The sequence below is a fragment of the Setaria viridis genome, chromosome 7, assembly GCF_005286985.2.
Source record: "Setaria viridis chromosome 7, Setaria_viridis_v4.0, whole genome shotgun sequence".
Taxonomy (NCBI): Eukaryota; Viridiplantae; Streptophyta; class Magnoliopsida; order Poales; family Poaceae; genus Setaria; species Setaria viridis.
In genome coordinates this window covers 13,679,772-13,750,537 of record NC_048269.2, presented here as the reverse complement: position 1 = coordinate 13,750,537, position 70,766 = coordinate 13,679,772, and the positions used below count along the sequence as shown (strand labels likewise).

The 70,766-nt window shown below is 48.4% G+C and overlaps 5 protein-coding genes across 9 annotated transcripts; 1 reads left to right on the top strand and 4 right to left on the bottom strand.

Moving 5' to 3' along the window:
- Positions 1–37,181: 37,181 nt before the first annotated feature.
- On the bottom strand, positions 37,182–39,398 carry LOC117864488 (F-box protein At5g07610). Of its 3 annotated transcripts, none has more exons than XM_034748612.2 (2): positions 39,163–39,398; positions 37,182–39,071 (listed from the first exon to the last, which is right to left on the bottom strand). In XM_034748612.2, exon 2 carries the CDS (start codon positions 39,040–39,042, stop codon positions 37,900–37,902), a length of 1,143 nt encoding a protein of 380 aa, XP_034604503.1. In that variant the 5' UTR covers positions 39,043–39,071; positions 39,163–39,398; the 3' UTR covers positions 37,182–37,899. The 3 variants fall into 3 exon arrangements, with proteins under 3 accessions (XP_034604503.1, XP_034604502.1, XP_034604501.1); XM_034748611.2 differs by having other exon boundaries at positions 37,182–39,063; XM_034748610.2 differs by having other exon boundaries at positions 37,182–39,060.
- Positions 39,399–44,649: 5,251 nt separating this feature from the next.
- Positions 44,650–46,656, bottom strand: LOC117862585 (F-box protein At5g07610). The gene is made up of 2 exons (XM_034746081.2): positions 46,327–46,656; positions 44,650–46,229 (listed from the first exon to the last, which is right to left on the bottom strand). Exon 2 carries the CDS (start codon positions 46,188–46,190, stop codon positions 45,063–45,065), a length of 1,128 nt encoding a protein of 375 aa, XP_034601972.1. The 5' UTR covers positions 46,191–46,229; positions 46,327–46,656; the 3' UTR covers positions 44,650–45,062.
- Positions 46,657–47,421: 765 nt separating this feature from the next.
- On the bottom strand, positions 47,422–51,797 carry LOC117864223 (glycosyl hydrolase 5 family protein). 2 transcript variants are annotated; one of them, XM_072295215.1, is made up of 3 exons: positions 50,308–51,797; positions 48,834–49,929; positions 47,422–48,298 (listed from the first exon to the last, which is right to left on the bottom strand). In XM_072295215.1, exons 1-2 carry the CDS (start codon positions 51,027–51,029, stop codon positions 48,864–48,866), a joined length of 1,788 nt encoding a protein of 595 aa, XP_072151316.1. In that variant the 5' UTR covers positions 51,030–51,797; the 3' UTR covers positions 47,422–48,298; positions 48,834–48,863. The 2 variants fall into 2 exon arrangements, with proteins under 2 accessions (XP_072151316.1, XP_034604142.1); XM_034748251.2 differs by lacking the exon at positions 47,422–48,298 and having other exon boundaries at positions 48,770–49,929.
- Positions 51,798–52,028: 231 nt separating this feature from the next.
- LOC117864225 (uncharacterized) lies at positions 52,029–55,664 on the bottom strand. 2 transcript variants are annotated; one of them, XM_034748252.2, is made up of 3 exons: positions 54,201–55,661; positions 53,313–53,584; positions 52,029–52,245 (listed from the first exon to the last, which is right to left on the bottom strand). In XM_034748252.2, exons 1-2 carry the CDS (start codon positions 55,423–55,425, stop codon positions 53,313–53,315), a joined length of 1,497 nt encoding a protein of 498 aa, XP_034604143.1. In that variant the 5' UTR covers positions 55,426–55,661; the 3' UTR covers positions 52,029–52,245. The 2 variants fall into 2 exon arrangements, with proteins under 2 accessions (XP_034604143.1, XP_034604144.1); XM_034748253.2 differs by lacking the exon at positions 52,029–52,245 and adding an exon at positions 52,577–53,103 and having other exon boundaries at positions 54,201–55,664.
- Positions 55,665–62,420: 6,756 nt separating this feature from the next.
- LOC117863647 (uncharacterized) lies at positions 62,421–64,097 on the top strand. Its single transcript, XM_034747453.2, has 4 exons — positions 62,421–62,615; positions 62,709–63,221; positions 63,408–63,710; positions 64,077–64,097. Exons 1-4 carry the CDS (start codon positions 62,421–62,423, stop codon positions 64,095–64,097), a joined length of 1,032 nt encoding a protein of 343 aa, XP_034603344.2.
- The last annotated feature ends 6,669 nt before the right edge of the window (positions 64,098–70,766 follow it).

Genomic DNA, 70,766 nt, shown 5'->3' with positions numbered 1-70,766 from the left:
GAGAGTATGCTTATAATACTCTGCAATTGTCCAATACTGATGGTAGCCTCGCATGGGTTTTAGTGCAACTTCCTGCTGAGTATGCCTTACCACGAATAGAACACTTTTCTCATAATGACAAGGAGTTGTTTGAAAATATTTCTTATATACCACAAACACAACTCAAGCATGAACATGTTAAATGTGTTTTGAATGATGTACATGTTATTTTTACACATTATCATTTCCTTGCTACCAAGAAGGAAGAGCTGAAACTTCTGTCTTGTTTTAACACATTAGGTTATATTGAATTTGAAATTCTTTGTAATCTAAATTATCTAAAAGAGAAACTTAAATTCGATTCTGGTTTGCCAAGTTTTAATCACTGTTCTCTTCATGCAATTGGCACATATGACAGCAAAGAAGAATATTTGGTACATAAAATTTATATTTGCTCTAATATGAAATATCCTTTTGGACTACAATACCATGATCAAATAGGGGGCTGCACTAACACTAATAATGTCTTGCAAAGTTTTCCTAGTTTTTCCCTTATGCAACAGGGTAAGCCCAAAGAAGGGGAGCATTGCTGGTTGTGGCCTTGCAGTATAACCGTCACTCCATGTTCCAACATCAAAGCAAGCACCTTTGAATGCCATTGGAGCAAGTCGAGGACGACTTGCAGCCAAGAAGGGGAGAATGATGAGGACATTACCTACTCGGATACAATCACATTAGCAACTTTTGATTCAAAGGTGAAAAAATTATTTGTCATGATTGCATTTGATACATTTGATGAATTGATGCTGCACCATGGTGTGTGTGTTCATTGTCATTTTTAGAAATACATACATGAATCAAAAAGAGTGTTAAACACACATGAAAGGCATGAAGGACCAAAGAAGTTGATTAGGGACCAAGTCCAAGTATTCCCAGCGTCCTCCACCATGCCACCACGTCACTTTTGGCCCAAGGAAAGAAAAAGATCAAATCCAACATGTTTTGGAGTTGGATTCAAGCTGCAGAACAGCACCAACTTGTGACGGTCACCACGGTCGCATATGGACTCAGATTTGGGCGTTCAAGTACTTCATGGAATCCTTATGAAGTCTATTTTCATATGGATTTAGATTCATATCCATATCTATTCTGAGGTAGATGCAATGATCAAATTATTACCGAGAAATTTTTCTATCCAAGGTGTTGCGTCGTCTTATTTTGGCCCAATGGGTCGTGTATCAAATTGGATCCATTAGGGACACATCCCAGGGTTGGAGCACGACCCCAACACTCTTGTGGTCATCCTCCCATGTTCTTATACCCCTTGGCTGCCACAAGGAAAACTCGGGTTTTGTATAGATATAAGTTTAGCTATTGCTACTTCCTTGTAGACGTGTGTATCGACTAGACCATCCGTTCTACTCAATTCGGAACCCTAAATTTATGATTTCAAATTGGTTTTTATCTCCATATTTGAATTGAGTTGCTTGTTCTACTTGTTTTTGCTTGTTCCTCGATTACTTGTAGGAATTATCTTAGTAGTTTGGTTGATCGTGCTCCACAAGATCGCGGCGACCATTAGAGGTGGTGTATCGCTTGCTAAGGCGCAGAATCCTTGGATGGTTGTAGTCGGACCGTGAACGTCGTCTCTATCCCCAAATTGAGTTATCCACCTTCTCTCATCGAAAGATCGGGATTCAAACCCCCATGGGTTCATATCATTGGAGCCATGCAGCATCAGTAAGGGTGGGGATAGGCCAGGTGGGGACAGGAGGAGCGGCCTGCAGACTAGCTTACAAGGTGAGGCTATCTCATGAGATCTATTTGGAGGATTTTGGTAGTTCTGTTAAACAATAATATTTAGATTACTGGTTCCAGGGGGTTAGCATCTGCTGTGAGGCTGTGCACCTGATCAATGGCTCCTCAATAAATCTGTGAATATATTGTACTGAATACAGGGCATTTCTTGAATTTTGAGGAATTATGGCACAAGACTGATCATCAATGGGCAAAGGGGCATGCTATGCTGCCAATCAATTTGCCTGGTGAAAAATCAGAACATATAGATTGGTACATGCGATTGAGTTGATGTGTAAATTTTTTTGCCCCTATCTGGAAGTAAAGAAGTCAAGCTTTTTTTTTGCGAATGATAAAGAAGTCAAGCTTGATGCAGGTTTTTTAAGAGCTCAATGTTTGATGTTTCAGGGATAGGCCAAATGATTTTGACATATTGATAATTTGCTGTGTTTTTCATCTGCAGCTCTTTGTAAAAGGAACAGTTAAGTTCTATTGATATCCATCTAAGAATTGGTGGAGAACGTCAAAAGGGAATTTTTGGGCTACCATACAAGGGAAGCAAGCTCTCTAATCAACACTACTGGAATGGTGAGTTCAATTTTTTTTTCGTGTAGTCTGGGCCTGTGGGAAGGTTTATTGTTTTGCTAATAGATCAATAGCATCACGTCCTCTTCTGTTGTCATTGGTAATCACTGCTGCACCAATTAAGAGCTTTCTTTCTCCTCCAGCAGTTGTTGAGATAAACTTCTTTGAAGAACTTCAAAGAAATTGGTCTGATAACATTACCATTAGCTTGCTAACAGTTCTTTTGCCCTGTAATCTACTGCTAGCATAAAGCATCAATGATTCTGAGGCCTTTAGGCATCAGAATGTTCTTTGTCATCCTCGATCAGAATTTCAGTCAGAAAATATATCCATTGTGATAATTTATTGTTCAAAGATGATTACCTACGTTTTGGTTGTTAACTTTGACCTATTAACTCAACGGTTTCAGTTGTTAGCTTGTAACAGTATTTGGATGTGCTTTCTTCCATCTGCCATCCGTTGGTGTTTGGGCTTTTCTTTGGGATGCATGCAAAATGCTACGAGACAGCAGTTATGTCGTCCTTCTATCCACGGACCCTAGATTTTCCCCAAGGTGAAAAAAATAAAAGGGATTCCTGGTCGTGTCATGCTCATGTTATGTTCTAATGGCACAAGTTAATTGTTGATATTTCTAATGGCACAAGTTGATTGTTGATATCAGTTGACAATTTGTTCTGCATCCTTAGATTTTAGAAAAAGTAATGATTTTGTTCTTATTTGATCCATCAGGTAAAAGCAATGAACAATAGTATATATGTTTGTTCTGAATTCTTTAGTTTCATTCTCTTAGCAAATGCAATTGCAAGCTCACTAACTGACGGGCTTCAAGTTCATTCACTTTGTGCCTGCGTGTGATAGGTTGATTAGATTTCACTATGATTTCTTATAGCTACATTTATCAATGAACATGTTGCGTGGAATCCTTTTTTAAATACGTGCGTGTTGCACGTACACTTCAACTAGTAATAGTAATAGAGAAGGAGACGTTTGCCCACGTTTTTTTTCCCCAAATTGCCAGCAGGAAGTCTGCAGTTTGTATTAATATTGAAGGAAATGTCTGCCCATGTTTTGGCCGTAGCAAGATTTTCTGGCTGCCAGTTTCGGATTGGCTCAATAACGTCACAATCCAAGTAGGCCCTGAGTGTCCTGGAGTAGCATGACGATTCCTCTACTGCATCACATCATGTGTAATGGAGTTTCTCATGATTTGTTAGTCAACAAATGCAAGAAAGAAACATACATGTTACAATGTGAATGCCATAATTACAACTAGGCCTTTTGTGCCGGTAATTTCAGGATATATCCATTAATATATAAGATGATTTTTAGAACCGTTGAGATAGGAAGTAGTAAAGTACCAAATACCAAGTAACAAAAATAGTGGGTCCTTACCCAATTTAATTTGTTTTTTTAATTATGTTTCATAGATAAACGGCTAGCAAAAACTTAATAGAAAGGTACCTCAAAGTACCAACAGCTCTTAAGGGCAAGGTCAATATATCCGCTCAGATGGCATTACCGGTGGAGCCCTTTGCAGGTGGCTGTAACTATGGTGAATTTCACAATGGTAAAAGCTACATGACGCAAAATAGGTGGGTCCCATTTGGTAAAAAATCAACTTCAAGAACCAACAGTTGAACTCTCATCGTCTATGTTCACCCGATCCTGTCTGAGCTATCACTTTGTAAAAAGAATTGTTAGTTTATTGCTTGTTGTCGTACCTTAAGCTTGAGGTGCATTTTTGTTGCATGCATCTTATGTCCAGCTCCAATACTGGGTGGAAGGAGAAGTGGTGCTATATTGGCAACAATGATCTGACGAGCCCTACCAACCAAAACACTACCTCAGGCACCCTCTTGGTAGGTTGCCGGATCTAAACACCAACAGCTGGCGCACCAGGTAGGGGATCTCATCGAGAATCCGTTGGTAAACTCGATAGCACAAGTCATCATTAAGCCCGCCGTCGCATTCAAGGAACGCGCGACATTCTTCTTCGGCTCCAAGGTCTGCACCACGGACAGCAACGGAAGTTTCTGCCGCTACATCGCACCAGCCCCAGAGAAGAAGCTCTCAATCATCCAGCTCCAAGGCAAAGCGCTGGAAGACCTCATCGAAAATTTCAACAAATTTTCAATCTCTGACCTAGTCAGAGGCTAGGGGGATGAGTCCGAGTACAACTCGACTTCTCTCTCCAATTGGTCTAACTCGTACGAGCCAGCACTGCAGCCATCGCACGAGTCGGACAACCCCCAAGCTCGACTCTCGCCGGACCCCGCAACACAGCTACTGTCTATCAGGCGGCCAAGTCCAGATTCCAATCCAACTCGGATGGGATCGGGGACCTCGACTACTACTCGCACTCGGATGAGGAGACACCTTTATCAGGCCCACAGCAAGGTCTTGTAATCACATCTACTCCACGAGGTAGATTCGTCTACTAGCCTAACATGAAGTCACCAACTTCTGCCAGAGATGACGATTCGCGCCTCATTGCCTATCTCGATACTCTCTCGTTCCAAGAGGGAGCTCCTCTGTTGCCCATCTACGAAGAAGGTGGCACCATAGAGGTCATCACATCAAGTTCAGGAAGCGATTCTCCAGAACGAGAAGTCTTTGCCGTCCTTGGCGCTGCTGATGAAGATGGAAATCAATAGGATAGGGACCAATGACATGAGCATTATCCAAATGAGGTGTCCAATGACGAGTTGACTGCTGACGTAGTCGGGGAGGAAACTGATGCCCAACGGACAACACGAAGAGCAAGGAATACCTCAAGAGTGGAGCATCGCCGTTACCTGAGGGAAGCCCTGCCAATCCGGAACCTGGATGATGCCTTTAAGGCAGTCTGAGGGCGCCAATCTCACACTCCCCTGGCTACTGTGGCATCCATCGATCTCATCTCACGAGCAATGCCTCAGAACAAGTACACTCGCGTGCCAGCAGAACTAGCCAAACGAGCATATGAGCAACTCGATCGCCAAAATCCTATACAATTGGTGGATCACTCATAGAGAAGCCATCATGCTACTAGCCGGAGGCCAAGTCAGATTGGCAACGACCCCCCACGGAGACCGAGTCAGATCGGTAATGACCCTCCGCACAGATCAGCCGGAGGTGCTAGACCAAGTCAAGTTAGAGGCGAAGGAAGTCGGGTAGGACCATCGGGAGGCCATGGCCACCGAGGCGGTCATCCAGAACCCAAACGCCCTATAGAAGACCTCCGCAATAAGGTCAACTCCAACCGCGACGCCCGCACAATTATCGATAGCTGGCGTCGCAAGCGCGAAGAAGAAGTCGATCACCCAGGAGACGACATTGATGGGTTTCCCGCCTTCTCCAGACGCATCAGGAGGACAGTTCTACCCAACAAGTTCAAACTCCCTAGAATCACCAAGTATGATGGCAATCAAGACCCAGTCCAATGGCTCCGATGCTACTCACTAGCAATACAAACCGTCGGCGGCAACAATGACACCAAAGTAATCTACTTCCCTATCTGCATGGCGGCAACACCTCTAACATGGCTCGAGTCGCTTGCAAGAAACTCCATTGATTCATGGGAAGATCTGAAGAAGGTGTTCACCAGCAACTACGCTGGGGCAATGCAGCGTCCAGGCAACATAATCGACTTGTCTCGGATCAAGCAGCAACAAGGTGAGACTCTGAGAAGCTACATACACCATTTCTTCGACAAAAAAGCCACAATCGTGGATGTCACAAAGAACGACGTCATCGATTGTTTCTAGAATGGCCTCTCTAACCGTCGGATGTTCCAGGACTTTGAAAGAAGGCACAAGTAGCGTCAAATCCTTAAAAGTGATGGCTCAAACATGGGCAGACATAAAAGACAAGGAGATTGAAAGCTCCAAGCCCAACTACATGAAGGGCCAAAACAATAACAATAATAGCAATGGCCAACGCAACCACAAGAACCGTAACGATCACCCCAATAATGACAATCAGAGTAACTACTTGGAGAATAAGAACTGCAAGCGCAAGCCAGACAACACAGTCACGGTGATGCAGCACTCGTCCAAGAACGGTGGCATCAAGAACTCAGACAGGTCCTTGTTCAATGAACTCTTGAAGAAACAGTGCCCATGGCACCCGTACCATAAGCACTCTATGTGGGATTGCTTCAGCCTACGTAAAGCTATGAAGGACGCGTCAGAACCATCTGGCGCCGAAGATAAGGGCAAAGCCAAGGAAGATGAAGAACACGGGGAGAATGGCAACTTCTAGAACCTGTCAGACACGGTCAACATCATCTTTGGCGGCTCATCGGGATTCCCCACCAAGCGGTCCCAAAACCTTACCTTACGGGAGATCATGTCCATTGAACCCATGGCGCCTAATTTCCTCAAATGGTCGAAGGTGCCTATCACCTTCTCCAGAGTGGACCAATGGACTCATTTCTCAGACCTAGGGCGCTATCCTCATATCTTGGATCCGGTGGTCGCAGGCTCCAGACTCACTAAATTACTCATCAACTGCGGCAGCGGCCTCAACATCTTGTTCGCTAAAACGCTGAAGAAGATGGGCCTTGATGTCACTGACATGCTCACCCCCATGAACTCTTTGTTCTACGGCATTTTCCCAGGCAATGCGGCTGTACCCCTCGCTCAAGTGGTCTTGCTAGTTACCTTCAGGACCAAAAACCACTACTAGACGGAGTACATGAGATTCGAGGTGGCTGACTTCAAAACATCATACCACGCCATCCTTGGAAGAGTAGCACTGGCCAAATTCATAGCTATCCCACATTATGTTACTTAGTACTAAAGATGTCGGGACCCAAGGTAGTACTTTCCCTGTGGGGAGACTTGAAAAGATCATACAATTGCGACACGGAAGTTGTGGAACTCGCAGCAACTACTCAAGTGCCAAATTCAGTGATGCAAGTCTTCACAACATCCAAGAAGTTGTCCAACGAAGAACTTGAGATACCAGAGAAGAAGTTGGGGGCAGCGAAGGTCAAGTTGGTGAAATAAGTGGATGTCAAAGCCATTAACCTTGAGACCAGTGATAGCTCCAAGACAGGCCTGATAGGCACAAGATTGGATCCCAAATAGGAAAGTGTGCTCATAAGCTTCCTTCGGGTCAACCGTGACATCTTTGTGTGGAAACCAACAGACATGCCGGGGGTGCCTAGGGAGTTAATTGAGCACTCACTGAATGTAAATACAAAAGCTACACAAAAGAGGCAGCGCCTATGCAGATTTTCCCAAGAAGGGAAGCCATCAAAGCGGAGCTAGCCAAACTACTCGCAGCAGGCTTCATCAAAGAAGTCTTCCATATAGAGTGGCTCGCCAATCCCGTCTTGGTCAAGAAGAAGAACAACAACACAGACCTCAACGAGTGGAGGATGTGTGTCAACTACACAGACCTCAACAAAAACATTGTCCAAAGAATCCCTTCGGGCTCCCAAGGATCGATCAAGTCATTGACTCCACAGCTACTTGCGCCCTACTTGTTTCCTTGATTACTACTCGGGGTATCACCAGATAGCTCACAAAGAAGAGGATCAGATCAAGACCATGTTCATCACTTCATACAGAGCTTTCTGCTACACAACAATGTCGTTTGGGCTGAAGAATGCTGGCGCGATTTATCAACAGGCCATCCAAGAGTGCTTCAAGAAGAAACTACACTGCAATGTCGAGACATACGTGGATGACATGGTCGTAAAGACCAAAAATCCTGACGACCTAATTGCGGATCTAGAAGAAACTTTCGCAAGTCTGTGACAGTTCCGATAGAAGCCCAACCCGACCAAGTGTGTCTTTCGCGTGCCATCCGGGAAACTACTTGGGTTCATCATTAGTCACTGAGGCATTAAAGCTAACCCTGAGAAGATCTCAGCCATCACCGATATGAATGCTCCATCAAGCATCAAGGACGTCCAGAAACTGATTGGATGTATGGCAGCGCTCAACAGATTCATCTCAAGACTCGGAAAATGGGGTCTACCTTTGTTCAAACTACTAAAGCGGCAAGATAAGTTCCAGTGGTCCGAGGAGATTGACAAGGCTCTACTTCAACTCAAAGACTTCATGTCCAAGCCACCAGTCCTCACTGCCCCAAATCCAAACAAAGATCTGCTGCTCTACATTGCCACGACTACTGACGTCATCATCATGGCAATTGTGGTCGAAAGACCAAAACCCAGCCATGTATACAAAGTATAGAGGCCCATCTAATTTGTCAGTGAGTTGCTATTAGACTCCAAGACTAGGTAACCACCAGTCCAGAAGCTGCTCTACACAATACTACTCACCTCGCAGAAGCTACAACACTACTTCCAAGAACACAAGATCTTGGTCATCACTAACGTCCCCTTAGGAAAAATTCTCCACAATTGAGACACCAAAGGCAGGATCTCAAAGTGGGCAGTTGAACTTGGAGCACTGCCCCTGGAATTCAAGCCCCAGACTGTTATTAAGTCTCAGGCCCTAGTCGATTTCATGGCAGAATGGCGGGAGAATCAACTACCAATGCCAATGGAGCACCCAGAGCATTGAGTCATATACTTTGAAGGGTTACTCAAGCTCGAAGCCACCAGTGCAAGAGTACTCTTGATATCCCCCAAAGGCGAACAACTCAAATACGTTCTACAAATCTTCTGGGAAGTATCCAACAAAGAAGTTGAATACGAAGCATTTCTGGGAGTCAAGCAATTGTTGGTCTACGACGACTCACTGGTGGTAATCAGTTAAGTCAACAATGAGTGAGACCGCCATGGAGAGAACATGGATGCGTACTGCCTGGAAGTGCAAGCTGGAGAACAAATTCTCTAGTTTGGAGTTCCACCAAGTCATCCGCGACAATAGTGTAGCTGTGGATGTCTTATCCAAGCTGGGATCTACTCGAGCTCAAGTACCAGCTAGGGTCATCATCCATGAACTACACAAGCCATCCATCGCGGAGCCGGCACCATCTCTAACCACCAACCTGGTCCATCTGAACTTAGTTGGGAGGTCATGATGATCGACGTAGACTACAAGGAAAAGAGCACAAGCTACCTCCAGAAAAGAAGGAAGCAGAGCAAGTTTCACGATGTAGTAAGAATTATATTCTAGTCGGAGACAAGCTATACAGAAGAGGTGCATCATCAGGGGTGCTCATGAAGTGCGTCTCACGGCAAGATGGCAGGATATCATAGAGGAGATACACAAAGGCATCTGCGGCAATCATGCATCCTCACAAACAATCGTGTTCAAAGCTTTCAGATCAGAGTTCTATTGGCCTACAACTATCACTGACGCCGAGGAAATAGTCCACCGATGTCAAGGGTGCCAATTCTTTGCCAAGCAGCAACACATCCCTGCCTACAAGTTGGTCACCATACCACCATCTTGGCCCTTCGCATGCTGGGGGCTTGACATTGTTGATGGTCCTTATGACAGAAATTCGATCATCACACTACTCAAAGAATAAAGAAAAAATAACATTCCATACTCGTGTATTGTTTATCAATAACCTAGTTCCACATGTATTGACAAATAAGTAATTTTATCGATACAAGTCTGTACAAGAGAGAAAATGTGCGCAAACGTGGATGAAACACACAAAAGAACACTTAACATCGACACGATGGTTAAGAGGGCCCACATGCAAGAGCAAATCAGCCCAATCGAGCATCGGTCCACGAGAAAAAGGACCAAGGCCCACCAGGCAGCCCACCACACAAAGGCAGTGGGGAACCAGCCAATGGACAGGCAGTTCCCACCCTCATCCTCCAAGTGGCGGTGCCTGGTTGACCAAGGATGGCGGTGGGAAAAGATTCCCTATGGATGCCTCCCGGGAACCGCCCTTAACCACCTATAAAAGGAGGAAGAGACCCCCCCCCCTCTCACACATACCACACTTGAAGCCTCTCTTCCTCCCTCTCTTGCTACACTTATAATCCTTACGCTAGTGGAGCTAGGGTAGAGCTAAATTCTTGTAGTGCTAAGCTAGTCTTCGGGTCGGTTGGGGACATAACCTCTGGCTCTCGGTATGGCTTTGTACTCAACTTGTCGGTATCCTATCTTAAAAGAGTATGGTTGTTATGCTATTTTGGTAGTATATTATGCCATGTCCTATGATTTATTAAGTTATACTCATATGCTTAGGCTGAACCTATGTTACCGCGTGTACGAGCGTGGTGCTCGGGCGCGTTGAGATCCATCAAATATGACTGTGCCCCACGGTCTGAGGGGTAGGCAGCAGGTAGTTACAGCCCTTTCTGTCCCTTGTAGTCCCCCACGTTCAGGTATGGTGTAGTAGTTCTGAAAGATACCTTGCCTTGGCAGACTAGGGATGGGTATTCTCCTCGTAATGTTGTATGCCTAGACTTAGCTCTGATCATGTGCTTGTATGACCTTTTCTAGTATAGATAGATGCCATTAGGACCTTTTGTATGCCTTGCTCCCGCTAACCTTAGGATTATTCTTTAATTCTTTATGGCTTGTGTGTGTGTCACATTACCCTCTAGCTTCGGAGGAAGGTCCAGCCTTTGTAGATGGCCAGGCCTTGACCTCAAATCGCTCAGCGGCATCAGTGCTAGTGCCACTGGAGGACTCGACTACATCTTCCTCTTCCTCGTCATCACCTCTCATGACTTCCCTCGTAAACACGCGAGGAGCAGCTTCACAAGTGTCTTGGAATCTAGGAGGAGGAGGAAGAAAAATACAAATTAACATCTTCCTGTAAACAAGAATAAGTCAGTGGGCTAATAATCTCTAATAAGCACTCGGTGGCTACGGTCACGAGCACTTACAGGCTTGGGTGGTTGAGTAGCGCTAAATTCTTGCATAATGCTCGGGATCCCCTTCACATTCTTGAACATACGACTCAGCCTAACCATGATCTCGTCAACACTGATGTCGTCTGGAGAAAATCTTGACGGATCAGTTGGGCCAATGTACTCGTAACCTAGATGGCAGCGTTGCTGCAGAGGCTGAATCTGTCACTTCATAAAGCTGAAGGTGATGCCAAGACCCGTCAGACCCTGCTTCTTCAAATCTGCTATCCGCTTCATGAACTCGAGTACTTGAAGGCACTCTGAAGTGTTTGGCTCATCCAATAAACGGTTGTTCCATACAGGCATGTGGCCTGATAACTTGGGTAGTCGAGGAACATGGTTGCCAATGTAGCACCATCTTTCCTTCCATTCTGCATTGGGATCTATGAGTTCATAGTCCAAATATTGATCCCTCATTGTCTGTCGCATCTGGATTCCTGCACCACCAACAAGGGCTATGTGCTCTATCTTAGGTTGCGGCTTCACCCGGAAGAACTTTCAGAAAAGCTAAAAGTGAGGTCTGATTCCTAGAAATGCCTCACAGAAGTACATGAAGATGGCATTGTGGAAGATCCCATTGGGGTTCAGATGAACCAACTCCAACTTACAATGATCCAGTACACCTTGGAAGAAATCTGAGGTTGGCAATGCAAGACCTCACTCAATAAAGTGGGCAAAGATTACCGTTTCATTCGGGTACGCCTCCAAAGGGCAGTCGTTGTCGAATGCTGATCTCCAAGCAATAAAATCCTGATCTTGGAGCAGTTTGGCGGCCACGAGCACCTTGATTTCCTCCTTCAAGGCTGACCATTTTCATGCAGCAACAGGATTGGGCAGCGTAGTCTGATTGGTTTTCCCATACTTGGGCACCGACAACTGTAGCTCCTTCTTCTTGCTGGACTTCTTCTTCTTCTCGCCATTGGCAGTCTTGGATATAGAGGCTTTCCTACCCATCCTGGATGTCACGAGTGTTTTCTTTCACATATACTCGGGGGATAGGGTGTGGGGGGAACAACGGTGCAAGCGCTCGAAGATTGCGTAGTGGTGGTGGCACTAGGGCTACAATGCAGAAGATGAAGGGGCAAATGGCAAAGAGTGAAACGGAGAGGATAACTTCCCCCTGATATTTATAACACCAGCATAGTGGGCAGTGGGTCTTTACGATCTAAAGGATTCCTTAAAATTAGGGGATTTGATTGGCAGTTGCCTTTATTTCGGGAAGAGATAAGGTTATTTTATAGAGATGGTCAAGTTGACCAAAGGTTGATCCTTACACCCACCAAACTAGTCGGCTAAAGGCTCGGGGGCTGTGCGCCACATGTCCATCGACAGAAAGTTTTTTCTCATGGTTTTAATGGGAAAGTGATGCAAATTATGGATTGACCCTCAGCCTCATTCTTCGATTCAACCTAAAGCTCGGGGGCTACTGCATATGGAGTGCGACTTTTGTCGCACTTCCATATAACATACAAAGACAAAGATTACAAGTTCAAAAAGGCCTTGACCACATTGTAGCCTCATGGCAAGTTTGGGGCACCTTTGAAGATCTAACCAGATGAAGTACTCGAGCAGTATCAAGAGTAGTCGATAGATACTTCAAAAGTACTCGGGGGCTTATCGTACATACATTTATAGACCCACCAGAAGGTTTGGACAGTCCCAAATATGAGGCTGGAAACCGAGACGCATCTGACATGGAGACCATGGTGTAGGGCGGCGTAGTCTACATGGAAAGACAAGAACTAGTCAAGGATTACGAAAGTACTCGTGGTAATAAGAGTGGAACTCCTCTAGTCGTATCTAACTAGTATTTTTGTAAATCAACCGACCTATAACCCTGCCCCCGACTGTATAAGGTGAGGCAGGGACCCCCTCCAAAACAATTCAATACAACCAACACACACGATGTAGGGTATTACGATATTCAGTGGTCCGAATCTATCTAAATCATGTGTGTGTGTTTACCTTCGAGTTCATGATCTTGAAGAACCCCACCAACCAAAACACTACCTCGGGCACCCACCTCGGTAGGTTGCCGGGTCTAAACACTGACACCGACTCTAAATAGCGCTTTAAACAACTATTCGTGCAAGAATAATCCTTATTCGTGCCGGCTATCATATTTGTGCTGGCTCGATTTAGAGCCAGCACGAATAGTGGATTATACGTGTCGGCTCTATTATACACCGGTATGAATAACTTATTCGTGCCAGCTCATTGAGGGGAGCACGAATGAGCCGATACGAATGAAGGTCTCTTCAGTTGTGTGTGGCCCACTAACTGGTTATAGACCTTCTTAGAAGAGAATGGGAGAGCCCCCGATTAGACCTGAGCAAAAGAGGTTCAGCCTGGCCCGACACTCATTTAGGGCTGGGCATGGCGCTGATTGGCCCGAAAAAATGGGCGGGCCCGAGCCTAGTCCGAATAATAAAATTAATTACATTTACACTCAAAAAACAAGGGCAGCCCAGCCCGAATTGGGCCCGATGGAGTTAATTGTCAAGCTTGGGTGGAGATTTTAGGCCCGAAAGAAATCGGGCATTTGCCAACCCGGTCCGGCCCAAGGTTTGCTCAGGTCTATCCCATACGTATGTCCAAATGTCATGCTCATCAATTTTAGGTACATTGTCCAAGCTCTAGAGCTGAATGTTGGCAATCGGTGATAGAGATAGTTGGAATAGCTAGTTCAAGTCAGTGGCCTCCTTAGCCCTTTGAATGGTCACATTTTTGTCCTTGTCAAACGAGTAAACCTCCAGGAAGGCATGGCAGGAGACTATCCATTTTGTATTATTGGCACTAATGCAACTCCTTTGTAATCATCCATACACCTCTCCATCAGAAAGATCATTTCTTTCTATCACTAGGAAATCTTCCATTCTCATAGTTTCTTTCCCATACCAAATAGACCCGAGGAATATCATATCCACTGAAACATTTGTGGAGGTTTTTCATTAGCAGAGATTCATTATGGGTTTTCAGACAAGAGCCCAAGGCCACCTTCCCACTTAGGTAAACAAACCATTTCTCATGCTGCCCTAGACGGAATCTTAGCTTTTATATCAGCACCTCACCACAAGCACTTATCAACTTGCTTGATGACAGTTTTGTGCATGAGGAAAGTGCACATGAAAAAGGTTGGATAGGCAGTGAAGACTGAGTTTGTCAATTGTAAACTTCCTGCATGAGAGAGAAATGTTGAAGTGCTCGCCAGCATTTTCTCACACTTCGTGACCAATTCCAGGAAATCCACTAGTTTTGGCTTGGTCAGACCCAGGGTAGACCAGCAAGCGTACAATATTAAAAGTGTAGCCCTAGATAAAAATGTTTGTGGCAATCACATATTACTTGGGACACGCTTGGTTCTATTGCTAGGCATTGCTGTGCCTTATCTAGGATTCATTATCTACCACATGCAGGAGGTCATGGCTCACCTAACATTTGTACGACCAGCGTGAGGCCTTGTTACTCTGTTTTGTTTTTTCATTCAGTACTAGGCATTGGGCTCTGTTAACACAAAGAGAAGTGGACAAGTAGTGAACCATATTGCGCACAGTGGAACTTGATTGTACTAAGTTATTGCAAAGTTAAATCACGGTACTTGTAGATATCGAAGTCAATGATTAGATGCTAACTTCTGACTGCAGTGCTAACTATACATGAGTACTTCCAGCAGAGCAGTGTAGTAGGGTTCAAAGGTTGTTCACTTTGATGGAATCGATCATATTCTTGTATGGGAAATTTTATTTTTTTTCCACAGACAGAAAAAAACATATCATAGGAATGCGAAGCATGGGGAATTTCTGTATCACTGCTCCGGTTTGATCGTCTTCATGGAGGCAATTTCTCACTTATCTGCTGTCTGCTCAAGCATAGTGAGAGGACGACATCAGCGGCTAGCTCGACAGGGAGGAGGAACAGGTAGACGTCGTACTCATCCTGGTGTATATAAGTATGGCTGGGAGGACGAGCTTGGCGTGGTCAGAGAAGATTGGCAGGCGGCGCAGCAGCAGTGCAGCTCTGGCTCCGTCACGTCTCGTTCTCCTCCTCCGAAGTCCGAAGCAGTGGAAGCATCAGAAGTCTAGGGATGTCACCTGGGCGGTGTCTAGAGATGTTGTAAGTTGTTGATAGAATCAAAAAACATTTGTTATTGAAAGTATCACCAAAGAGAAAATGATCATCACAATCACGTATACTACATGCATGACAAGGAGCCTATACCACACTTAGTTATCTTCCAAAGCATGGCCTTGCCTTAGTCATGGAGGTTAGGCACCTCATAGTACTAATTAACTTTATCTTCTTGCCTCGCGTCGGACGTGCATTGGTATATGAATCATAAGATTTGCTTGTGCCATTGCCTAGGGATGGACATGCTGACCGCGCTGCGACTTTGCTTATGCCATTATGCTAAGAATCATAAGAGCATTTGGTTTTGAAAATGTCAATTGTAAGAACAAAAATCGGGACATGTGATGAGATAACATCTTAATTCTGAGAGAAGTTGTGAACCATGCATGTGCACAGGGTGGAAGTTGTTTGTACCACTTTACTACGCCGAGTAAAATCAAGGTACTTTGTAGATACAAAAATTAAAGGTTAGATGCTACATTTTGACTGGAGTGCTAGGTATATATGAGCTATTGAAGCTGATCAATATAGTAGTGTATCGACTTCAAGGTTTCGAGGCTGTCTGTAGCAAACATGGCCCCAATTAGGCTATTACTTTGTGATTTTGCACGGTCATTAGGACTAAAAAAGTGTTTAGAATATATCTTAAAGGTATTTTAGATCCTAAGAAAGCAACCACAATCAAAGACAAGCAAAGAAACAAAGGAAACAACCACCGAATCAGTCGGTGACTTGACAGGCCACAGAAGGGTTTTGGCCACCAACTCATTCGGTGAGGTCAAGGCCTAGCCACCGAATCAGTTAGTGCTAAGTCGTGAAGCAGAAAAGAACCATCGAATGTTCCGATGGCTAGCAAAAGATGCCTCGGAGTATGCATCGAAGCATTTGGTACAACTGCGATGAGGAGAAGTCAATAAGGACCATCGGATGAATTGCTAGGAAGAAAGAGAAGAAGAAGGAGGCACCGGATGATCCGACGCTATGCGTCGATGGGCATCGGATGAAGCATATTTTCTTCAAAGAAGTTCTAGAGACATTTTGGTGCTGAAAGTATCAGCACGGATGATCTGATGGGGGTCAAAAAGACCATCGGATGAATCGGTGAATTAGGTCGGTGATAGTTCTAGGCGGGGGAGGCCAACGGCTAGTAGCATCGGATGTTCCGATGCTCATGAAAAACATACCATCGGAACATCCAATGGTACACTTTAACTAGCCGTTGGAGCAACGGCTCTTTGATGCCTTGGTCTATTTATACCCCCTCCACTCTCCCATTTAGTGTGGCTAGATGAAGCTGGAGTGTGCAGAAGTCCATTGGAGATCAAGACTCATCAAAAACACATCCAAGCCACCAAAAGTGCAAAAGTGGTTAATCAAAGGCTTACCACAAGCTTAGGAGAGTGATTAGTGCCAGGATAGGCCTAGAGAAAAGAGAGTGCAAGGTGTGCCTACCATGTGATCCATTCTAGGAGTGAACCATAGCTATACAAGGTGTGCCGATGCCTTGGAGCCTTGGTGGCTCGCCGGCAAGTCTTCGACCCTCTGGCTTGGTGTGGAGCGAGCATCGACGACTGTGTGCGGGGGACGTGGAGACCCCTTCCTTAGTGGAGAAGCTCCTTAGTAGAGACGGCATCAAGGTGACCGGGGAACTTGGCGTGAGCCTTAGTGGCAAGCCTTTGTGGCAAGTCAAGGGGTGTCCCAGGAGAGACTTGGTGACCGGGCAGCAATACTCTTGTGTGAGTGCTTGAACAACATGGACTAGTGGTGGCTTAGTGCCTACCGATACTATGGGATAAATCATCATGTCAAGAGTTTGCTTTCTCTCATCCCCTCCTTTACGTTTCTGCATTTCATACTTGCAACTTGTGTGCCTTTACTTCCTTAGTGTAGTAACTTGCTAGGATTGGCTCTAAGTTGCAAAACTTGTTTTGGGATGAGGATTTCACACTAGATCAACTATAGTTGCACATCTTGATAGCATAATCTAGTTTTAGTTTGATGCAAAAGTAGTGGAAGCCATAGGTTAAGGTTTTAAATTGCCTAATTCATCCCTCCTCTTTTAAGCTACGAGCACCAATTCCTTACCCTGTCCACTTGACGGATTTGATCATATGTCTCTACGGGAAGTATGTGTTTTTATTAGAGTTTAATTAGGCTTGAGAAGCATGGGAACTTCTGCGAGCAAGGTTCAGGCCAATGAGAGCCCTGTGCCTTGCTCGTAGAAACTCAAATGCATGGATTTCTACAATTCTATGTCCACATCGGTTGCCTGCAGTCTTGATGAGATGCCTTTCGTTTTATCAGGTCATGAGCATATGTATACTGCAGTACATGTTTCCTTACTTGCAGTATCAGTAGGGACTAAGGAGTGCCACAATAAAATTTGTTCACTCAACCTGAACCTTATAGATGCGGTGTATGAATTCGAAGAAGAAAGCAATTTTCCATACATTTAAATTTCACTAGAGCTGTGGATTTTCAAACGTGCAAACAAGTTTGGGGCTTAGTTAAGGTCATACTGTATTTTTCACTGAAATATACTTGAAGACACATAAACCTTTTTGCATGCACGTGGCATGCAAGGTCTTCTTTCCTTGTGAAGCTCAACCTTTTTCCTTGAATCAGAGTCTTGTGGCCTGGTTTTGAGCCCAATAGATGGGATTGTGGTGACCAAGGATGCCACTCCACTAAAATTTAGCAAAAAAAAAAGTGTATTGGGAATAAATCACTCTTGTTTTTTTATCTTATAAATTTTGTGCGGCTAATAGATGGAATTTCATAATGTGGATGAAGTCGAGTGCTTGAACTGTGGTGATCTCCCTTGCTTGCGTAGAGAGTATTTGAGTCCAATTTTCATTGACAAGGAGGTCCTACATCCGCAATAAAGATGAGGAATTGAAGTGGAAATGTTGGGCCATTGCACAGGGGAGCTGGAGTACCTATAGCAATTAATTAAAGTTATATTTTACAAGTTAAAATATTATGTCTGAAGTTCAAAATTGACAGAAATAGGATTTGTGAAATTTGGCAATTTTGTTGACCTAAGGAAAATAACTGGGGTAAAAGCAGAATCGATATCCTGGCACAGAGGCACATCTAGGCCTTGATTGGATGTGAATTGGTACGTGGACCTATAGGCCGTCAGTGACTCGCTTGTGCGATCAGGCTAATAACATTCTGCTTTAAAAAATCATCCGTAAGAAACAATCGTCTGGACATGGCAAGGAAATAACATATGAATTGTTTTTGGGTACTGTCACTCAGAGAGCAACTTGTGCTGGGCAACGAAAGGCCTGATTTGTGGACCGGGAACCCATATGAGGACTTGTACATTGTTTTGCCTTTCAATAGTAGTAGGCACTGGACTTTGTCGAAAATTGAAACAAAGAGAAGCAGTGAATCATGTGCATATGTGGCACTTGCTCATTCGTGCCAATTCATCTGCACAGAGTAAAAATATCCATAGTGTAGTAAAGGTTCCCTTTTCTCTTTTCTGAAGGCTGTTTAGCCAGTAATTTAAAGCCAACGACATCTGGACAAATGTTGTTCCACATGAATTTAGTTGAAATAAGAAATAAAGGCAAAAACTAGGAGATACTAAAAAACACTGTAGCATTACATGCATAATCTCAGTTATGGTGCACTCAGTGGTTCAGAATCCGTAGTTAACAAATACCTGAATCAAAATTAATCATAAACCATCGAGGCCATTTCTCTAATATCATCTCTCATTGAGTAACAGCGAAACCGGATATGATCTCGTGCCTACAAAGCTTTCAGGAGTTCCTAGGAACTCAACGGTTTAACTGGGACGAGTTACCTGACTGCAGTTGCAAAACTTATGCACAGTGTAACTTGTCAACTTCTTCACAACCCGCTCCAGTTAAGAGGCTTATATTCCATTCAGCGTTGGTAAGAGGAGATCTTGAAGAGATGACTTTCTGATCAAGAATAGATACAGACATGGAATCTCATTTACAATCGTTCTTTACTCTAATGTACCATGGCCTAGTTAGTTGTGCTACTGGTAAGGTTGTTACCGTTTTAAGGCTTCTGATCAATCAACCACAATCTCATGGATGAACTATAAGAATTCTTGGAACGAAAAAAATTCTTTGTCCATTAGTTGCATTATTGATAAGGGTGGTGCCACGTTAAGAATTATAACCTCAATCTCATGGATGATGAACTATATGAATTCTTGGAACAAAACAATAATTTCTTTTCCCTTGTAATCGTGGTTTATGATCAATTTTTCTTCCATATAATTATTTTTTTAGAACTCTGGGTTTCAAATTGTACAGATGAGCAAAAAAAATTGGGATCTAATGATGGTCAACCATAATTTGGATTAGAAGTATTTCAAGATCACAACATGGAAAAAAAGAGACATAATCTGATTGAAAGTAATAGGATTGCGTGGAACTAGTAGATTGATTAGGGATACGGGGATACAGTACATATATATAGGTGCCTGCATAGGGGCAGGCGCCTAACCCTAATCACCTAGGGCCGGCGCCCAGAGATGGACCGGCCTGGGCCTGCTATACATGGCCCATTCACGCAATAAACACAGCACACACATGTTACAATCTAACACCCCCCGCAGTCTGAGCGTCGGTAGCCTGGACGTTCAGACTGGACCAGAACTCCATGAAGACCGAAGAAGGTAGGCCCTTGGTGAAGATGTCGGCGTACTGAGATGTCGTCGGAACATGCAAGACGCGGACTTCACCTGTGGCGACGCGCTCCCGGACGAAGTGGAGATCAATCTCCACATGTTTGGTGCGCTGGTGCTGAACGGGGTTGGAGGACATGTACATAGTGCTGATGTTATCACAGTAAATTAGAGATGTGCGGCGCAAAGGGACACGGAGCTCATGGAGAAGCTGGCGCAACCAGGTGACCTCAGCGACGGCGTTGGCAACGGCACGGTATTCTGCCTCGGCACTGGAACGGGATACTGCATTCTGACGCTTGGAAGACCAGGACACCAAGTTGTCGCCCAAGAAGACCGCATAACCTGGTGTGGATTTGTGGGTGTCCGGACAGCCCGCCCAGTCCGCATCAGAGTACACCACGAGCTCGGTCTGCACAGACGGGCGCAGCAAGAGGCCCAAGTGAAGCGTGCCGCGTACATAACGCAGAATACGCTTCAGGGCCGCAAGATGTGAATCGCGCGGCGCGTGCATGTGGAGACAAACCTGCTGGACAGCATAGGAGATATCCGGGCGGGTGAATGTCAGGTACTGAAGGGCACCGGCCAAACTCCTGTAGTCCAATGCAGCTACAGCCGAGAGCAGGTTGCCTTCACTGTCGGATAGCTTGGGGTTGGTGTCAACCGGCGTCTGACAAGACTTGCAATCGGTCATACCTACATGATCCAATATCTCCACCATGAACTGACGCTGGGAGAGTAGCAGACCCTTACCAGAGCGCTGAACATGCATCCCAAAGGAAGTGGTGTAGCTTGCCGAGGTCCTTCATTGAAAACTCCCGGCGCAAGTCCTGAATGATACGGGCCAGGAGGGGCGACGAGGAGGCTGTCAGAACAATATCATCCACATAGAGGAGGAGGTAGGCAGTGTCATGGCCACGGTGAAACACAAAGAGGGAGGTGTCCGTACGGGCCTCGACAAATCCAAGCTGCTGCAAATATGTGGAGAAGCGGCTATACCATGCCCGAGGCGCCTGCTTGAGGCCGTAGAGAGAGCGGTTCAGCTTGCATACATACCTAGGATGAGCGGAGTCCTCGAAACCAGCCGGCTGGGCACAATAGACCGTCTCAGACAGGGTGTCGTGCAGGAAAGCATTCTTGACATCAAGCTGGTGTATAGGCCATTGACGAGAGAGAGCCAACGAGAGCACTGTGCGGACGGTGGCGGGTTTCACAACTGGGCTGAAAGTCTCGGAGAAGTCAACCCCAGGGCGCTGTGTGAAGCCGCGAAGGACCCAGCGTGCTTTGTAACGCTCCAGAGAGCCATCAGCATGGAACTTGTGCTTGAAAATCCACTTTCCGGTCACAATGTTGCTGCCTGAGGGCCGAGGAACGAGGTCCCAACTATTGTTGGAGAGGAGAGCATCGAATTCTTCCTGCATCGCCTGGCGCCAATTAGGATCAACAAGGGCCCCATGATAGGACCGAGGCACCGGAGAGAGAGACGACGAGTGGAACAAGGTGGGCTGCTGAAAGCCCATCTTGCCACGGGTCATCATGGAGTGTGTGTTGATGACGGGGCGAACCGGGACGGCGCCCGGAGGCAGAGAGGCCGCAGGTGGCTGCTGTGGTGATGACGGTGGTGGAGGCCGGTGCTGACGGGAAGAGACCAGCAATGGTCTAGAGGCGTCGACCGACTCCTGAGGTGCCGAGGCGGTAGCAGATGGCCCGGCTAGGGGCGCAATGGGCCCGGGCGAGGTGCTGCCCAACCAGGTGACAGGGGCTGCAGCGCCCAGCCGGTGGCCGGGAGACGTCGTCGGGGCTGGCCGGTCGCCGAAGGGTGCTGCAGGGGCAACCGGCCAGGTGCTGGACGGCGGCAAGGGGCGCCTAGGGCGTCCGGAGGTGAGCCGGAGGCGCCGTTGGCGCCTGGGGGCGGTGCTGGTGGTGCCGAGGGAGCACCTGGTGGTGCTGGAACGCCGGTCGCATGTGGCAGTGTGGCGACGTCGATGCCAACGGAGGGGCCTGCAGGAAGCAAAGGAGGCGCCATGCTGTATGGAACCACCTCGAGAAGGGCCTGCGGTGGCTCGGATGGCGAGGACGGCATGGTCATCTCCTCTAGAAGGAGGTCGTCGCGAGCCTCTAGGAAGGAGCGCAGGGGGCGGCTGCGACGGATGTCGCGACCGACGGCGTGGAACTGGTCGTTGAGGCCGCCGACGAGGGTGAGGACGAGGAGCTTGTCGTCGACAAGCGCCCCGAGATCGCTGAGGCCGTCGGCCATACCCTTCAGGCGCTTGCAGTACTCCGTGATGCTGAGGTCGGCTTGCTTGAAGTTGCGGAACTTGGCGTCGAGGAGGATGATGCGCGTCTCCTTGTTGCCAAGGAACTGCGCCTCAATGGCGAGCCAAGTGGTGCGGGCCGTGGCCCCGCGGTCGCCGCGGGCCATGACGATGTCGGCGAGGTCCGTGGCGATGCTGCCGTAGAGCCACGAACGGATGACGCAGTCCATGCGGAGCCAATCTGCGTAAGGAACAGCCAGAGAGTCGCGGAGGACGTGATCCTGCAGCGAGTACTTGCCGACGGCGAGAAGAAACTGTTCACGCCAACGGGAGTAGTTTCCGTCGGAGTCAAGGACGACGAGGATGAGGCTGCGAACATTCTGGACAGCGGCAGCCTGGGCATGGAGCTGAAGAAGGGCTGCGGCTTCATGCATCAGTAGGGCGCGGTGGGCGTCCAAGTTGTCGTCGGCGTCGGCGTGGACGACTGAGTCATCGTCGGAAGCCGGGTTGGCCTCCGGGCGGGCCGCGGCGGCGAGCGCCAGGGCCTCACGGATGCGAGCCTCGGCATCATCGCGGTCCCGGGCGGCAGTGGCGGCCGCGGCCTCGGTGGCTACGGCGCGGGCCAGGGCGGCGTTGCGCGTGGCCTGACGCTGGGCGCGAGCGGCGTCCAGGCGTGCGGAGTCGGCAGCGGCCTCCTGGGGTGCGGCATCGGCGGCGGCCACGGCAGCGGCGGGAGAGGCGGGCAAGGAGCCGGCCATGGATCGCGCGGAGGCGCGGGGCGCAGGGAGCGCGTAGGGGAGGCGCGGCGCGCGGAGGCGCGGGATCGCGCAAGCAGCGCCGAGAGGCGCGCTAGAAAGCGGAAGAGAAGGAATCGGGGGTGACCCGGACTCGTGATACCATGAAAGTAATAGGATTGCGTGGAACTAGTAGATTGATTAGGAATACGGGGATACAGTACATATATATAGGCGCCTGCATAGGGGCAGGCGCCTAACCCTAATCACCTAGGGCCAGCGCCCAGAGATGGACCGGCCTGGGCCTGCTATACATGGCCCATTCACGCAATAAACACAGCACACACATGTTACAATCTAACACTGATACTCAGCTATAGTTCCAGTCATGGCCGTGACAACACACAACGTGAACGATGTGCTCTACTTCTACCTTATAGTGTTAGAATCTGGATTTACCAAAACAAATGTTTACATCCTTCCCGATTTTGTTTATATTAACACAGGAAATTTATGTCATGAAACAAATATAATCACTCCTTTTAAAGAAAAATGCTCATCCCAATCACATCTACTACATTACTTGGGACACACTTAGTTCTATTGCTAGGCACTGCCTTCTCTAGTCTAGAGACGATAGGCATCTCGTGGGAGTAAGGAAAGCTAAAGTAGCCTAGTATGCGTTTTTCTACCCACTGCAGGAGATCATGACTGCACCTAACATTTATAAGACCAACAAGAGGCCTTGCTACTCTGTTTTTCCTTTCAGAATTAAGCTTGTACTCTGTTGACACATAGAGAAACAGTGAACCATGTCTATGGGTGCAACTTACTTGTGCCACGTTACTGCACGCAGTAAATCACGGTACTTGTAGATGTCGAAGTTAATGGTTAGATGCTAATTCTGACTGCAGTAAGCTATATATGACTACTTCAAGCATAGCAGTGTAACTTGTTTAAGCATGTTGGAGCATATAAAGCTTTAGCAACATCCAGTTAGGAACATTCAGATTCATGTCTCATGAGTAGCTTAATGTATCTTGATTCACAGAGCTTCAGCATGGGAAGCCACAGGAAATACCTAGCTCTGGCCTTGAAGAGATCACCACCATCATGCATGCGATTCGTTCCCTCCTAGGGTTCTGTGTGCTATCAAGCTAAAAAGTTCGAATGGGTGTCCCATCGATTAACCCACCAGAGTCTGACAGTAGGTCAGAAATGAAGAAGAGATCTCCAGTTGCTAGCGAAAACAAAATTTATCGGAAGTAGAGATCTCCTGTTGCCAACAAAAACAATGACAAAGCAAAAGAAGGACCAACCTCTGCTAGTTTCATATTTGCTTGAACCTTTTGGACAAAAAAACTAGACATGCATCAGCTAGTGCGAATGTAGTTTGACTTAAAAGAAACAATCCGTCACAAGTTAGCGTAACTATCTTTTGAACATACAAACTAACAAAATAATCATCATCACATTTTCTTTTAGATGAATGAAGTGATGTAGTTACATTACAAGAAACACCCCCACAATAAGCTGTAGAATAAAAACAGAATATTATAAAGTGATCATGTAATGTTCATCATCACATTTTCTTATTCTAAAATGATCCTGTAACGATGCACACGTAAAGATAATAAATAAAGGAAAATATGGAGCTTATTTTTGCACCTTGGCAAACGAATAAGAAGTAAATATCAGAGCAAGAAGTGATTTAAAAAGTTCTTATTTCAGTTTAGACTCACTCATAATTAGGATTGGAGCCTGTTGTCAATACCTTGGTGAGTAAATCAAGTAGGGATATGAAATAGTGCCCTAAGCGTCACCACCGACTATCTTTACTTAAATTAATAAAAATAATTTTCAAAATGCCATTTTAAAAAGTTAGTTCTATTAATTAAAATAAAGAAGATTGGTGGTTCCATTTAGGTGTACCAATTTGTACCACTCTAAATCACAGTGATAACCATAAACTCGTTGGGGTCGTTGTTTTAATTTTGATCCTATCAATGCATTGGCGAAAGCATATCTTCCTCTACCAACATCATAAAAGTTGCTGGATTTTAATTTCATCCAGGATTTTGACATAGTACATCGTGTGTAATATGGCCTGGAAGAATTCATTCTTGTTAGAAAACCTTGCTGATAACACACAACAACAAGACGATGTGTTCTACTTCTACTTTATAGTGTTAGAATCTGGATTTACCAAAACAAACTTGTGCATCCTTGTCAATTTCCTTTACGTTAACACAGGAAGTTTTGGTCATGAAACAAATATATTCACTCCTTTTAAAGAAAAATGCTCATCGCAATCACATCTAATACATTACTTGGGACACACTTAGTTCTACTGCTAGGCACTGCCTTCTGATAGAGTCGGAGTGCCCGATCTTTCGGTGAGTGGAGATAAATTCGACTTGGTGGAAGTAGACCCTCACGATCCGACTACGACGAGCGAACCCGAAGCGCCAATGCAATCGCTGAACCAACTCCCGATGGTTACCAACCTCGCCGGTGCGAGATCAGCCTGATCACGAAGATCGATTCCTGTCCGCAATCGAAGAACGGACAAGAAAGAGAGGCGAGCAATCTAAATATCACTCGAAGGTGGAGTTCTGAATCACAAGGACAGCGCGTATTTGCGCGTGTTCAAGAGTAGCTAAAGCTAGATGTAAAACAAAACTCAAGTCGTAAACAAAAAGGACTCGGACTAAATAAAGGGGGCGCAGCCCCTGGAGTCCGAAGGGGTCACGGCGCCCAACCCTAGGCGCCCCACCTGGGCTGCCCTGTTGGGCCATCTTCTTATTCCGATGGGCCTTCGTTCCTTAACAGCATGATGAAGTTTAATTCTCTCGCACGGGCTCGAGTGATTGGCCCAACTGGATGAGCAACTGTAGGCGCCTGAGGTGGATGAGCAACTGGAGGCGCCTGAGGTGCTGCTGGTGTAGATGTACTCGTGGTGTCCTCATCACCTTCTCTATTCTAGAGACGATAGGCATCTCGTGGGAGTAAGGAAAGCTAAAGTAGCCTAGTATGCGTTTTCTACCCCGTGCAGGAGATCATGGCTGCAGCTAACATTTATAAGACCAACAGGAGGCCTTGCTACTGTGTTTTTCCTTTCAGAATTAAGCAGTGAACCATGTGAGAATCGGTGCTCATAGCCTAAGAGGGGAAGGGGGTAAATTAGACAACTTAAAATCTAAACCTATGGCTTCCACTAGTTGCACCAAAACATAGATCGTGCTATCTAGATATGCAATCTATGGTTGATCTAATGTGAAATCCTCATCCCAAAACAAGTTTTGCAACCTATAGCTAATCCTACCAAGATACTACTCTAGGAAAGTAAAAGCATATAAGTTGCAAGTATGAAATGCGGAAACATAAGGAGGGGATGAGGGGAAGCAAACTCTTGACACAAGGATTTATCCCATGGTATTGGTTGGCACTAAGCCACCACTAGTCCACGTTATTGAAGCACTCACACAAAAGTATTATTTCTCGGTCACCAAACCTCTCCCAAGGTGCCCCTTGACTTGCTATAAAGGCTCGGCCACTAAGACTCACGCCAAGTCCCTCGGTTACCTTGATGCCATCTTCACTAAGGAACTTCTCCATGAAGGAAGGGGGTCTCCATGTCCCCCGCACAAGGTTGTCGACGCCACTCCACACCAAGCCGGAGGGTCGAAGACTTGTTGGTGAGCCACCAAGGCTCCAAGGGGCCGGCACACCTCTTGTACAGTGGTGGTTCACTCTAGAACCTAATCACAAGATCGGCACACCTTGCACACACTCCTCTCTAGGCCTATCCTAACACTAATCACTCTCCTAAGCTTGTGCTAAGCCTTTGATGGATCACTTAAGCACTTTTGGTGGCATGGATGTGTCCTTGATGAGTCTTGGTGTTCAATGCATCCCAGGACACTCCAGCTACTCCAAATGGGTGAGTGGTGGGGGTATAAATAGCCCCAAGGGCTCAAAGAGCCGTTGCTCCAACAGCTAGTGAAAAAGGATACCATCGGATGTTCCGATGGTCTATTTTTAGCCTGCATCGAAACATCCGGTGCAACTAGCCGTTGGCTCCCCACGCACAAGTTCCTCAGGAATTCATCCGACGCTTTACCGATGCCCCCCGGCGATGCCACTGTTCACGTCACATAGCCGTTGGATCCCCTGACCTTGTTGCTCTAACGCTTTCTCCGATGGTGCCGTCGGATCATCCGGTGCTGAAGGATTTTTGCCCAAAACCTTTTTGGAACTTCTCAAAGAAAATATGCTTCATCCGACGGTCAACTCCATAAGGAATCGGAACATCCGGTGCTATAAGGTTTCCTCTGCCTCCTCAGCGAATTGCTCCAACGCTTGTAAAATTACCTCTATCGGATCATCCGGTGCACTCAAGATTTTTCCTTATTTTTCCCGTTGTATCAATTGCTCTGATGGTTGCTCCGACGCTTCTCAGGTGGGGCATTGGAACATCCGATGGTGCATTCTTCATTCCAATTCGTCCAATGCAAGCACCAAAGATATCGTCACTTGGATGGTCTCTGGATTTTCTCTATCATTTGGATGCTTTAATACTATAGATTAATCCTAGATATCATGGCTTGGTCATTTAAATACCATAGCTTGGATACTCGGATACCATCATTTGGATCTTGCCATGATTTGGTTTGCATTCTTGGGACCTACAAAACCTACAAGGTACATGCTAGACAAAGCATTAGTCCCAATGACTATGTTCTCAACCTCCCCCTTTTTAGTGATTGATGACAACACAATCAAAGCAAGCATAATTTTACAAAAATTGACCAATTGAACCACTTACACTTGCTTGGATGCTTACCATCATCCAACCTCCCCCTTTGAACATCTTCATATGACTCCCTCTTGATGTAATTCTCCCTTTTTCTTGTATTTCTCCCCCTATGTATGTTCACACATTGGCTCTTGTTTTGATTCCACAATTGTCCCCCTTTGGAATCAAATCGTCAGAAAGGCAACCTCTTCCATTTGTAAGCCTACAAGACCTTGCAAATATAGCTCAAAGGAAAATATTAGTAGCCTAGGGAAATAGCTTCATGAACCATGAACCACATGTGATGGTACCAATGAACATACCACTTAAAAAAAGACTAGGATGGATCCATAATTCATGAAACTAGCATGACATTAGCGAAGCTCCCCCTAAGTGTGTGCACAACATAATGGTGTGAAAAACAAGTGCATAACTAAACAACATGAAATACTAGGAAGCTTAGAATATATCATGCATGGAGGTAGCTCATAAGACAAAGGATTTGACAAGAATACCACTTGAAAGATTAAGAAATGCATACCTCCAGGGGATATCTCTTACCTTGATGGCACTACTTGAGATGAGCTACTTGAAAATGATATCACTCGGAGATGACACCACTTGAAAGAGGATAGCAAGAGAAACACATGAGGTACCACAAGGATAAGGAATGTATGAGTGCATTGCCTTTGAACTCATATATGAGATGTAAGCTCGCAAGGACATGACTCAATAAGCATGAATGCTCACATTGCTATAGTCACTCTTATAGAGTTGTTAGTTCACATTGAGAGTGAAATAGCATTCTCTTAGAGTGACGCACCGGATCGAGAACACGCCATTAAGAGACTACACAAGATAAACTTGAAAACAAGTTAGTCTCAAAATCACAAACCATAGGATAAGCTCCCCCTAAATGTGTGCATTTAGTGTTTGAATCACCAACCAAGAGTATTCACATTGTTTTTGACAACAAAAGGGAAGCTAACCCTATAGAATTTGCTCATAATGCAAAAGATACTAAATGAAAGAGCATGTATCATGAAAGAACCACACATATCAAACTATGTAGATTGCTCATGAGTTAGAGAGATACAGAAGCAACCTACCATATGAAAATAACTAGGCATTGCAACAAATACTATTTGAGAGCAATCCTAGACATGGCAATGGAGCTACAATGATGCTTGGTTCTAGCTACCATTACCTTTGGACGGGGGATTTGGACATATATGTCCAATGTTGTGAGCTTGGCTTCTTAGAGTTGAACATTCATCTTCTTGTGAGCCAAGCCTCCAAATCCCCCGTAGCCGATCTGTTACTAACAAGCATATAACCATCCAACTAATTTAATATAAATAATTACGATTAGTGAAGGGTATTTTCTAGTGCAGTTATGGAAAATCCCAACAAAAGATGAACTACTTGATTGCCAAAACTGAAGTGGACTCTTTTTTCTTTTCCATCTTTTCAGGGCAAAACTCGAGACCTTCGATCATTCATTTGCAGGACTACAATTTCGGTTTGTTACCTCCATGAGCCGATTTGGAAAGTGACTAAACCAGGTACAGACTCAATCAGATGTTGTGGACTTCTTCGCACAGCAATGTGCTGCTGAATTGGCCTCAGGTCTTACAAACACAATATGAAACGAAGCAGAACAACTGCCTAGCTCCCTGAATGTCTATCAATAATGCAAAGGCAGAACAACCTATACAAATCTTGTGCCCCTGAATTTATTTGAATTTACATGGACATGTACATTAAAATACCTCTGGCCCAATTGCGTTATTTAGTAGAAAAGCACGACCATACATATCCCACCTCTCTTCACATTGTGTAAAAGGTACGCTGTTTCTATTGTGATAGTGAATGTCTAAACTGCACAGGTTCCGTGAGGATGGCACCCGTGATCATCTAAAGTTTTGCAGGGAGATGGCAGATGGGCTCCCTGTCTGAATTCAGTTTCGGTTATTAGCCACTCCGAGAAGGCGAGAACTTGTTGTGCTGACTAAGACTAAATGAAGGCCTGAGACTGTGGGGCTTTGTACTCTGATTTTCCTTTTATTAATAGGCTTTGTGGTCCGTGATCACTGAATTATTGTACCTTAGAAACATAAAGTGATACAGGCCGAGTTCAGTTCTTGTTGTAAAGGGACAGCAACAACTATAAGGGAGCATATAAAGCTTTAGCAACATCCAGTTATGAATATTCAGATTCCATTCATGTCTCTTGAGTACCTTAATGTATCTTGATAAGAAGAGCTTCGGCATGGGAAGCAACAGGAAACACCTCTCTGGCCTTGAAGAGCTCGCGCCCATCATGCATCTGATTCCCTCCAAGGGCTCTGTGTGTTATCTAGCTAAAACGAATGGATCAGAAATGAAGAAGAGGTCTCCAGTAGCTAGCAAAACCAAAATATATCCGAATTCGGAAGAAGAGGTCTCCTGTTGTTAACAAAAACAAATGACAAAGCAAAAGGAGGACCAACCTATGCTCATTTCATATTTGCTTGAACCTTTTGACAAAAAAAACTAGACACGCATCAGGTAGTGCGAATGTAGGTTGACTTAAAGAAACAATTCATCGCAAGGTAGCGTAACTATCTTTCGATAAACATACAAAGTAACAAAATAATGGTCATCACATTTTTTTTAGATGAATGAAATGATGTAGTAGTATGACATTACAAGAAAACACCCCCAAAATAAGCTGCAGAATAAAAACAGATTCATAGTATCTCTAGTTTTTTAACATCAACAAGATTACTAGATAATATTATGCACATGTGCAGTACCCCGCCAAAATACTATTTGGCAGAATAAGATTTTTTCCCTCGAAGAACGTGCCTGAACAAGTATTTCATCATTTACCAGAATAAGTTGAGCTACATTCACTGAAATAACTAGCATATGTAGAGCTAGCTTACAAGATAAGAACCTTAGAGCATTAGCATAAGAAAACTTTGATGAAAAACAAACTGAAACGTCTTTAATGGAAAACTAAGCCCCTAGCAAATGTTATAGTATGCACACCAAGGTGTGAAATGTCAAAGAAGTATTTCCCCAATATAGCAGAATGGCTAGACTCTATTATGTAATATTCTGTTTTTTTCTTTTTTTCCTGTAAATACTTTACTTTTATTTTTATTGTATAACAAGGAGGACCCCTCCTGTTTCATAAAAAAAGCCGGAACTCGTTACTAGCACTATCATCTGATAGTCATCCCAAACTTAACCGCTGCCACTCATACAGTTTTTAAATTCCGCTCACTACTAGAAAACTGAGCATTCGTCCCGAGACTCAGTACCGGTTGTGTATTAGCCCGGTACTAATGTGAGTATTAGTACCGGACGTAAAGGCTAGTCCCCGAGGAGCCCCCCGTGACCCCTTTAGTACCAGGGTGGAGAGTTCATCCGGTACTAAAGGTCACAAATTAGTACCGGTTGAATCCACCAACCGGTACTAATGTGCCTGAGAGCCTTTAGTACCGGGTGGCACCCGGTACTAATTGGTGGGTAGGGATCCGAAATTTGGTCTTCACTAGATTGAAGTCCGCATGCGTCCGCTCCTCTCCGTCCGCTCGTGACTCTCCCTCTTTAATTTCTCCCGAACGGCCTCCCTCTCTCTCCCTTCTCCCCCGGTCCCTTCTCTTCCCCCGGTCCGCTCCTCACCGGATCCCATTCCAGGCGCCCCTCCCCTCCCCTCACTAAAGGTACTAAAGGGGGGTTTGGACCCGGTACTGAAGGGAGTTCCCCAGCAGTAGCTTGTGAACTAACTACAGGTGCCATGCTTCAATTGACCCGGGGTAGAAAGACTATCTCAAGGAATGTTTCCTATTTTCCTTCAAATCAAAAAGAGAGAGAAAACTCATAATATACAGGTATAAAATGCTCCTTTTCTGGGCCTACAAAGTAGGAGACTAGGCCACGCAAATCTGCAGTGTTATAGTTACTTCATCAATACAATCCCATGGAGAAGCTGGGAGATAAAATACGGCAAGCAGTGGCACCCTGATGATGGACTTTAGCGCAGGGCAATTTAACTACGGTGAATCGAATAATCAAAGCCAGGGCTGTAGCTAAAATGCCATGTATAGTACTCTGTTTCCCCTTTTACTGTTAGTAGGCCTTGTATTCTGTTGACACAAAACGAAGCAGGAAAGCATGTGCCTGAGGTGGACCTTGCTTGTACCAAATTTATGCATAGAGTACAATCACAAAGTACTTTGTAGATATCGAAGTTCAATGCTGGCTCCTAAATCCCAGCTTAAGTGCCAGCTATAAACGAGAGTACTTATTCAACCTAGCGAAGCATAGAACTAAATATAGAGAGTAGAAACTGCAATCTTCCGAGGCCGTTTATCATGTATGGAGGTTTTCATCAGCACTAAAAAAGAGTAGAGTTTAGGCATGGGAAATATGGGGAGTTTTGACATGGGAAGTACATGTGTCATTTGTACTTTGCGATGGGCCTTAGCTCGTTCTATGTTGAACAAAGGGGTTGTTGTAGTAATCCTAGTTAAGATATGGAACATCCCAACAAAATAATTAGTTAAGACTTTTTCTTAGCTTGATCCGGTAGACTGGTAACGAGAGAACTTCAGCATTATATTTAAAAGATGAATTAAAATTTCTTTTTGAAGGTTGTAATGTCAATTATTCAAAGGTAACCACGTCTAAAGTGATCCTGTAATGATGCGCACGTAAAGATAATAAATAAAGGAAAATATGAAATTTGTATTTGCACCTTGGAAAACGAATAAGAAGTAAATCTCAGAGGAAGAAGTGATTTGAAAAATTCTTATTTGAGTTTAGAGTCACTCATAATTAGGGTTGGAGTCTGTTGTCATCAATACCATGGTGACTAAATCAAGTAGGGATAACCACTCTAAATCACAGTAATAACCACAAATTCGTTGGGGTCGTTGTTTTAATTTTGATCCTATCAATGTATTGGAAAAAGCATATCTTCTGCTACCAAACATCAAAAAAGTAGCTGAATTTTAATTTCATCTGGGACTCTGAAATAGTACATCGTGTGTAATATGGCATGAAAAGATTAATTTTATCAGAAAACCTTGTTGATAACTTGTCTCTTTACACTCCTTAATATGGACAACTCCCACATCCTCCCTACATATACTGGTATAGAAATTATTTTTGTGACTGGGACATATTTTGCTATTCCATGATCTAAGAAAAAGGCAGATCACAATTGATTCGTTGACTGGTCCGTCACTGGACAAGAATCCAGCACAAAGAATCACTGTTCAAGAATCCAGCATCACTATAGCTCGTGCTAAAAAATGTTATATATATGCTTAAATATGTTTTAGTTTGTCATGGTTTTAGCTTGAAATCAAGCAAAGGCCCACCATAGAATGGGGTCATCCAGACCCTATCATGCATTCTACGATGCGCGGATACTTGAGAACGCTCATGTATAAGATACTGATACTCATCTAATACTATCCAGACACCGATACCCACTCGATACTTGCCGGACAAGTATTGCATATTTTAATAATTTTAAATTTAAATAAATAAAATAATTCCAATAATTTGTTGATACCTTTCCAGTTCCTGGTACCTAGAAACCCTAACCTCTCATTCTACCAATAAACACATTACTGTTCACAATATTAATGAGGAAGAATAATAGAGGATATAATAAATTATTATATTAAATAAGAAGACTCCAATAATCTTTTAAGTGATGCTTACGAATTATGCATGTATTTTTATTTTTATTTGAATGATATATTTATACTAAATATATATTCGCGTATCATCACCCTATCGGTGATTTTGGAAAAATAGCATATCAGAGTATCGAAGTGTCGTGTATCCGAAATGTTGTATGCATGCAACTAAGCATGCATGTTCAATGCAATCTGAGGCACTGTTCCAAGTTCATCTATATAGACATTAGCTATGAGAAATATTGTTTATAATTTCTTACTATGTCAGATATTCTAGGCATACCGAGCAGCTGCAATTATCAACAAAAGACATGGTTGGTATTTCCTTCCTCAATTTTTGCCTTCTGGACTATATGTCAAGGTAGGTTTATACTTGTTTGGCTTGCATGTTAGACTATTAATTGTGGATTGTTAAAGATATGACCACATGATAGCTTGAAATGAATTGTAAAATTCAAACCAATAGTAGAATGAGTAAACACAATATGATCAAGGGAAATTTGATTTTTAATTTTGTTATGGGCCTTTTGCTAGTACAATAGGTGGCAAAATGTGATGTTTCGCATAAAATGTAACATCCCTGCAACAAAAGTGCTGGATCCAATCTTGATGTCCTTATTGGTGACAGGAAGTCTTGATTATTACACCACTTTCTGACGGGAAAATACAAGAGAGACGGATTGTCATGATGCAGCAGTCTAACTTTTTCTATTGCCCCTCTAAGCTCTGCAGTACCTTCTGGCATCCATGTTAAAATTCATCGATAACCCTGAATCTAGTAGGAATGTAGGAGCAATATGAGCAATATATATATATATATATTTTTTTTTGCCATGCTTACGGAGTGAATGGCAGTCCATTTGCCACCCTGGTCCATTGTCATTGACCCGGATGACCCCACGTGGCAGTGACAGGGTGAATTGGCCACCCGTTTTCTGTGAACAAAGCAAGAACATGACTTTCACAAATATGGTGCCTGGTCCATTTATGTTCCATATATTTCGCTTTAGAGAATTCGCAGATTGCAAAATGTAGGGGGAAAAAGAACATCCAGCTTCAGTGTTGATCAATTTGTATTGAGGATAGAAACGATTGAAGCCATATAAACCTATCTACATGAGTCTGGGGGCAGGCAGTGTGCTATGTCCTTGTTTGTACTGTGAACTGATTTGTTCCGTAGACCGTAGTCCCCATCCAACTTGAGCAGCCGAGGCGAAGGGAAGCTCAGATCGATCTATCATATTGTTTTTGTTACACCTTTGCTCTTAACTTTTGGCAGTGTATCAAGGATATGACTGGAAAGAACACATCATACGGTAGGCCATGGCTTATCTCAGAGCCTAAGTGCGAAAAGGGTATAGAAGAGGTGACGCATATATTCACCAGCTTTTGTCTTATGGGGTTATGATCTTACCCTCACTAAAATGAGTTATTGAATTGAAATGGTACATTTCTGAGACAAGAGATACTGCTGGTATAATGGCACCTCCCAAACATGCTAAATTTATCCCTCCTCACCTCCATCAAGCAGTTGCATTCACATTCTTATAACTAAATGCATAAATCAATAACCTAGTTTAGCAGTTTGTGAAGATTAAACCTGTAACAAGTACAAGGCTCAACTTTAGCCTTCATCCTGCAATATAAAAGGGCCTATACAGATGTATAAGTAACACTGGCGTATCCAAATAACATGATAGTCTGAAAAGTTAGTCGCTGGTACAGATATGCCTGCAACATGAGAATCAGTAATAGTACTGCCTGTTGGTTCAATTAGTAGAACTAAATAATGCATTGATGCCTTGCTTCAGCTGAAACCGTTGCTGTCATAAATCATGTGGCGGTCACGAGGGCAGGACCATTGCATCAACTGTGCAAGTTTTGTGCTCACCTATTGCCCATGATCACGGCATCATAGCGGTAGCCTTTATATATAAGGCTCCGTTGTGAATTCAGTTCTTGCTACTGCAAACAACAACCATTATATGTATCGAAGCACATAAAGCTCTAGCAACACCCACTTTCCAGCCTTCACATAGCATGCGGGCCTGGGAAGCACCAGGAAACCAGAATGATGATCTCCTAAAACAGGAGGATTTATGACAGCTAAAAAGGGCAGGGATGGAAGAGAATGCTAACAACTTCATGGCAGAATGGGCTGCAGCTATGTGAAGCCCAGGAGAGCTCCCCAGCATCTAATTCATATCTTCCACTTGCAGCCATGACTAATAGTTAGTGTTCTCCAAGCTTGCAGCAGTCATCAGCACTAGGGTACCATAGCAGAACCAATTATGCAGGGTAACAATGCTTGGAGGTTTCACTCCAAAATAAAATATAAGCTTTGATGCTTTCAGCACTAGGTACCCGTTTATAGCAGAACCAATTAAGCTAACTAGAGGAGAGCACCAACAATGATATATCTGGAATAGAGAGATTATATAGAGATGCGTGATTCTAAAAAAATCAAGTTACACAACTTTATTTCTTTATCTGTTCAGAGCTAACCAGATTACACAACTTTATGGAAAATCACTCTGGATGTATCAATTTTAGTACTCGGTACTTTAAAATTAGAAATGGACTACTGTTCAGAGACAGGATCATGATTTGGTATAAGAAAAGAACAATACAGCTCGTCATATAGTTGAATGCCATGGCCCACAGGACACTAAGAAAGTCGAAAAGGGCAAACTTTGCTTCAGGGAACCCTAACTACATAATATTGCCGTAGGACACAAATTTTTTTATTTTTACATTATTTTTGCCAGATAGACTGTAGCAAAACTTTGCTAGAACAAAATATAGTGGTTGTTCTCTATGTAGAGATGGGCAATCCTATATTTGTTGAATTAATCTTTTAATGCAAAGATTTAATTGATCTTAATACATAAAGGAACAAAATCACTGACTTTACTACATAAGATTTTGAAAAAATAATAATAATATCCAGATGAAATGAACCCACAAATTATCAAGGACTACCAGAAAAATGATTCATATCTATAGACTAAAACCCATCCAAGCAAAGAAATCTTTGGGCTTCCAAGATGTTCCCACCTACAAATACTTATATCATTCCAGTTACAAAAGACACATGCATTTTATTTTCCTTCAAAGCATCATGTGTGTGTTTATTTTTCCTCGAACAATCCCTTGTGCATTTCAGACAAAACATGGGTACTAGTTATTTCTTCCGTTCAGGACTTTGCTAACGCCAGACAGGCCAGGTAGAAGCTGTTACTATTATTTAAAAGAAACACAGTATCGCAATAAAGAAAACCTAACATTGAATAAGCATACAAACTAACGAAATAACCTTTCGCGTTTATCATGCAAATGAATGTAATGACATAGAACCGATACTCCACTAGACTATTATACCCTATATCTGATATAGCAACACCTCAACACTTCCTTGATAGCTGTGATGCAACATTACTAAGTTACAAGTCCACTTCAATCCCAAGACAGCTAACTCTAGTACAGGTCTACAAACCTAGTACAAGAACGGCATAGCAAAAGACACTAATCCAAAGACAACAATGTCATATTTGCTCCATATGGAGCAAGTTAAAATGCTCATAGCCCTCATACATTCCTTTTCATTCCTAGATAAACAAACATATGTATATACTGCCCATATTGATGCATCCTTGTTTCTGACAAATCCCATATTGCTCAAAAATCAACCATACATACTTCCAATAATAACAAAAACAAATTGTGAGACATCCAAATTTAAGTACTTGCAATATAGTAAGGTGCAGAACAAAAAAGTTAATAACATCTCTAGAAACTGAACAAGATAGTGTTCTCTGTTCTCCACATGGAGCACACAATCACCAACAAAAATACAATTTGACAAAATAAATAGCATTAATTCAATTCCCTAAAATAAATAGCTGATGCAGAGCTAGTTTACAAGATAGCAACATCAGGCAGCTACAAAAAGAAACTTGTTTTGAAAAAAATAAGCAACGAAACAAACAACCACCCAGATCAAGAAAGTTAACTCACAATGCTGTTTGTAAGTGAAGACCCAGCTCTAGTGAAGTTCAAACATCACTTTAAGGTAACAGACGGATCAAAGGCAGTGTAAAGAGACAATCAATTTCCATCTGTCAATGATTTTGCATACAAAGGAACGTACGGAATACACGACATCACAGAGCTTGACCCAAGATTCTGGATAACATGCACTTTTCATTGCGATCCATGTCATATGCCATGAGCATGCTTTCCCAGCCAGTTATATAAAGAATCCAATTGCAATCTGGATGGATTGTTATCAAATAATAGTAGTGGCTTTTGGGTGGACTTAACTTTTACATCAGCTGTTAAAACATTACCTGACGCTTCAGTGCCCATTCATCAGTAGCATCTACAGCCAGTACCTCAAACTGAATGGTGGAAGAATGCAGAAGGCCATTGAGAAAGACACTTGGTGAATTTTCGTTATCCTTCTGTCAATGATTTTGCATAGAAAGGAACATACGGAATACATGACATCTCAGAGCGTGACCGAAGATTTTGGATAACATGCACTTCATCGTGATCCATGTCATATGCCATGAGCATGCTCTCCAAACCAGTAACATAAAGTATCCAATTGCAATCTGGATGAACTGTGATCAAATGGTAGTAGTAGCTTTCGGGTGGACTTATCTTTTCTGTCAGTTGTCGAACAGTCACCTGACGCTTCAGTACCCATCCATCCTCACCATAATCCTCAAGAACCCAGATTGATAGATCCCTTACATTGTAACACAAAGTCATGTAACACAAATGTCCTTGGTACCGACCAAGAAAACCAGGATCCCAATTAGCACGATCATCAACATCATCAGGATCTTCTGGCGCAGGAAGCACCCACCATGACTCCCCCACCACATCTACAGCCACTACCTCGAACTGAATGGTGGAGAAATGCAGAAGGCCATTGAGAAAGACACTTGGAGAAAATTCAAATAAGTGAGTCTCATAGTTCCACTGACTCTCCTTGTAACTCCATGCTCCAACTTCAGACGAATAGATCTCCACCCCTGCCACAGTGCCGTAAGTATTCTCAACAAACTCAAACACATGGAAGTGCATGGAAACAGCGGGATCGAAACCCAAACGGGCAACAAACGGCTCATCATCTTCAACATCGTCACCATGGCTGCCGGAGTCGGGCAAGACAACCCAGCTCTTGGTAGCCGGATTGCACACGACGTATCGGGACAAGTGGTGCGGGGATCCCTTGGGAGGCCGGCAGAGGAGGAGGCCGTTGCAGGCGTCCACGATTGCGGCGTCCTCGTACCCGGGCATGAAGGCGAAGGGTGTGCTGATCAGGGGAGGCTGGCGCGCCTCGCAGAGATTGGTGAATCGCCACACCTCGCGGCCGTCGTTGAAGTCGTCGCGGAAGAAGCCGGCGAGGGTCTGGGGGAGCCGGCGGCGGTGGTCAGGGTGGGAGATGAGGTCGCGCCAGTGCGGGGAGACGCACTTGCAGCGGCACAGCGACTTGACGGGGAGCCGCGACAGGATGTCGACGATGAGGTCGTCGGTGAGGCTGGCCGCCGCCGTGTTGGCCGTCTTCTCCCTGGGCTGCTCCGCCATCACGCAGACAAGCAAACCCTGCTGGGATTCTCCGATGGTGGAGAGAGAGAGATCATTAGAGGACGCCACAGATGAAATCCATGTGGGAAAATGGAGATTGGATTGGGGGATTCATCTTACCTTAGGATACGGGCAGGGAATCCGCCGAAAGGCAGAGCGTAGCAGCGGGCGATTTGTGCCTGGAACTCGGAACCGCCGCCGCAACGATCTGGGCTGGGGCGCGTGGAAACTGGCTGCGGACAGCGTTCCTGGCGGCGAGCCCGGCCGAAGAAATTCACCTGCGGCGGCGGCGTTCGGCGAGAGGGTTTGTGAGATCTGGATTTCGTCAGGCTACGTCAGCCTGAGAGAGAAGAAGATTTGGAGCCAATCCGAGCCTCAACTCTAGTGGTGTTTGTTTTTTTTGAGCTACTAAAATTTCTGCCACATCGAATATTTAGATAGAAGTGGTAAACATAGACTAATTATAAAATCAATTGCACAAATAGAGGCTAATTTGCGAGACGAATCTATTAAACCTAATTAGTTCATGATTTGATAATGTGATGCTACAGTAAACATATGTTGATGATGGATTAATTAGGCTTAATAGATTCGTCTCGCGAATTAGCCTCCATCTGTGTAATTAGTTTTATAATTAGCTCATGTCCAGTCCTTCTAATTAGCATCCAAATATTCGATGTGATATGAATTTTAGTCCAGACTAAAGATAAACACCCCTAGTCTTTTTCAGATTTGCTCTGAGAGATAGGATTTGTACGTGTGCATTTATATGGTGAATCTGCGTATGGGTACGTGAGCATATGTGTTGTCCCGTGATTTATAAAACAAAATTCTTCTTTTCTATTTTTCGGTACGCAAATTGGTGCACTTAGCTCGTTTGCACTTACGCTTGTATTAGTTGTCTTCTGGTTTTTCTATTGTTGCATCTTCTTGTTTCAATCGATTTTTTCTTATGACGCTCACATCAATTTTTGACTGTTTTTTCTATCCACATCAATCGTTTCCTGGCCCCTAATCATGGTCACGTGGCACGTTCGATGGAGAAAGAAATCGACTGTCACAACAAAAAGAAAAACAGCCGAATGTTACGTAGTCATTTCCGAAGAAAAAACAAAAAGAAAATCTCACATAAAAAAAAATGCATGGGGACCATGTAGAGTTCTCCAAGTACAAAAGAGTCATCAATTTTATAATTTGGTTTGTTGGAACATATGTGCGTATATGTGCGCTAAATTATTGCCCAAAATCACCAAAATCAAATCGTCAGCCTCGATATAAATGGCGGAGTTCAAGCACCAGGAAACGAGTGTGTCCGTTTTTTCACCGTGGGTCATCGGTGGCAAGGACCATACCCTTAAGCCAGCCTATTGTCGGGTTGAGAAGCTAAATTCGGCGTCCCCATGCATTGCTCGGAGAAAGTTGATAGCATCTCCGGTTATTGAACAGGTTTAGGTTCTGCAAAATGGGAATATATAATCATCACCAAAGTACTCTTGACAGAGTGCGTAGCATTGGGGATGCACCATATGAGGACGAAAGCTAAGCACCCAAACTAGGGGTTCAAGAGCTTATTTGCGAGATCTAGTTATTTAATTGCAATATCCTACGAGTCTCATTGCGAAGTCTAGAGATCTAACGTGCATATGATATTCGACCCTAGAGGTCTAAGGTATATATAATATTCGACCCATCAATTAAATAAGTATAAAAAGTCATCTTCTCCTCCCCATAAATAAAGTCGGATTTTTAGCCATTTGCTTGTTAGCTTTATATTTGCTCCCTTCTCAATCAGGCTTTGGGTCTTTACCCAAAGGTAACACAAGCCGGAGAAAATGGGCCTCATGGCACATATATTGCAAATTTGGTATTCGATTGGGAACTCTTCGTATGATGATTCTGAAATCAGTTTAGAGTTTGGTAAAGCGTCTATAGCAGCAACATATCTTAGGAATGTGATTAATGAGGATTCCAACCTTTTCCAATCAATGATACTGTTTGTTGGAATGCAGGAGTATATGTGCCAAGCCCATTTAATATATCAGAAGTTCCTACTTAAATCCCAAAGGTCCTTTGTATGGTAAGAGGATGACGTGAGGTGTGAAACCTTTAGTCCCATATTATTGCACAGGATCCTACCACAGTACCTTGTAGGTATCAGAAGTTAAAGATCAGATGCTAAATGAGTAAACATCTACTGCAGCACCAGATATGATTTTATCCGAAATAGTACTGGCAGCTAAGAATCACCAACAACCTTGTAATGGAGAGCTGTATATATAAGGAGCCGGTCGAGCTTTGAGGCCTTCTACTTTGATGAATGATACTGGCCTTCATCTTACACAAAGTTTCAGAAAAGGAAAAATAAATCCTCCGCAAAGTGAAGGGTATAGGCATGGGAAGCATGTGGAATTCTGGAAACCTTACCCAACACCATGAATCCTCTAAGTTGAATCTCTCTCCTGCTTCGGCAGCGAGTCCTGGAGCCATGGGAAGAGGAGGCAGCCGTTGCAGGGATCCACCACGGTCAGGTCCTCATACTCGGGCATGAAGAAGAAAGAGGCCGCGTGTTGGCTTTGTAGTTTCTGGCCATAGTCACGAGCTACAGGCGGTGGCAAGGGTGGCCGGATTTGCAAGCTGCTGGCCGAATTTGGCGCGGGGGGCGGAGGCTGGCTATGAGCAAACAGATGGTGCCGTGGTTTTGGATTGATTGGAGATTGCATAATTTTTTTTCTTGTTTTTTCCTCTACATGGTTTGTATTCACCGGAAGTTCTATCTCCTAGCAAACCATACGGATCAGTCACTGGAGTCTGTTGCTTGTTTCTGTGCAGATAGATCATTTATCTATTCTCTTCCAGGGATAATATTGTCTTTTCCATCTTCACTTAACGTCCATTTGACTGCTGTCACAGCAATGGCAAGTAAAGGATGAAGTTAAATTTTCGGTGGCACTGAAGGGATGGACTAAATTTTAATGGTATGCAAGAGATAAGTTAGGGAATTTTCTCTTCTTCCTACCTTATTCTACGGTGAGTGCAGAGGATACGAGAGGCAAATGGGCAGTGGGCAATTTGTGCTCGCAAGTCTGGAAGCTGGGTGCGATCAGGATCTGCTTCCACATATGTCAGATGTGCTTTGTTTCTTTGCCACAGGTATGAGACAGCTTGCGACAAACAGGCTTTTATACCAGGGATTCTTTCTTGTTTTATACCGTCTCACATCTTAACGATACTTAGAGGGTGTTTGGTTCCTCCTAAAATATCCCTATCACATCGAATGTTTAGATACTAATTAGAAGTATTAAATATAGACTATTTACAAAACTCATTACATAGATGGAGGCTAAACAGAGAGACGAATCTATTAAGCCTAATTAGTCCATGATTTGATAATGTGCTGCTACAGTAACCATTTGCTAATTATGGATTAATTAGACTTAATAGATTCGTCTCGCCGTTTAGCCTCCATCTGTGCAATTAGTTTTATAATTAACTCATATTTAGTCCTCCTAATTAGTCTCCGAACATTCGATGTGACACGGACTAAATTTTAGCTCGAGGAACCAGACGTCCCCTTATGCGACGATTTGAAGATGCCAGTGCCGTGTTGGGGTTTAGGATTCGGGTTCTCCAGCCGTGTGGCAATAGAGGAGATTCCCGACAGCAGCAGCACCATCCTAACAACAGAGTAAGCTAGGATCGATGACAAGGAAATTGAAGGTGATCCTCGGAAAAAAGAAAAATAGATTGACGAGTCACCATCGCCCAAACACATAAGGTGCCATCCGAGTGTTGGAGCTGGGTGATTTCCCTCCCAGTCCAGTACTTGGTTGCAATGGAAGTTTTCAGCACATGGGATCGCATTATAGCACAGGATCCTACCTATCACAGTACTTTGCAGGTATAAAAAATTCAAGATTAGATGCTAAATGAGTAAATATCTACTGCAGACCAGATATGGTTTTATACGAATATTACAGGCAGCTATGAATCACTTCAAAAATCTTGCATTTGATAAAAAAAACCTTCAAATCTTGCAATAAAAAGCTGTCTATATAAGGAGACGGTCGAGCTTTGAGGCCTGCATCCCATACGAGTTTCTGAAATGGGAACAGAAGTTCCTCCACATAATGAAGGGTATAGGCATGGGAAGCATGTGTAATTCCAGGAACACAACAGAATAGGCTGCCTTGGCGGCGTGTGGCTTGCAAAGTTGCAAGTCATATCACTAGTCCAACAGACTGCAAAGAAATAGTAGTACTTTGCCCAATGTTTTAGCTTTTGATGAGGAACCTCCACCACATTGTAAAGATTGAGTTTCTGACTTGGTGCTGTGCCGTTGTAACCATTGGAAGTTCATTCAATATTTTTCTTTTCTGAATACAGTTTATTAACCAGTAAATCAAAGACAGCAGCTGTAAAATCAATCATGTGATCCATGCACCTACTTGTGTCCCCGATGAATTCTTAGAAGGTGAAGCAAGCTGCCGGATGGTTTTTTACTCTGTTTTGCAGATTTCTTAATCCACATGTCATCTAGACTCTGCCAAGTTTCTCCTCTTCACGGATGCAAGGAGGTAGTGCCATCACCCAGAAGGACTGCTATGGCGTACTCAAACATTAATGCAGAAAACCAAACCAGTCACTTTTATGCGACATAACACCAGCACCCACATAAACTGATAAACCAATCAAATAATATCATGGAGCTTACCCAACTAAGCCTGACAACTAAACATCTCCCTTGCATCCACCAAGCAAGAGTGCAAAACCATGCTTAGCCCACAGTAACACTCCTCTGTGATCATCCATATTATTTTTCTAGCCTTCAAATTCAAGAAATGATTATCTCTTGCATATAACTAGCATGTTTGTCTACAGTAATGTATTGGTAGGTAGCTGATCATTCCTTGCGTTTTATTTTAGATTTATTAGATGCACCACATGATTAGTAACCCCATCTACGCCAAACATATATTTGCCTAAACAATGTGTGTACAGTTTGTAGTTTAATCCTTGTAATAACAAGTCTATGAGAACTGTAGAGATGGCCAGTTAATGGAATCTTGCCAAGTAATCAAAAACAGGCAGATGTACCTTGGTCCCACAAATCATGTATATGATCAGTCTTATTAAAGCAAGAATTAATTACTAGAATATCTATAGCTGAAGTTGACACTTCTATGTAACGTACTACTTTCCAGTCACATTAAAAAAATATAGCTAGAGGAGATTAAATAGCAACTATTCAAGAACAGAAACATGAACTCCAGAAACATGCTGTTAACCAGACTAAAGGACACCACGGGTGCACTGAAAAGCTGGCATCTCAAGATGGATCTAAAATCAGATTCAGGTGACCTATGGAAGAGATCATCTGGCATTCTAAAAGAATAAAATAATAATACCAAGTAATTATTCTAGTATGCACAACCAGATGTTGACCACTTGTGTCCAACAATGGAAACATCTCTGTGATATATAGGACAAAAATAATATATAGCAAGCGCTGAATTTTTGTAAAAAAATTAATGGACAAGATAATTATTCCATAAAAGAAACAAACATTGTTTCCATGTAACAAAAGTAACTTCGGATAAGCATACAAAGTAATTAAATGATCTTTTAGATTTATTATTCACATGAACATAACAATCTAGTAATGATACTAAAAGCAAACTATGACACCCTGATAAGTCTTCTATGCTGTTGGTTGTCATACTCATATCACACGCGATACCCCATATGATCCAAAGCAAATATCCCACATACAACATGGTTATGCTTCCTACAATGCAACAAATTTAAGCTCTTAATATTATGAGCTGAATAACAGAAAGAATACATGGAATCTCCCGCTATGAACAGGATTGCTACACGATGCGACATATCTATGTTTTGAATCTCCAATAATTGAACAGGATTGCTTGACCATATAACATATATATGGAATCTCCAGTAATTGAACAGGATTGCTAGAAAGGAGATACTATGAAGTGACATAGTCAGTGCCCATGTGTCAATCAGTTCCCATAGAAAGGAACATATGGGATGCATTGCAGGATACAGTCTAACCCAAGATTTTGTATAACATGCACTGCGTCACGATCCATGTCATATGCCATTAGTATCTTGTCAGAACCAGTAACATAGAGAAACCAATTGCAGTGTGGATGAACTGTGATGAAATTGTAGCACTTGCTTTCGGCTGGAGTAGCTATGTTTTTAGTCAACCGTTGAATGCTCACTCGATGCTTTAGGATCCATTCATCTGCGGCATAGTCCTCAAGAACCCAGATTGATACATCAGTATCGGAATAAAACTCATTTATGTAACACAAGTTCCCTTTGTATCGACCAATAAAACAAGGCTCCCAGGCCTCGTAGAAATCCCAGTTTTGAAGATCATAACTATCTTCTGGCACAGCCTTCTCCCACCATGATTCGCCCTTCACGTTTACGGCAACTACCGTAAAATCAATGGTGATGAAATGCAGAAGGCCATCGAAGAAGACACTCGGTGAACCTTCCAATAAGTGTGTTTCTTCTTCCCACTCACTCTCCGAGTAACTCCATGCTCCAGTTTCTGACGAATAGATCTCCACCCCTGCCACGCACCCATACCCCTGCTCACTGTGGACAAACTCAAACACATGAAAGTTCGGGGAAACTGCCGGATCAAAACCCAAACGGGCGGGCCGCAGCTCGTTGTTATTATCAACACAACCAGAGCTGGAGTTTGGCAAGACATGCCAGCTCCTAGTAGCTGGGTTGCACACGACGTGGCAGAACACCGCATCAGGCGAAGAGCTCTCTGTCCTGGAGGCACGGCAGAGAAGGAGACCATTGCAGGAATCCACGATGGTGACATCATCATACCCGGGCATGAAGGAAAAGGGGTAACGGATCAGGGGAGGCCGGCTTGCCTCACTGAGATTGATGAATCGCCGTGCTTGGCGCCCGCGGTTAGACGCGTTGAGAAAGAAGCCGGCGAGGGTCTGGGGGAGCCGGTGGCGGTGGTCGGGGTGGGAGATGAGGCCGCGCCAGTGCGGGGAGACGCACTTGCAGCGGCAGAGCGACTTGACGGGCAGCCGCGAGAGGATCTCCACGATGAGGTCGTCGGTGAGGCTGGCCGCCGCCGGGTTCGCCATCCTCTGGTCTCCCTTGATCGCTTCGCCAAGAAATCAACGCTGCCGGATTTCTCCGATGGAGGAGAGCTCTGAGGAAATCGTAACAGATCGAGGGGAATCCATTTGGGAAATATGGTGCTTGGAGGATTCTTCCTACCTTGATTGTGCCACACGGAATGGGGATCCAAGAGAGTGCACGCAGCCGTGTGGAAGCTGGAGGTCGAAGCTGGCCTTGAACAGGGTAAGCTGGATGGGAGGTGGAAGCTGGCTGTGGGAACCGGAAAGGCGTGCGTGCCTGCCGGTGCCGGAGTCCGGCTGCCCAAGCTCTCAACGGAGGCGTGAGGCGACGACGAAGATCTGGATTTCGGAAACGGGAACGTTGGTCAACACGAATGGAAACGGGGAAGAAAACACGGAGAATGGAGAGACTGGCACTCCCGCACTTGGGCCTTGGCGAGGGCGACTAGACTTCGGCCGTTGGTGTGTTTCTTCACTAATTGCCACGGCCTATGTTATTTTATTGGCAGCATGCATCTTCATACTTCGTTTTTTACGGTATAGTCCCTACGCAAAGAGTGTCCCTTTATATTTATCCTAAGTTAAATTGTTTTAAGTTTGATCAAGTTTACAATGAAGAGTATTAATATTTGTAACACTAAATAGGTATACTATGAAAATATATTTCATAACGAATCTAATGAAACTTGCTAGACAACAAAAGCATTGATATATTTTTATATAAATTTGGTCAAATATAAGATGGTTTGATTTAAGACATAATTAAAGGGACACTCTTTGCGGGATGGAGAGAGTACTTTGTTCATTTTTTGGAAAAAGCAAGAAACTAATGAAACCAAGAGACTGCTATAAGAAAATTACCATACTATTTGGGACGCTAATGTCTGGGGGAATTAGATGGATTGAATTAGTCCTTCAATTCAAACCTGATGAGAATTGTAAAGCTCTTAAATCTTTATTTTTCTTTTGTTTGATTGCCTAGTTGTCACATGGAAATAAAATACTTGATCAAAGCCAACTTATATAAAATTGAACAATAGTGTCCAATTGGCCCAATTAGAAGTAGATGTTCTTAGCTCAATTTCAAAAAAAAAAAGCAAGTAGCAAAATAATACGCTGGCTACGGATTAGATTGAAAACCTTCAAAGTCCGGTGGGGCTACAGTTTAACTTATGAGGGATTATGTGCCTCAAACTTACAGGTAGCTCTTGGTAGGCAGGCTAGCCTAAAGCCTACAGGCTAAGGACTTGATGCTCTGTTTAGATGCAAAATATCTTTTTATTAGTAGTGAAAAAAATACTATCCTTTGTAAATTTTCAAAAAGCAATCGGGGTGTTATTATCATGTAAGCGTCTTCAATAGTCTTTACATCTTTCTAAAGAGCGGATTCCATCCTTTAAAGTTTGGTCCGTCATGTGCCGCTGACAAGTGGGGCCTCCACTCAATGTTTCGTCCTTTCCGTGCATGTCTGATGAGAGGCGCACTAGCAGTACTGAAGTAGTGCTCCTCGACCCCCTTCAAAACCAGATGAGGTGTTAATTGTTTCCACCACTGACCAGATCCTGGGGGTTGCCTTCTGATGGGGACACTTTGATCTCATGGCCCACTGAACTTATTTTTCTCAATGTTAATGAGGTTTCGCACATGTATAAATGACTCCATCCTCACCTGAATAATTGACTAGCTCCATTTCCTGATGTATAGACACTCAGTTAATGCTACTCCATCTTTAGCTGAATAAAGAGTATTTATCTCTCCAATATGTTTGACCCATCCACGCTACTGCCATATCACCACCCTTTCACTGTACTGAGCAAGTTAGTATCAGTAAAAACTAAAAACTGATGACAAGATGAAGACAGCAAAAAAATATATATTGTGATATGTATATACTTGATTACATGGGAATATGAGACATGAGGAAGGAAGCAGGTTCTGCCCGGCCCGACAAGTTAGCAGACCAAGAGATCAAGTGCTTCTTTCAACAGTCCTGGTATGATGCCTCCTAGCCCTAGTAGAATTTTTATCTGCTGCATGTACGGTACGCTCTCTTAAGGATGCTACTGCCAGAGGGTTGCAAATGTTCTCAGGCAGTCTGCCCGCTGGTAAACCTAAACAGAAGACATGAGGAATGAAGCATATTATGATCCGCGCCGAGCTAGCAGCCTAATACATTTAATCTTTCCTTCAGTAGCCAACAAAGAACGCCTTCAGTTCTTTTTAGAATTCTCTCAGTTCCTACTATGTAATCCTCACTTCAAAATTAATTACGAGCCAATAGGATGAGCCGGTGGACTAAGAGAAAAAAATGTTTTTTCACGTTAATTAATATATTTTTTGAGAGGATGTTACTTAATATTAAGAAAGGCGTGCAACAAAACTTGGTGCAAGTTGAAGTCAAGGGGTGTTTGGTTCCACCGACTTATTTTTAGCACTCGTCACATCGAATGTTTAGATACTAATTAGGAGTATTAAATGTAGACTATTTACAAAACTCATTACATAAGTGGAGGCTAAACGGCGAGACGAATCTATTAGACCTAATTAGTCCATGATTTGAGTTATGGAAGTGGAGAATCCTGTTACTGCAAGAAACACTGCTCCATTTATCGTAGGAGAAACATGGTATTGAGTTTGACCACTCACAGATAAAATATTGTCTCGGATCGATACTGATCAAAAGAGGTTGAACAACCAAATCTTGAAGGTTTTAAGCACGGGGAGAAGCAGCTGCGCGAGTACGCTGTTGCCGCTCGCCACCTTCCTCGTGCTGCTCACCAGCTTGAACCACTGGCTCTCCGGGTCGCATCTGCTGCTGCCGCCGCTCAGGCACCGGCACCGGTTGGTGACGATGCTCCGGCCGTCCGCGCTGACGTCCAGGCACAGGATTTCATTCCTGGAGGAGGAAGAGGAGGGCGGCGCATGGACGGCGACGTGCAGCTTCGACTTCGACTCGAGGAGCCACCGGGCCTGAGCGCCGGCGCACCCCGCACGCCCCACGCCCAGGCGCACCGGCCGGCCGGCGCCCTCGGCGCGGAGGCACGGCCGGAGCCAACTGCCCCTCAGCACCAGCCTGTGCTCCGGATTATACTCCCACGCCTCCGTCTCGTTGCACGGGCCCAGCTCCAGCGTCAGCGACGACCGGCGCCGCCGCACCACGCAGAGCCCCGTCGCCGGGTGGAACAGCGCGTCGTACGGCGCCGCCTCGTCGAGGCCGGGTCCCCTGAACGGGCGCTGCAGGGCGCGGACCCTTCGCAGCGCCGTGCCGTTGCGCGGCCGGAGCCAGTCGTGGCCGAGCACCCCGTACGCCTCGTCGTGCCCCGCGACGCCCTCCCGGAGGTAGTAGCTCCCCTGCAGCGCCCAGAGCGCCCAGTCCAGGTCGAGCCCGGCGGCCGCGGCGGCGACGCAGCCCCAGTACCGGTTGTCGGCGGCGTTGCCGCCGCGGTTGTCGACGCCGAACTCGCTGAGGATGACGGGCCAGCCGCGGCCGAGCAGGTAGAGCGTGCGCCGCGCCACGCTCGCCGCGACGCGCGCGCACACCTGGTTGGCGTTCCCAGCGAGCCACTGGTGCGGGTCGGAGAAGCTGTACCAGTGCACCTCGAAGGCCACCTTGTTCGAGAAGGTGAGGTGAACCGGGCGCCGGTTGAGGAAGGCCAGGTCGTTGTCGTTGTTCAGGCCGGAGAGGATGACCAGCACGCGCGGGTTCGCCGCGTGCACCGCCTCAGCGCCGCGCTGCATGTACCTGCACCCGTGGCGACTTGTTTAAATTTGTTCTCAGGACAAAAGAAGTCTTTTGCATTTGCAAAGATTCAACAAAACCTGATTTGAAAGGTGGCTCTTATTATTTGTAAATACATTATCTTATATGCTTCAAAGGAAGAGTGTCTAACGGTGTTAAACACTCCATCACGTGCTGGTTGGTGTGGCCAGGTAATGATGGCGCAAAGATGTAGGCAAAACGACACATCAACGTGGGGGGCAGGTAGCACGACACGCCGACAGATCCACCGGTGCATGTCCTCTCAGCAGATGCAGATGCGTCACGCCAACGATTTTTCTACTACCTCACCTCTAGCACCCATAAAGAAAACATGATGCGCATCAATGTGGATTAGCTCACCTGTACCAGTCGGCGGTGTTCTGCCTGGGCCCCCGGAGCTCGTTCCGGAGGCTCATGCCGACGACGTTCTCCTCGCCGGCGAACATGGCGGCCATCCTCTTCAGGCCCTCCACCCACACGTCCGGGTCGAAGTCCGCGTCGCCGAAGAAGCCGTTGCCGTCGTCGGCGCGGCAGCACCACCCCGGGCGGCTCACGTGGTTGTCGAGGATCACCATGACGCCGCTGTCGCCCAGGCCGCGCACCACGGCCCCGAACGCGTCGGCGAGGCTCAGGCCCAGGAAGCCGGGGTTGTTGGCCCCGACGCCGGCGAGCGCGGCGGTGAGGTTGAGCCTGCGGAGGGAGTCCGCGACGGTGAGGGAGGAGGACGCGGCGTCGGTGACCAGGAACGTCGGCCAGGTCAGGCGCACGCAGTTGAAACCCATGGCGGCGACGCCGGCCGCGATGGCGCCGAGGGGGAGGTGGCCCAGACCCTCCGCCAGCATCGGCTCCAGGTGGGACGCCCAGTTCACGCACGCCAGCTTCACGCGCCGCCCGCGCTCATCCACGACCCACCGCGACGACGTCGACAGCGACTTCGGCAGCGCCGCCGCTCCCTCGGCGGCTTCGTGGCACTGGCAGGCCAGGGCCAGAGCGGCGGCGAGGCACGCCGCCGCGACGAGGAGCCTCGCCATGGTGGTTGGTGGGTGAGACAGAGTGACAGGTCCACCGCGGTGGGCGGACATTCAGTGTAGTAGTGCCACTCCTCTAGAGTGTGGTTGGGTGAAACTGATTAGCAGGAATTATTATTATTTAGTCGAATTTCAAGAGTTCGTATCGTGCACAGAACTGTAGTACACCAAATGCAATTTGTTCATTTATAATTGCCTTTTTATAAATATGATGAACTCGTGCAAAACGACTTCGACAATTCAACAATTTGCAGAATCTGATCGGATACTCCCTGCCTGTAGAATACATGGCTGTGCGGGCTTAAGGATTTTGACAACGGGGAAGTTGGAAGTAGCTCTATGCCTCTATAGAGCACATGGGGCACGTTAGTTGCCTCCATATATTCATCTGCCACATGGAACACGTTAACACTATATATACCAGCTGATAAATAGGAAACCAAAATACTCCCTCCATCCCAAATTATAGGTCGTTTGAGTTTTTTTAAATTCATAGACTTTGTTATGCACTTAGATAAACCCTATGTCCAAATGCATCTAGAAAAGATAAAACGACCTATAATTTGAGAAGGGGGAGTAGAAAAAGCTACTATTCATGTTGACTTTTCTAGATACATACATTTTACTATGCACCTAAATACATACTATCTAGATATGTACTAGCAAAAGTTATGTATCTAGAAAAGCTAAAACGAAGAGTAATTTGAGATGGAGGGAGTATAAACCACCTATATAACCATAAACCACCACAAACGGATGGGGGAAGAACTCTGATGAGATAGCATGAAAATTTAAAAGTAGCCAAATGTTCTTCCCCTAAACTGTAAAAAAGTCGGCTACACGGCTGATTAATGGGGCTAACCGCCGTGTAATCGGACTAAATGGCTGTTGAGGCATAAATGGTTGACCATCGTTTCCATCGTTTAATAGGCCTACTAACAAATGTTCAGGTGAACAAAGAGAACCGAAACAACAAGCTTCCTCCAAACAATGGGGTAAACCTTTCATTTCTGTCATGTTATACCAGCCCATAGTTCCCCAACACAACTCATATAGCCAGGATTATACAGTTCGCAGCACACATATATCACAGGGTTACAAACAGCAAAATGGATCCCCTGTTTGTTTATATACATGTACAAAATAATTATCCACATTTACTTAAAACAACAAGCAAAACTTGATGAATCAACAAATCAGTGGACTAGACTACAAACCAAAAACAATATTTACACAGCCAATCGTGTTTTCGCGACACAATATTCCTCTCCTGCAGAAATTACAGTGCAAGTCAAATACCCCATCAATCTTCATAAATTGTTTGTCATTAACCAGATTTTTGAAGAATCTAAGTGGTACATTTCATATTTGTCCATAAATCTAATCACACTTTTAGTAAGTTCTGATAAAATAAAGTAATTTACGAGAAGCTTTGCATCCAAATGTTAGTTGTTTTAGATTTTCTTTTCTTTGAAATGCTAGTTGCTTTAGGTTTAACTAGATGGATTCAAACAAGAAGGGGTTCAGGTGCTCCAACAAATGTTGCTTTAGTTCACTGAAATAGACATACAGGTGTTCGGGCAAATGACCATACTGGAAGATAATACTGAAGAAATTTTGTTTGTTTTCCGAGATAAAAAAGTGAGAATAGATGTTCCACAGAGAGAAATCTCAGGCTTATTCAGATGATAAGCAAATAGTGAAACAATAGCAATAGCACTATGCAATACATTTGAGAATGTCTGGCTTTGAGTTGTGGTCATAGACATTAAGTTCTTCGTTTTGTTTTCTTTCTTTCAAGAACTGTGAGGAGTGAACAAGCCAAATGGATTAACTCGGCTGAGACTGCAAGCTGAAGATGCAATCTATAATGTAACAAGTGTCCTATGACTCTAGCCACAAAGTTCGCAATCTAATAATCCTATTCCTTCATGTTGCATCATGCAAGAGACTATCCTAGTAACTTCAAAAATTGGTGACTGCCTAATTTGTCAGCAGTGGGTCCATGTAGTTGAATTAAGGTCTGCAAACATTTGATGCTTCAGTTTGCAATACCTCACAAGCTGATCTCCTTTAAATAGCTTGCCTAATAGCCTCCTGTTCTTTCCCCAGATGAGCAAGATAGCTTCTGAGGAGATTAAATCATTTATGGATTAGCAGGCTCTAATAGGCCTCAAGCACTGACTGCCTCAGTGTTGCTTGTAATATAGATTCAAGCTTCTACCAGATGTGATTTCTGATGTTGCATCCATGAAACAATGAATAAATTAAGCTAAATGCAGCGCAAAAGATGTTGCAAGAAAGTATGCATCCTAGCAATTTTCATTCAATACTGACCTAGCTTTTCTTGGAGCTTTTAGGAGGAGCACAGTATATGTGTCGCCCTGCTTCTGCAGCATCCTTGATTCCTTGAAGTTGATTAGCTATGTCCTCTAAGAGTTGCAACTGTAATGACTGCCTCCTTTCACTTGCTGCATGCCTTATCTTGTCCTGTGCACCTTTAATGGCATTCAGACTTTTCCCAAGGAGATCATCAGCCGCAGCTCGAGTCTGTAATTTCTCTGCTTGCATTGTTGCATCTGAGAAGCTTCGACCAATCAGGCCTTTAGCTGCATACAAACAACTAAATTTTTAGTACTAGTCTTTATGTAAAAAGGAATAGTTTCGGAATATGTCAATCAACATTAGGAACCATACGTATCATACGGATGGAATAGCAAAGAAAGCCAAGGGATAGGCATAAGCAAAATGTTCTATATAGATACATAATAAAAATTTTGTATCTAGAAATGCCAAAACGACCTACAATTTGAAATGGAGGGAGCATAGAGTACTTAAGTTGTTGATTCTGAACTCATAAAGAAAGAATATGATAAGGGGGGAAAATAACATCACTTAAAAAATCGAATGATATGAGGTAGTCTGGGTTTGGAAAGCAATACAAATACCATATAATCGAAAGAGATTCTAATAAAAGAAATAAACAACACTAAGCTAACAAAATGGCACACAAATTCACAATTGGAACAGTTTTAGTGAATCAATTTTATGTCAATATTAAGAACGCATAACATGTATACCGGACATCAAGACTCCATGCTCCCTCGAATTGAATTCTAGACCTACAACTACAAAGATATGATATATCCACACTAAAAATGCATGCATATGCCTTGTACAAGATAGAAATCATTAATGGAGCTCGATATCTCAATGAATTCATACCTTCTGTTGAGAAGCAAATGTCATCAACTACATGCACATCATAGACATTTGCATCATTCTCACTTCCTGTATGATCACGGGCAATCTTATCTATACCCCCACACCCTACCTCCTGAAACCCATGAGGTGTCTGCTCCTTGGTAGATTCCATACCAGGAGCGGCATCAACATGTAAATCGCAACCCTGATCCAAATCGTGACTCCGGGCAGACAGGGGGAGGATTTCCACCGTTTCTGCTCCATCATCCTCTGTCTCTGCCCCATCCTCATCCTCAGTGCTGCTGAGCTCCAGCCTCGATTGAACGGCGGTAGCTTTGGCGGGTGTCTGAACAGCGATGCCGTCTTCGCTTCCCCCATTGCCACGGTCCCCAATCACAGGCGGCACCACGGATTGCTCACGGAAGAAGGGCGTCTTGAAGCTGAACCCCGAATCGTTCCCCAACCGCTGCTGCATGATCAGACTCGCATCGACCGATCTGGAGGAGCTGGGCTCCCCCTCGGACATGAGCATGCTGTGCGGCGTGACCATCTCCTGGTCGTCGTCGTCCTCTTCCTCCTCGTCGCAGCCGGCGTCCTGGGCGGGGCCGAGGCCGAGGAGGCGGCGGTAGGCGTCGACCTCCTTGCGGAGCGCGCGGGCCTCCCGCTCGCGCAGGAGGACGATGTCCCTGAGCTCCTCGACCTCGTCCTCGTAGAAGGCGCAGCGCTCGTCGGCGGTGCGGCGCTGCTGGCGGGCCTCGATCTCGAGCGCGGACTTGTCCTTCTGCAGGCGCAGTATCATGGCCATGGCCTCCTCGGCCGCCGACGCCGCGGCGCTGCGCTCCTTCTCGAGCTCCCGCTGCAGCTCCGCGCGCGCCTCCGCCTCCTCCTCCGCACCGCCGGCGGCGGCGGCGGCCCGCTCCTTCTCCTCCTCCGCGGCTTCCTCCTCCGGGTGGTCGGCGGCGGTGGGGCCGGCGAAGGGGAAGCGGGCGCGGAGGGCGGCGTGGATGGATGCGAGGGCGCGGGGCGGGTAGCGCGCGAGGAAGGCGAGGAGGCAGGGGAGGTGCGGGCGCGCGCAGGTGCAGGGGAGCGGGAGGCGGAGGAGGGTGAGGGCGCGGGTGAAGGCGGCGGCGAGCGCGGCGAGGCAGAGGCAGGCCCAGGCGAGGGCGAGGTCGAGGAGCGCCCCCGCCAGGGACCGCGCCGTCCAGCGGGCGCGCAGGGCCGCGGCGCCCGGGCACGGCGTGGTCATCGCATTGGTGCCGTGGCAGTCACGAGCGGAATCCGCCTGGATTCGGGTCGTTGGAGAGGGGGAGGTGAGGGGGAGGAGGAGGAGCCGTGCGGGGGATCTGGGTGGGTCGCGGTGGGAATCGAGAAAGGAGCCGTGCGGGGAGGGCGGCGTGAGATGACGACGAGGATGAGTGGCTGACAAGGGATTTTGGCGGAACTGGGCGGCGAGTGCGAGATGACGGGGTGGAAATGGCGGAAATCGGCCGCGCCCGGCGCCGGATTTGCGATTTTTCTTTTCTTTTTCTATTGGCTGTCTGGTGCCGGTGGCGGCTAGATTTGGATGGATTTCGTGCGGTGGCGTCGAGCCCGGCCCGGCACTTGTTCTCGTGGTTCGGTTCCGGCCATGCATACACCGGTAGCAATAGCAATCGTCACGTTCGCTGTCACAATAATCCGACTTGATTGCGCCACGTACGCTCCGAATATCCTGAGGTACGAGTCGTACACTGCTCTGCCTTGGAATGTGCGTTGACGATCATTTCAGCACATTAGGCTCCATGAGATGAATGTGCTATGAGATGAATGTGCTATGAGTAAGAGCTCAATTCTAAAATTCGAATCTTATTAATTAACAAATCATATAATCAAATTGGTTAATTCTTTTGTCTTGCTTTTAGTGTTGAAAAAGGAGATTCTATTATATGCGAATACTTGCAAGAATAATATGATCCATAATGTTAAAAATGTATCCACTCTGCATGATAATCAAGAGCAACAAATAGTGGAACATGCTGCCGATTTACCTTTGTCACATGATGAATTACTTGTTGTTCCTTGTGATAAAGAGGACTTGTGTGTTGATGCTTCTTTTACTCCTATGCCACAAGTAGTGAATCAGTGTGATACTTTAGGTTTGGAACCATACAAATGTGCTGAAGATAAGCTTTTTTTTCCTATTACTTGTGCACAAAATGAACTGAAATTGTTGTATTCTTTAAATATTTTGGATTATATTGAATTTGAAATTCTGTGTAATCTAAATTGTCTAAAAGAAAAATTTAAATTTGATTCCGGTTACAAAAATCTAATCATTGTTCGCTTCATGCAGTTGGCAAATATGACAGTAAGGAAGAATATTTGGTGTATAAAGTTTATATTTGCTCTAATCTGAAATCTCCTTTTGGACTAAAATAACATGATCAAATAGGGGCTGCACTAACACTAATAATGTCTCGCAAAGTTTTCCTAGTTTTTCTATTATGCAACAGGGTCAGCCCGAAGAAAGGGAGCATTGCTGGTTGTGGCCATGTAGCATGGTCGTCGCTGTGTGTTCCAACATCAAAGCAAGCACCTTTGAATGCCATTGGAGCAAGTCGATGACGAATTGTGTTGGGGGGAAATATCAACGGCCCCCTAATACGCAGCTTAAGGAAACAAACCTGAAGGCCCGGGCCCACCAAAGTGTGATCAAGTCTCCGCCTCGACCGACCCCAGCGTCAGGACCGGGAGCGCCCGACCTCCCTCTGCAGGGTTTCCGCCTCGACCGACCGCGCCCCCAGGGTCGGGAGCCCCCGACCCCGTACCACAAAGGTTCCGCCTCGCCCGACCCCGAGCGAGGGAGTCGGACACGATGAGGCCCACGGGTCAGAGTCCTCCTCGGATACGTTCCGCATAGACAGGACAAATCCGGTGGGGCCCCCCGTCGGCCTCACCATAAATGCGCCGCAGAGAAGGCAGAGCGCAGGGCGACCGCGCCCCCCACGCGACCCGGCGCAAGTACCCGCGCACGACCATCCTGTACGAGCTACAGTACTGGCGGCCAGCCCCCATTCGTCACGAAGTACTCATGATCTGCGGCGACCGGAGCGGAGTAAGGGACGGCCCCGTCCTCGGGTCCCACGCAAGCGGCAAAACAGGCGTGAAGCTCCCCCTCTCTAACAAGCCATCGTCAGAGCGGCGGTATCCACCGTCCTCCCTAACGGACGGCAAGGAGACGACGAAACCCCCTCATCATGATCTATCCTGATACCTACGAACGTCGAAGTAGCTACCTGCGAGGAGCTGCAACACTTGGCATCCGGCGGCGACCCCTTCGAGCATGCACGACGGCACGCGTTCAGGGTCGGCAGGACATCGGGCGCCATGGGCCCCTGCCCTCTTTCCCGCCAGGCCTTTTTACCATCTCCCTCTTTACCTTTTACCCAGTTCCCAATTGTATCTCCGGCCGGCCCCTTGTGATATAAAAGGCGGAACCTAGAGCCGGAGAGGGGGGATCGATCAGCCTCTCGAAAGATCAAGACTCCTCCTAGAACACAAGAGACCTGGGACCAGTCCCTCTCTCGCCCGTCTGTAACCCCCTACTACAGAATCCCCGCGCGGGCAACACGAGCATCCTCGATACTGGACGTAGGGCTCCCTTTGCCCGAACCAGTCCAAATCCGTGTCTCCCGTGCAACCATCTGAGGCTCACGCGCATAAAAGAAATTCACTAGTCTAAGTCCTGATCCGCCGATCTTGACAACGACAGTTGGCGCGCCAGGTAGGGGACCTTTGCGCGTACATCACCAAGTCTTATATGGCCAATCGCGATCGCAGCTTCGCTCCGGGCTCCCTGATTCGCTTCGGGAGCCTGGACTTTCTGGCCACCGGGAACAGGACCGAGCTGATCCCTGTCCACGTCCTGCCCGCTCGTCCTGCTGCCCTCGGCACCACCGCCAGGACGACGACGACGAGAGGCCGGACACCAGCCGGAAGGGCCTCACCAGAAGGATGGCTCTTCGGGCTACGCAACGCCGCGGGGGCTCATGGCCGCCTCCTAACGCGGTCCCTCGCCACGTCGCCCGCGAGCAACGAGCTCGTAGGCGCGGCGAGGGCAGCCTCCGACGCTAGCTCTAGTAACGAGAATCCTGACCCCTCGCGCGAGTGCTTCATGGCTGACGCGCACTCCGAGGGGTCCAACGGCGATGGTGCCAAGGGGAGGCAACGGCCCCCCCCTCGCGCGCCGCAGCTACGACTGGGGCCCTACCCAGGGCGCCAGAGGGCTCTGTGCTACTGGAAGAGCACTTGGGCGCACGCCGAGAAGTAGAGCACCCCCACCACGAGGGAGGAGCACGACAACGAGCGCGCGACGTCCAGGAACGCATCTGTGCGGATGGAGAGCGTCCACCGCTCTTCGCCCGCGCCAGCCAGAACGTCGCCGCTGCGGCGGTGCTGCTCCGACAGCTCCCCGAGCCGGCAACGCCTGAGGAGCGACGGGCGCGCCAAGAGATGCGTAACCTACTTGAGTGCGCCGCCGTCCAGCAGGCGGAAAGTTCGGCGTCTCGACGACGCGGCCAGAACGCCAGTAGGGCAACGCAAGACGCCCCCCCGGAGCGGCGGGGGGAATCTGTCCATCAACCCCCTCCGGGGGCGAATCCAGCTGCGACCGCCCAGCGAGCACCGCCGCTCGCGGTAGGCGAGGCCCGATCCATCCACCAGCGCGTCGGTCCCGTTCGCGACGCCCGCGACACGCTGGACGCGCGGAGACGTTCCCGCGCGGACAGGGCAGACGGGGCGGACCGTGGCTACCACGTCCACCGTGGCGGGCGCTACGACAGCGGGGAGGATCGCAGTCCGAGCCCTGGAGCAGCTGGACCTCGAGCCTTCTCTGCGCGCATCCTGAATGCGCCCTTCCCGCCGCGTTTCCGGCAACCTACGAGCTTGGCCAAATACTCGGGGGAGACCAACCCTGGAGTATGGCTCAGCGATTATCGACTCGCATGTCAGGCCGGCGGGGCGGACGATGACCTGTTCATCATCCGCAACTTACCTCTGTTTCTGGCAGACTCCACGAGAGCCTGGCTAGAGCACATCCCTTCAGGACGCATCCGTAGCTGGAACGACCTGAAGGAGGTTTTCGTAGGAAACTTCCAAGGGACGTACACTCGCCCTGGCAACTCCTGGGACCTCCGGAGCTGCCGCCAGGGGGCGGAAGAGTCCCTCCGGGATTACATCCGGCGCTTCTCCAGAAAGCGCACCGAGCTCTCCAACGTCGCCGACGCCGACGTCATAGGAGCTTTCCTAGCAGGGACCTCATGCCGGCCCCTCGTCCACGAACTAGGGCGCCGAGGTCCCCGAACCACGGAGGAGCTCCTCAACATCGCCACCAGCTATGCCTCCGGCGAAGAGGCTGTCGGAGCGATCTTTGATCGTTCCAAAGGCAAGGCAAAGCGGGAGGAGGACGCCGGCGAAGGCACCTCCAACCGCCAGCAACAGAAGAAGAAGAGCAAGCAGCGGCGCGAGGCCCCCCTCGTGGCCGCAGTCGAACGAAAGCGAGGGCAGCCGCCCCCCGAAGGCACACCCGGCTTCTTCGACAAGTTGCTCGAGGGACCGTGTCCGAACCACGAGTTCCCCGTCAAACACGCCTACAAAGACTGCAACCTCATGAAGAGGTTCTTCGTGGGCAACCCGGTGAAGGGCGATCGGAAACGAAAGCCCGATGAGGAAAAGAAGGGAGACGAGGAGAAGGGAGACGGCTTCCCTAAAGTGGACGGCTGCTTCATGATCTTCGGGGGACCCGCTGCGTACGACACCAGGCGCCAGCACAAGCTAGAGCGTCGGGAGGTTTACGCCGCCGAGCCGGCGACCCCGACTTTCCTGGATTGGTCCGCGCCGGCCATCACCTTCGACAGATCCGACCACCCTGGACGCGTCCGGCATCCAGGGCGCTATCCTCTCGTCGTCGACCCCATCATTGGCACGACGCGTCTCACCAAGGTACTCATGGATGGGGGAAGCGGCCTCAACCTCCTCTACGCTGAAACCCTCGACGCCATGGGGATCGACCGCTCCCGTCTCCGTCCTAGCAAGGCCCCCTTTCATGGCGTTGTGCCAGGGAAGCAGGCGACGCCCCTCGGGCAGATCGACCTGCCCGTCACGTTCGGGACCCCTTCCAATTACAGGAAGGAGGTCCTCACCTTCGAGGTGGTGGGCTTTCGCGGAACCTACCACGCCATCCTGGGCCGCCCATGCTACGCGAAGTTCATGGCAATCCCCAACTACACCTACCTCAAGCTCAAGCTGCCGGGGCCCAATGGAGTCATCACCGTCGGCACGACCTTCCAGAAGGCATACGAGTGCGACGTCGAGTGCTGCGAATACGCCGCGGCTATCACCGTCTCGGGCGACATGGAGGCCCAGCTTGAGGAAACCGTTGAGGACCGGCCCGACGCCAAGCAGTCAGGAATCCCCTTCAAGCCCACCGAAGGTATCAAAGAAGTCCCCCTCAATCCCGGTTGTTCCAGCGCAGGGGTGGTGCGAATCAGCGCGGCCCTATCTCCCAAATAGGAAAGCGCGCTCGTCGGCTTCCTCCGCGCAAACAGCGATGTCTTTGCGTGGAAGCCCTCGGACATGCCAGGCGTCCCGAGAGAAGTCGCCGAGCATTCCCTGAACATCAGGGCCGGCTCTAAACCAGTGAAGCAGGGCTTGCGCCGTTTCGACGAAGAAAGGCGCAGGGCCATTGGCGAAGAACTCGAAAAGCTCCTGGCGGCTGGCTTCATCAAAGAAGTACACCACCCCGAGTGGTTGGCCAATCCTGTTCTTGTACCGAAAAAGTATGGGAAATGGAGAATGTGTGTCGATTATACCGGTCCCAACAAAGCGTGTCCAAAGGATCCGTTCCCTTTGCCGCGTATAGACCAAATAGTCGACTCGACAGCCGGGTGCGAAACACTCAGCTTCCTCGATGCGTACTCGGGCTACCACCAGATCGCGATGAAAGAGGCCGACCAGCTCACCACCTCCTTCATCACCCCCTTTGGCCCCTACTGTTACGTTAAGATGCCATTCGGCCTCAAAAACGCGGGGGCTACCTTCCAGCGATGTATGCTTAAGTGCTTTGGAGATCTCATCGGGCGAACCGTTGAGGCTTATGTTGACGACATCGTGGTCAAATCCAGGAAGAGCGATCAGCTTGTCCCCGACCTGAAGTTAGCCTTCGAAAGGCTAAGGGATAAGCATATTAAGCTTAACCCAGAGAAATGCGTGTTCGGTGTCCCAAGGGGCATGCTGCTAGGCTTCATCGTCTCCGTACGGGGCATCGAGGCGAACCCGGAGAAGATAGCGGCCATCAACGGCATGGGGCCAATCCGGAACATGAGGGGAGTGCAGCGCGTCATGGGATGCTTAGCGTCCCTAAGCCGATTCATCTCGCGCCTCGGCGAGCGAGGACTTCCCCTCTATAGGCTCCTGAAGAGATCCGACCGCTTCGAGTGGACCAGCGAGGCGCAGGAGGCGCTTGGCCGGCTCAAGGACCTCCTGACAAAGGCCCCGATCCTGGTTCCGCCGGCCGACGGTGAAATCCTCTTACTCTACGTCGCGGCAACCACCCAGGTGGTCAGCGCGGCCCTAGTGGTGGAGCGAGAGGAGGAGGGGCACGCTCTCAAGATGCAACGCCCGGTATACTTCATCAGCGAGGTGTTGTCCGAATCCAAGTCACGATATCCGCAGATCCAGAAGCTCGTCTACGCCGTCCTCATCACGAAGAGGAAGCTGCGTCACTACTTCACCTCCCATCCGGTAACGGTCGTCTCTTCATTCCCGCTTGGTGAGGTCATCCGGAACCCAAATGCAACAGGGAGGATCGCGAAGTGGGCGGTTGAGCTTATGGACCAGGGTATCACCTACGTCCCCCGCACCGCCATCAAATCCCAGGTACTTGCCGATTTCGTGGCTGAGTGGACGGAGGTGCAAACGCCGCCGGTGGCAGAAGAGCAGGAGTTTTGGACGCTGTACTTCGACGGGTCGCTGATGAGGGCCCGCGCCGGAGCGGGCCTCGTTTTCGTCTCTCCGCTGGGTGTACGCATAAGGTACATGATTCGCCTCCATTTTCCTGCATCAAACAATGTCGCTGAGTATGAAGCCCTTCTCAACGGGCTTCGCATCGCCGTCGAGCTGGGCATCCGTCGACTGGACGTCCGAGGCGATTCCCAGTTGGTCGTCGAACAAGTCATGAAAGAATGGAGCTGCCATGATCCAAAAATGGCCGCCTACTGCAACGAGGTACGTAAGCTCGAGGACAAGTTCGACGGATTGGAGCTCAATCACGTCGTAAGGCGCTTCAACGAAGCCGCCGACGAGCTCGCTAAGGCGGCGTCTGGCCGGACGCCCGCCCCCGACGGCGTCTTCGTTAGCGACCAGCTGAAGCCTTCGATCCGTTACCCGGAGCCAGCAGGGGTCGGCGGGGCGTGCCCAGCCTCGGGGTCGGGGTCCGGGCCAGGGGAGGTCGGCAATACGCCACCTATCCTGGACCCGAACACCCACCCCGAGGGAAACGACGCCGCCCCGCCCGACCCGGCCGCGGAAGCCGGGCCCTCCGACCCCGCGGTTATGGAAATCGAGGCAGGTCCCGCAGCAGGGCCCGACCCCCCGACCGATTGGAGAGCCCCGTACCTCGAGTACCTTATCCACGACGCGCTCCCAACTGACAAGACCGAAGCCCGCAGGATCACGCGCCGAGCGAAATCCTTCGCCATCATCAACCAAGAGCTTTACAAGCGAAGCCATACGGGGATCCTCCAGCGCTGCATCCCGATCGAACAGGGAAGGGCGCTGATCCATGACATCCACGCCGGGGCCTGCGGTCACCACGCTGCGCCAAGGACGCTGGTAGGCAATGCCTTCCGGCAAGGTTTCTACTGGCCAACCGCGGTCGCGGATGCTACCCAGGTAGTCCGCACTTGCGAAGGATGCCAATTCTTTGCCCGCCAAACCCATCTGCCCGCACAGGCATTGCAAACCATCCCCATCACGTGGCCGTTCGCGGTCTGGGGGTTGGATCTTGTTGGACCCTTCAAAAGGGCGCCCGGGGGCTTCACCCACCTACTCGTCGCTGTCGACAAGTTTTCCAAATGGATCGAAGCAAGACCTGTGGCGCAGATCAAGTCCGAGCAGGCGGTACAATTCTTCACCGACATCATCCACCGCTTCGGGATCCCGAACTCCATCGTAACCGACAACGGTACGCAGTTCACCGGAAAGAGATTCCTCCAGTTCTGCGACGACCACCACATTCGAGTGGATTGGGCGGCAGTTGCGCACCCCCGCACGAACGGGCAAGTCGAACGAGCCAATGGCATGATACTCCAGGGTCTCAAGCCACGGATCTTCGACCGCCTTAAAAAGTTCGGCGGACGATGGGTGGCGGAACTCCCAGCAGTCCTCTGGAGCCTGAGGACGACCCCCAGCCGGGCAACGGGATTCACCCCGTTCTTCATGGTCTACGGGTCCGAGGCCATCCTGCCCACCGATTTGGAGTACGGATCACCAAGGGTAAAAGCATACGACGAACAGGGAAACCAGGCGTCGCTCGAGGACGCACAAGACCAACTCGACGAAGCGCGAGACGTGGCCCTCCTACATTCGGCTAAGTACCAGCAGGCCCTACGGCGTTACCACAGCCGCAGGATACAAGGTCGCGCCTTCAACGTTGGAGATCTGGTGCTCCGCCTCGTCCAAGACAACAGGGGTCGGCACAAGTTGACTCCCCCTTGGGAAGGCCCGTTCATCATCGCACAAGTGCTACGGCCAGGCACCTACAAGCTGGCAACTCCCGACGGGCAAATCTTCAGCAACGCCTGGAACATAGAACAGCTAAGACGCTTTTATCCATAGCTCTTGTTTATAATTTATACATAGCTTTGCCCCCGTTTTCGTTAAAGCTCAGGGGTATCCGACCCTGGCCTCGTTCCAAGGTCGCATACCCCTCGGGGGCTACCAGTTTTGTTCTTCTACTAAAAAGAAACCCTGAGCCACCTTGGCTCAGGCCTTTTCGTTTAAGCTCAGGGGTATCCGACCCTGGCCTCGCTCCAAGGTCGCATACCCCTCGGGGGCTACCAGTTTTGACCTTCACGAAACAAGAAGGCCTTTCCTTTTAAGCTCAGGGGTGTCCGACCCTGGCCTGGCCCCAGGGTCAAACACCCCTCGGGGGCTATCGGGGGCTCCGACCCCAGCCGCTGGGCACCGCTAAAAAGAAAACGTTTTTTCTTCTTTCAGAAAACCGGCCACCCCCTTTCGAAAAACCTTTGGATACAGAAAGATAAGGATGCGTGTACGGTACTCAGCCAAGTTGCGATCGGACTGCGAAAAGCCTACGCCCCAGCGGCTACGGTACCTTCGCTCATCAAAAACTTACTGACGCACCCGGCAACGCATCCAAACGCTTTCAAAAACCAAAGGAATAACAAAGGGAAACAGTTTCCTTAGCAAAATATAAAGTCATAAGAACAGGCCCGTATGGCCAACGCAAACAAGTTCGAAACGACTGACTTAAGTATAAACGTATTTTGGGCACATGCCCAGTGCAGTTAATTAACAGGAGGGTCGGCCGGAGCGGTAGTCCCAGGGTCGGCGACGGCGACGGCTTCAGGGTCGGCGGCAGCAGGGGCCTCGGGGCCGGCAGGATTGGCTTCAGGGGCGGCTGGGGGAACGGCTTCATCCTCCAGAAGCTTCGCGAGGGCCTCCGCCGGCGCAGTCACCGCGGAGTCGATCTCGTCCAGCTCGGCGTCGGTGTAGCCGACGCAATACCCCTCACTCATCCCGACAAAGTTAATGTCGGCATAGTGAGAACCGAAGACCCCGAAGGCGCGCCGCACACCAAGGTGAAGCGCGTCCACGGCAATCTCACGGCGGCGACGGCGCACCTCAAGAACACGGGTCGGCAGCGAGCTCGACCCTTCTTCCGGAGCGACGCCGAAGTCCTCGCAGACGACGCGGACGGCATCCCGCAAGGCGCCATGCTCGCCGCGCTCCTCGACAAGTGAAGCCTGCAACTTGGCAAGATCCTCTGCAGGAGCCGATCAAGAAACTTCACCAAGTTAGAAGAAACGAAACACCGACAGCACGGAAATACAGAAGCAGAAAGAGCCTCACCGTCGGCCTTGGCCTTCAGCTCGTGTTCCCGGGCGACACTGAGGGACACGGCGGTCTGGAGCCCGTCCACCTGCAAACGGAATTGGTCGCGTTCCGCTCGAAGGGCTGCGTTCTCCCCCCTCAGCCGCGCCAGTTCCTTGGCGTCCCGGCAGGCCCGCTCGGTAGCAGCCGCTCTTAGCCCCTCGGCGTCATGGCGCGCCTTATCCATGGCGGCCTGGAATTCCTCAAGGTCGAGGCGGGCCTTCTCCGCGACAGCCTGGAGCTTGGCCTCGGCACGCCGCGCCCCCTCTAGCGCCGCCTGCTCGCGCCCCTCCAGGTCGCGAACGGCCCCCTGGGCAGCACCGAGCTGCAGGGCCAGACCCCTGGAATGCTCCCTCTCGGCGATGTAGTGCTCCCAGAGTTTCCGTTGCCGCCGGAGGAAGTTGGATTTCTCCAGACTGGCCTCCTGAAGAGCCTGCAGAGTAGCATGATGGTAAGACAAGAGAAGAAAAAAGAAAAGAGCCTATCACCAAGCGGGGGAAACAAACATACCTGATTGCCAGGGACTACGGTGTCGGCCAAGGCCTCTAACGCCGAGGTTAGCGCCGCCTGAGCCCGGGCGACGCCGCCGTGCACCACCTGCCACTTATGCCACTCAGCAGCATTGTCCAGTGCATAAAGGCGCCGCAGCGGATCGTCGCGGGACGACCAGCGGAGGATGTGCCCCCTCCACGCCCCGGGGACGGAGGAAGCCGAGGGCGGAACGGGGCCCGACTCTGACGTCGTCGCCGACGACGACATCACGACACCAGAGATCCCCGGGTCTACCGACGACTCCGGCGCCTGCACGCCCGTCGCCACCACGGCCGCCGATGGCACCTCTATGGGCACATCCGCCTCGGCCGCCGGAAGCACCCCCGTGGGAGCAGCCGGGACGGAGACCTCGCCCTCCGACATCGGTACCTCCACCACCGCCGCACCCTCGGGGACCAGCGCCCCCTCTGCCTCCGACCTCGCCACGTCAGCAGGGGCATCCGCCCCGCCCACCGTCGTCTCCGCATCCTCCGCCTCGTCGGCGTCAAGGTCAATCACCTCCCCGGCTTGTGAGCCCGGAGGAATCGCGGCCTGGGCCGGAAGAACGACCGGTGGGGCCGCGGGCGGAGTGGGGTCCGCTCCCCCTCCGGCGGCTGACCCTGCCGCAGCGGCCACCTCCGCTGGGAGACCTGCGGCCACGCCAGGAACCCCGCCAGTCGCCGCTGGCGGGGCGGCGGCCCGTCCTCCAGAGGAGGACGACGACCGCAGCACCTTTTTGGGCGCCAGCCGTGGGCTGACGCCACGGGGAGAAGCGCTGCGACGTTGACAGATAGGCGTCGAACAGAAACACATGAAAGGAGAAAGAAAGGATGACGTCCGGAGAGAGTCAAACTTACGCCCTCGAAGCGCAGGGGCGACGGACGCGCTTCGACTCGGAGCCAGACGCCGACCCCGGGGCGTCTGGCAGTGGCCGCTTGTCGCCGCCCCGTTGCCCCCCACCAGCAGGTACGGCGGCGGGGGCAGCCCCCACGGATCCCCGAGGAGCCCCCCGAGCGGACTCCTGCGGGGCGCCCCGCGCCGGACCCGAGACTGTGGTAGGGGCGGGCTCTGAAGGCCCCTGAGGGACGCTCCGGCTCGGCGCCGGAGCGACATCCCTCGCCGGCACCAGAGGAGCGCCCCGCGCCTGCTCCTGGGGGGTGCCCTGGGACGACCCCGAAGGGGCGCCCCGCGTCCCTCTCTGGGGAGGATCCTGTGCCGACCCCCGGGGGACACCCTGCGTCGCCCCCTGAGGAGCGGACCATGCAGGCTCCTGGAACACGCGCGGCGCCGACCCCTGAGGCCCGGCCCCAGGACCAGGGGGAGCCGGATCCTGCACAGGCGCTCCCGCCACCGCACCCCCTGCCGCCGTCTGCGGGGGTGCGTCGCGAATCACCAAAGCCCCCGAACGGGGGGCAAACAACTCCCATTCTTCCTCCTCCTCCTCCTCTTCTTCTTCTCCTTCTTCTTCATCGTCGTCGTCATCAGACACGACCGCCCCTTTCCGCCGCCGTAGGAGCTCCTTGGCGGCCCTCTGCCGCCGCTTCTCCGTCTCCTTGTCCTTGCGGCGCTTGTCCTTCTCCGCCTGAGCGCGGTTGAGGGCCCTCCGTACGGCATCCTCCGGCACCGGCGGGAGAGAGTCCTTAACCCGGGTCAGCGAGCCCTGTGAGGCGAAAAAGAGGATCAGCATCGAAACGGCTAGACGGCTGAACATCAGGAGGAAGAGGTAGTGACCCAAACGCCTTACCAGATCCACGAAGCCCGGCTCCGGGCGCATCGGCGGGTGCCCGGGGACTGGGTACTCGACGTCCTTGTCCTCCAGCGCCTCCCGGAGCCGCTGCTGGATCTCGGAGTCGGCGAGCGCGCCAACCGCCAGGACGGTGCCCTCGGGCGGCATGTCAGGGGTCATGTCACTGAGGGACCGGATCCGGAGCATCAGCGGCGCCACCCGCCGGGCGTGGTAGGCGCCGATGACACCGGCACCAGTAAGCCCCGCCCGCTTCAATTGTCCGATGGCCTGCAGGAGGTCGAAGATCTTCTTCTTCTCCTTCTCCACCGGCCCGTACGCCCACACGTCGGGCGCCACGTCGATGGTGCGGCCGGTGAACGTCGGCAAGGGGGAGTTGGGATAGTTCTTCACGTAGAACCATTGGTTGTGCCACCCCTTATGGGACACAGAGGTCTTCACCGTCATATACTCCTTGGAGCGAGTATGGCGGAGGTGGATGCCGGCGCACCCAATCGGCACCGGAGGCGACTGATGCTGGCCCCCGGCCTTCCCGGTCTTCTGGTAGAGGCTGACCGCGAAGAAGTACTTCCACAGCTCGAAGTGGGGCTCGATCCCCAGGAATCCCTCACACAACGCGACGAACGCCGCAATGTGCTGGACCCCGTTGGGGTTGAGGTGCTGGAGCTCGAGCCCGTAGTAATAGAGCAGCCCGCGGAAGAAACGGCTCGGAGGAGAGGCGAATCCCCGCTCGTGGAAATGGGCGAAGGAGATGACGTAGCCGGCAGGCGGCGACGGAACCTGCTCCGTCTCCGGCAGCCTCCACTCGTCCCCCGCCGTCCTCTCGCAGAGGAGCCCCTTCCGCACTAGACCTTCGGCGCGCTTGGCAGTAAAGTGGGAGACTCCCCAGGAAGCCATCGCCAAAGAGGGGGGAGGACCGGCGAAGACGAAGACGAAACGCACGGCAAATGGCAACGGGAGCGAGGAAAGCGAAAGCGAGCGCGGGAAGAGCTAGGAGGAAAGAAGGCTTGAGCGCGAAAGGAGAGGAACCAGAGCGGCGTGTTCTAGCTTTTATAGGAGGAGTGCCGGGGAAGCCGAACCGACGCCCCGGCCGCCATAAATACGGCGCCAGGTACGCCCCTGCTACGCCCGTTTCCTTTCGAAAATCGCGCGCACGCTCGGCCGCGAAAAAACATCCTGTCTCCCTCGATCCGCGGGACGGCGCTTCCATAACTCCATTCCCCGGGCTTCGCGCCCACGACGTTCCGCACGACCGGCCCTGGCACATCCACCGCTCCGCTCCGACCCAACGCCCACAGGAAGGTAAGAAAGGGATACGGGGCTGAAAACGCCCCTACGGCCCAATACGGTCCAGGGGTTCGAAAGCTGGCCCAACACGGGTTCGACAGCTGCCCCAGGACATCCCCGAGCAAGGGGTGAGAAGGGACGGGCCCGCTAGCGGCCAACCTCACGTTCGAGTCCCGCTCAGTATAACGTTCATGGTTTTTCCACGGGGAAAGGCAACGAGCCCTCAGATCCAATCGAACGGATCCGAGAACTATATGAACCGACTGGCGCCACCAGCTTGGCCCGAGCCGGACCCCCCCGAACGGGGACCGGGACTCCACTCGAACTTACCCGTTTGCAGCTCAAACGAGCACCACGGTTCGTCCTACGCGGATAACGTGGCCCGGCTCAACCCCTCCGTCCTAGCGAACGGACGCTTGAGGGGCAACGATCAAAAAGTCGACCTGGTCTCCCGATCGGTTTCCTGCAGCGAGCAGGAGCTCGGGGGCTAGCCTCGCAAAAAACTACCACATGTGTGGTCGTAAACTGACAGGCTCCCTCAAACGTGGCAAAGATGAAACGAGCGCGCATAATGCAGGAACTGACGGCGAAACAGCGAAAGAAGCCTACGGAGGAGCACTCCTGCTCCACCACAGGCTCGGGGGCTACTGTTGGGGGGAAATATCAACGGCCCCCTAATACGCAGCTTAAGGAAACAAACCTGAAGGCCCGGGCCCACCAAAGTGTGATCAAGTCTCCGCCTCGACCGACCCCAGCGTCAGGACCGGGAGCGCCCGACCTCCCTCTGCAGGGTTTCCGCCTCGACCGACCGCGCCCCTAGGGTCGGGAGCCCCCGACCTCGTACCACAAAGGTTCCGCCTCGCCCGACCCCGAGCGAGGGAGTCGGACACGATGAGGCCCACGGGTCAGAGTCCTCCTTGGATACGTTCCGCATAGACAGGACAAATCCGGTGGGGCCCCCCGTCGGCCTCACCATAAATGCGCCGCAGAGAAGGCAGAGCGCAGGGCGACCGCGCCCCCACGCGACCCGGCGCAAGTACCCGCGCACGACCATCCTGTACGAGCTACAGTACTGGCGGCCAGCCCCCATTCGTCACGAAGTACTCATGATCTGCGGCGACCGGAGCGGAGTAAGGGACGGCCCCGTCCTCGGGTCCCGCACGCCCTCGGGTCCCGCGCAAGCGGCAAAACAGGCGTGAAGCTCCCCCTCTCTAACAAGCCATCGTCAGAGCGGCGGTATCCACCGTCCTCCCTAACGGACGGCAAGGAGACGACGAAACCCCCTCATCATGATCTATCCTGATACCTACGAACGTCGAAGTAGCTACCTGCGAGGAGCTGCAACACTTGGCATCCGGCGGCGACCCCTTCGAGCATGCACGACGGCACGCGTTCAGGGTCGGCAGGACATCGGGCGCCATGGGCCCCTGCCCTCTTTCCTGCCAGGCCTTTTTACCATCTCCCTCTTTACCTTTTACCCAGTTCCCAATTGTAACTCCGGCCGGCCCCTTGTGATATAAAAGGCGGAACCTAGAGCCGGAGAGGGGGGATCGATCAGCCTCTCGAAAGATCAAGACTCCTCCTAGAACACAAGAGACCTGGGACCAGTCCCTCTCTCGCCCGTCTGTAACCCCCTACTACAGAATCCCCGCGCGGGCAACACGAGCATCCTCGATACTGGACATAGGGCTCCCTTTGCCCGAACCAGTCCAAATCCGTGTCTCCCGTGCAACCATCTGAGGCTCACGCGCATAAAAGAAATTCACTAGTCTAAGTCCTGCGCCGATCTTGACAACGACAAATTGCAGCGAAGAAGGGGAGAATAATGAGAACATCACCAGCTTGGATACAACCACATTAGCAACTTTTGATTC

Bases quoted from the DNA above. Each gene is read 5' to 3' on its own strand.
- LOC117864223 (XM_072295215.1), bottom strand. From the start codon at position 51,029: ATGTCCGCCCACCGCGGTGGACCTGTCACTCTGTCTCACCCACCAACC. The intron at 49,930-50,307 runs GTGAGCTAATCC...CCACGGGTGCAG, and splicing joins AACACCGCCGACTGGTACAG to GTACATGCAGCGCGGCGCTG.
- LOC117864225 (XM_034748253.2), bottom strand. From the start codon at position 55,425: ATGACCACGCCGTGCCCGGGCGCCGCGGCCCTGCGCGCCCGCTGGACG. The intron at 53,585-54,200 runs GTATGAATTCAT...GTTTGTATGCAG, and splicing joins CATTTGCTTCTCAACAGAAG to CTAAAGGCCTGATTGGTCGA.
- LOC117863647 (XM_034747453.2), top strand. From the start codon at position 62,421: ATGGCCGCCTACTGCAACGAGGTACGTAAGCTCGAGGACAAGTTCGAC. The intron at 62,616-62,708 runs GTCGGCGGGGCG...ACCCACCCCGAG, and splicing joins GTTACCCGGAGCCAGCAGGG to GGAAACGACGCCGCCCCGCC. The intron at 63,222-63,407 runs GTTGGACCCTTC...AACGGTACGCAG, and splicing joins CGGTCTGGGGGTTGGATCTT to TTCACCGGAAAGAGATTCCT.
- LOC117862585 (XM_034746081.2), bottom strand. From the start codon at position 46,190: ATGGCGAACCCGGCGGCGGCCAGCCTCACCGACGACCTCATCGTGGAG.
- LOC117864488 (XM_034748612.2), bottom strand. From the start codon at position 39,042: ATGGCGGAGCAGCCCAGGGAGAAGACGGCCAACACGGCGGCGGCCAGC.